Source organism: Typopeltis vanoorti, chromosome 5 (genome assembly GCF_054136105.1).
Source record: "Typopeltis vanoorti isolate ZY-2024b chromosome 5, IOZ_Tvanoo_1.0, whole genome shotgun sequence".
NCBI classification, from domain to species: Eukaryota; Metazoa; Arthropoda; class Arachnida; order Uropygi; family Thelyphonidae; genus Typopeltis; species Typopeltis vanoorti.
The window spans coordinates 154,894,743-154,966,831 of NC_143553.1; the positions used below are offsets into that span (position 1 = coordinate 154,894,743).

Here is a 72,089-nt window from a genome sequence, read left to right on the forward strand (position 1 = left end):
CGCATGATGTCCTCTGCATATATAATAAACAAGTGAGGAGAAAGTAAACATCCTTGCCTAACTCTTTTTCCAACTTGAAGCCAGTCTGTCAATCCAACACCTGTTCTTACTGTGGCTTCTTGGTCGTTATAGAAGTTGGCTATCAACTTGATAGTGTGTTGAGGAAAACCCATTCTTTCATTACTTCCCACAGTTTCACATGCTCAACACAGTCAAAGATTTAGAGTAGTCTAAGAAACACATTAGCAGAGGGAGTCTGAATTCTTTATATTTTTCTATGATCTGTCTAAGGCAAAGGATCTGATCTCTGGTGCCCCTATCTTTCCTAAAACCTGCTTGTTCCTCTAGCATCTCTGCCTCAACGTTGGTGTCAATCCTATTTAGCATGATCTTTAATAAAATTTTGCTTGCATGAGATATCAAACTAATAGTTCTATAATTCTTGCATGCCTTTATATCACCTTTCTTGTGTAGTGGTATGAAAACTGACTTCTTCCAGTCTCTAGGCCATGATCCTGTCTCCCATATACTTGTAATTAATCTATGAAACACTCTTATCCCTCCATCCCCTGTGGCCTTAATTAACTCTGATGGGATTTCATCTGCACCTGGGGTCTTATTGCTGTTGAGCTGCTTAACTGCTCTTTCAACTTCATGCCTAAGTGGAGGAGGTTCCAAATCAAAATTTTCTTGGTGGGAGGACTCCACATTTTCTTTATTCACTCTGCCGTACAGTTCCTCACAGTATTATTTCCATCTGTTTTTGATTTCCAACTCTTCTTTTAGTAATGATCCATTCCTGTCTTTGATGACATTCAATTTAGGCTTAAACTTGTGCTTTAACACTTTCTTTGCGAAGCTGAAAATTGGAATTTCGTGTGGCGGGCAAATTTTTTTTAATTTTTTTATTTAGTTAGCGACGCCCACGCGATAACGCGTGATCGGCCGTTTGGTGAGAACTCGCATCGCGCGATATCGCATGAATGGCAATGAACGCGTTAAGTCACGAATTAAATGAAACATCCTTTTATAATTATGCCTTCTCATCTGGAACTCTATTTCTTCACATTTATTAGTATAGAACGTTTCCTTGTCCTACTTGATGGCTCTTCTGATTTCTCTATGTAATCTCCTGTATTCTTCGGTCCCTGTGCCTTTTTGTTTTTCCAACCGCCTACTTTTGATTAGTTCCCATGTTGAATCTGATATCTATGGGTCTCTTGGTTTTCTCAGTGGGTCGAGATACGTCTTCGCTGTATCCTGTATTATCATCTTGATTCCTTTTCGAAGCATTTCTTGTGAGATTTCCTCATTGGTCTCCAAAAAATCATCCAGCCGAGTTGATGTTTCTTCTGTGCCACTAGGAATTACTCTAACATCCAATCTAGTGGAATGTGCCTGACCTGGAAGTTTTCGGAGTTTTATTCTTCCGTTGGCTCTTACCAGCTGATGGTCTGTACCACAATCTGCTCCAGGACAAGTATGCACATCACATCAGAGATGCTTGTCTTCCACCGCTGGAGAGCCAGGATGTAATCAATCTGGTGCCTTGACCTATCAATGTTGGATGTCCAAGTATAGGTCCGTCGTGGAAGTTTCTGGAATCAGGTATTGGTAATAACTAATTTGTTAGCTCGGGAAAATTCCAACAGTCTTTCACCATGGGTGTTACATTCACCCAGACCAAACATACCACACTCTGGCCTGACTCTCATACTCTTTCCCACTTTTGCATTTAAGTCTCCTAAGATGTACAGTATGTCACTCCTTGGTAGGCAGTCCAAAACAGTTTGTAAGTTTTCATAGAATTCTTCACTCTCTTCTTCAGGCCAATCCGTGTGCATAAACTACCACAATTGATACATTGGTAGACTGAGTTAAGTCTAATGGAGAGTATCCTATCATTAATGGGGTTATAACTAAGAAGGCTTCTTGCCTGAGCTGTCTTCGGTATCACAGCTGCCCCATGATGTTTTGAGTCACCACCTGAGTAAATAACTAGCTTACCATTCCTGTCTTTTGAAGTGACCTTCTCCATTCTATCTGGTCTCTTTTAATTCCCAAGATGTCACTTTTATACCTATCTATCTCTTTACAGACAATCTCAAGGGTACCCATCTGAAAACCCCGGACATTCCATGTGCCTATGCAAAATTCCTTTCTAAGATTAATCTTATATATTCTGTGTTGCTCATTCAGAGTATCACTGACTTTTGATGGAGACTGTAATATACTTCTCGAACAGGACCCTCTGCCTAAGCCCTGAACGCGGCTCTGATTATTCTGCGCGACAGCCGATGCAGCATGAGATGCGTTAATTGGCACAATCATAGTAGCATTTTGGAGTGAAGTCACTGTAAGAAGAAAGTGTTAAGGTTGCAGAGGCTCTTTCCACATAAGATGAAATAGAAAAATAGGAAAGATTCATCCCTAGTCCTCGAATTCTCTAATAGCATTGGGGGAAGGTAGCAAGAAGAAAAGAAAGAAGGAAAGAAAAATGGGGAGGGACCAGTCCACAGATAATATAACAGATGTATATTACATGAAGTAAGCCCCCCGCCAACCACATTAAATTTTTACATTACATTAAAGTACTTTAAATAAACTAATTCCTTCCTAAAACAGCGCAGAACAGTATACAACTAAACAAATCTTTCATCTACATAGACAAAACAAGGATCGCAGATCCTCTCTCTCTTTCCCAAATGTCTAAAATATACCCACAAATGTATTGTGGAACTCAGTATCTCAGACAGGTGGACTACCTTGGTCAGAAAAAAGAACGAAAAAATACATCTGTTACGGACAACCAGAAAACGACATGCCCTGGAGGAAGCCCGTTTCAACAGATGGAAGGAAGTCAGACTACTTCAGAAATCTCATTTAAAATAAGAGGGACTATTTATGGAGGTGAAAGAAGTTCGAATCCGGTTTGCTATATCAGAACGGATGGTGTGACCTAGTGTGGAATTTGGCGCACCGTCTTCTCGGCCAGTCAGCATTAGTAACAGAACTTATTACGAAGAGAGCCACTATCGCCCTCCATGTACTTGACTTATCTCTGTCTCCATAATTCGGTATATGGAGATGGAGATACAGAAAGAAAATGAGAAAAAATCATCAGCATTTGCTTAGGAGAGACAATATGTTGTGCATTACAACCCACTCGAAAAGCCCGGTGTCCATTCTTTATATTAACAATTCTTCTCTCTCTCTTTATATCGGTCGATAATTTATATCAGTTTTTCTTTGCTACTGAAAGCGATTCCATTATTGTTTATGGTTCTATAATGCTGATTTTTTTTTCATTTACTTTCTGGATCTCCATCTCCATATACCGTATTATGGAGATATAGATCCAGATTATGAAGATGGAGATCCAACTCTTTCGCATCCAAAGCCTCAATATTATCTGCAACCAAGCAGCAAAAATAGCATGGTTACATTCAATGGAATAAAGTCCTATCTTTTCTCTCGCAAAAGAGATTTCAGCTACCCTTCCTTTACCCACAGTAATACACAAATCATTAGACAGGATTTGGTCTTTCTCCTTGAACTGAAACTTAGTCGGGGGCTAAATACTGCAGAGAGTAGTATTTTGAAGTTTCCACGTACTATATTTTTGTAGGAACGCATATATCTAACCTTTTGCCATCAGAATCATCGGTATAACAAATATAGGCGAAGTCTATTTTTGTTATACCGACATTGATTATATTTGTCCTGTGTTTAATTTTACAGCTTCACTAAAATCTAAACTAAACTGTTAGGCATACTCTATACAAGCTGTTGATGATGTTCTGGAATTATAGCTGAAACAAATAACGCTACAAAAGGCAATTTGCATATATTTTTCAGGTCAGTTTTCCTTTTAAAAGGTCCTTAGTTTTCTATATGGGATTCGAACCCACTTCTTATCCAAAAGAATGAACATCGTAAATACCAGCCCAGCTGCGGAAGTTCGACTTTAAAGCTCAAATATCGAGAATAAGTTTTATATTTTCCAGTTGCAACCTGTTTTCATAATAATTTTGCCTTTTCATTGGCAATTTTCTTAAAGCATCTAATATGGTTCTTAAATTTGATATTAATGAACTAAATTCATTATGTTTCTTGAATACGTTACAGATTTATTTAAGCAGATGACATCATCCACTTAAAATGAAGATGTCTTAGTTTCTGTTATTTGTATACACTAAGCTTAATAACATTTCATATTATGGCTTAAAACAGATGATAATAACTTAATGACCAACAAATAATCTTTTATCTGATTTTGGATCAGACTATTTTCCGGTACATCGTTCAGTTTTAATTGGTATGTGCAACAAAAGCAGAAACTAAATAAACTTGGAATATTTAGTTTATAGGGAAATAAAACTCATTATCTCAAATATTAAGATATTTGCTACTGTGCTCCAAGGAAAGATTTTTTTGCAAACATATTCGAAAAAAAAGTACACTTTTTTTTCGAATATGTTTGCAAAAAATCTTTCCTTGATAAGTTTCCCAATTTCTCCAAAGATTTTCCCAATTTTCTCCAAGGATACGTTTGGAAAAAATTGGGAAGCAATGGTTGAGTTAAGGGCAGAGAGAGAGAGAGAGAGATTCATTGCTGTTACCCGATTTTTACATCAAGACAAACAGTCTATAAATAAAGACAAAATCAATAAATCGTGGTGTTAAGTCAGAAAATGAAATCTCTGTAATTTATCATATGTTTTTCTCCGTTATGATTTCATCATGATTTCTTGTTTCTCATATTATTTCTAGATAATGTAAAATTATTTGGTACTGACAGCCTCTCTTAGCCCCAAAGCCGACAACTGCTGCCCTAGTCTCCAAGAAGTTAGGGAAATGCCATAAAATTCTGAATTTTAGATGCATATTTGCTTTTTCAAATGGATACTAGGAGAGCTATGCGTCACTCTTTTTTTTTCATGTTTTCCTCTTCCGACACGAAGAGTTTTTTTGTACTCATACATAACTTCATACTTTCTCTTAGCGAGTGAGTCAATATTGTTTTCATGTTTTCTTTCATCCCCTCAATAATGTTTGAATATTCAGATATGCAAATATGTGTTGAGTTATTATAAGAGGAGGTTTGATTTCTTTTTGTAAGCATATCTTTCCTTTAGTGTAAAGAATGCCATCCTAGAATATGGTCCGTTCGAATATTTTCTTTTTTAAATATATCTTTTTGCATCCGATACCAGATTTTAGACATGTCCATCAAGAATAATACAACCAAGATTTCGCTTACGATGTGTGTTTGTGTTTGTGTGTGTAGTCTCTTACTTGAATTTATACGCCATAGTTCATCTTTATGTTGAAACATGATCTCATTAAAAGATACGTTTATGTGGAGAGAATGCCTACAAAGCAAGAAAAATTCCATTTTTTTTACGGTGGGACAAGGCGTTAGTATATTTTGAAAAACTTTAAACAAGTGTCTACACCTCAAACAGATGAAACGGTCCCAATCAACATGAGTTCCGGTACAATTTTTCTTCTGAAGCACCATTCAAGCAACATCTAAAGCAGATAGACACAACTCAATGAATCACATCAATGTAAACAACAAGAATCAACTGAAAGATTTGCAGTCGGTCTATGAGATTCGTCTGATCGAGCAGTAGTTGCAATTTGTTTAGTGTCATAAGGTGAGTTCTTGTTTACTGATTATTTACTTTTATTATTAGCTCGGTGACGTTTCCTATTGATGGAGTCCAATGTGAATAAATTATCTCAAAGAAACGAAAATGATTAAATACGTATTCCATTAATTTTGTTATTATGATAACCATTACCTAAGAATATCATGAAATACGACGGAGACTAAAGATATTGCGTTTTCGTTTGTAGGGTGGTCTTCCTATTCGTCACAAGAGTTTCCATATTGTGAATAACACGGATATCTTCGAACCTTTCTACACAGGTATTGTTAAACCATTGCTGAGTAGGAAACTCCAAGAAAGAGTAAGTGCTTTAAAAACTCAAATATTTGATGCTAGAAAAGACAGGATCTTAGCAGATAGTCTTAATTCTGTTAACACTGTCTTTTCTACCTGAAAAAGGTCATCACATTCCGAACAATATGTTGCTGTTATTCGACATATTGCTTGGAGTGCGATGAACAGTTTCAGGTACAGATATTTTCTGATGCTTCTCTATGAGTGATCATAGTTCTCACTAGACGTATATTCGATTCTCTCTCCAGCGAGCAAAGTTTTAAAATGTTTTTTTTTTTTTAAATAACGGTTAACTATTCCCATATTCATTTCATCGGGTTTGTTTCCCCTCCAAAAAGGAATAAAACTATTCTTAAAACAAACGCAGTTAACAGGTATCCAACTGATATCCACTCAAGACGCTTGACTGATTAAAGCGCTACTCTTGGAAGTCACAGAAACAACAATGAAGGTAACTCTTACTGAAGAACGTGAGAATGTTATCAATGAAAAACACCTATCCAAAACTGTAAATGTGCTACCTCATTTATTTTAATGATGGAATGCAGTATTATTGTTCTCATGTTAGAATGTATATTTTTCATTTTTTTTCCATAATGATTATTAACAAAGACGTTAAATGGATCGTTGAAGGCTACAGAGTCAGGAAACTCTGAGGAGACGTTTACATAGTCTAAAAGTAATGCGAAGGAATGTCTGGGGCTTCTGATCTAATGTCAAATTCTCACATTGCTATGGTGTGCCTCGCAGTTACTGAACGAAGGAGGATGAGTTAGTAATTTGGGACTGATCCTACAAAACTGTACTGTCTGCTGACTTAAACCAGAAATAAAGACGATAGCCCAAAATGATGAGATTTCTTGCCGGCTTGGGGATAGCCCAGATAAACAAGTCCATCGCTGTTTTCATTCTGGACGAAATAGTGAAAAGCCAGCTACTGGTGGGAACAGAATGTCAGAAAATTGAATAGAGGAGCCTAAATGGAGAGAAAATTGAACTTGCAGAGGAACCGAGAAACTGCCTTGTGGACATAATTGGTGTTACCGAGAATCCAAAAATTAAAAACCAGTGAAATACTGCTAACTAATAAATATAGGATGTTATATTCCAGCAGTAATGATTAAGCATTCAACACCAAACAACAAGGTATAACTCTGTGATTAAAAGACAATTCAAGAAGAGTTATGTGCGAAATGAGAAAATGCACAATTTTTGCCTGTGGTGGCACAGAAGATTCTCCTAATGTGGAATGGGAGAAATCTTTCCAGCCATTAGAGAAGGCAGTGAGCTAATGAAAATAGAAAAGCTGGAAATGGTTGGAGATCCAAATAGTATAATAGGAAATGAATCCCAGGCATATAAAACAGCATTTTATAAGCCTGGGATATACAACACACAACGTTCGGTAAACTTTGCGAAAAAGATCAAGGCTAATAATAACTGTATGCGCTTGCTAGATTTTGGTAGAAGAATAGAACTCTAATTATTAATGTGATGATCCAACATAAAGATATGCACATGTTCACGGGAGAAAACACAGAAGATAATAACTTTCATGAGAAAACACAGAAGATAATAACTTTCATGAGAAAACACGAAATAGGAAAATCATCATTAACTGTGTTATGCTCGATAACAACACCTCCATGCTCATTCAGGAAACAAGAGAATACAAAGGATCTGAAATTGGACGCTTATTGTACTATAAAAATAAATACCCCATTGAAAATAACAGCACATAAGAAAGTTTGAAACGTTGAGCAGGTTTTAAAGGTAAACAGAAGACTCAGCAATACAAACATTATTTAGTTAAAAATTCTAAAACGGTTCTAAACCAAGGATCAAACCTCATTGGCAAACTCGAAAGAAAACATTGATTGATTCAGCTAGGGAGAAATCTGGTGAGATTCTGCAAGGATAGAAAAATACGAATATCACGGAGGACACAAAAATGAAAGAAGCAGTTCTGCAGAAAGACGAAATCCCAACGAAATTACAAATAAGTCGGTTGATTCCTTAAAGATATAGAGAGAAAAATGTAAGACAGCTAATATGTGTGCAAAATTAATTAAACAGAAGTATTGGGAATCCGCTAAGAATATAAAAAACGAATATCAGGAAAGTAGCAAAAAGTTCCGATGACTGTTGGAGCAAACTGCGATATGGAGGAAAGAATACGGTTGGAAGGTCGAATTCTAAATGGTTCCAATAGAGCTGTCATAGTTCCCATCTATGTTACAAGAGTAATAAATTAGATGAGCGAATTATAAAGGAATATATTAAGCGATACAGGTTATTTATGCAAACATACTTGAGAATAGGTTAAGACAAATTGTGGAGGTGAAACCGAGAAAAACAGCTGGAATATGGCGAAATATAGGTGTTCAAGATCAGATTTTCACTTTAGACAAGTCGAGAGTAAAGCTTATTGCAAGACTATAATTATATGGGGTAAATAGGACATTGCATAGCGCAATACATAATTTATATTTAGATTGTAATCAGCAGTTACAATTACACGACATATAAGAAGATGGTTTGATATGAAATCGTGTATAAGGCAAAGGTACACAATAAATCTGATATTAGTATCAGATATATCATAACTTAACTCTTTGCTTTATGTAGATAGCGTTGTACTTCTCAATATATTCAATGGAATTTTCTATCTAAACTGAGCAACAACTTAGGCATGAAAATCAAGAAAAGAAAAAAAGACAAAGAACTATCAAAAGTGGAAGGAACATAAGCAAACAACTGAATTGAGAAACTGCAGAACAGTTACGCTATTTAATCACAGTTTTAGTGAAGATGGCAAATTAAATATGGAAACACAACAGAATAAACAAACTTCGTATGCTGTGAATCCAGGAAAATAAATTTATATGAAAAAAAGAGAGAAATTCGCGGTATGTAAGAAGTGTCCAAACAGCTTTTAAATTATGGATCGGAAAGTTTCATGAGAAGTAAAGCACTTGATCTGAGAGCAGAGGAAGCAGACAAGAGAGCTTTGAGAAAAATTGGGTTGGTGAACAGATGAAACTAATGGTAGTATCATATGAAAATGAGGATATTAGGAAAGAACTTTGGTCAGGAGAAAACAACACAAAAATACATTCTGGATGTGGAAACAAAAAGGGGACTATCTCAACATTTTAGAGAGTAAGGCCATTTCATGGGATGGAAGAAAGGCAGGCTACTTTACAAATCACGGTTCAAATCGGAATGATTGTTCCTGGAAACAGCAGAATTCTACAAAATCCAATTAACTGCAACAGAACGGACGGTATATTTTAAACAGATTTCGGCACACGGCCCTATCAACCCATCAGCATTGACAACAGGAATCACCACGGAGCACCACTGTTGCCTTCCTCGCACGGGACGGGACTGTTATTATTATTCAGGTCGTTTTAGTTTTTTTTCACTGATTGTGTAGCGTTAAATTGCTTCTGATAATGCTAGCTTAAGATAGCGAAACGTCGGCTGTAAATAATTAATTTCAGCTAGTAAATTATTTGTTTATATTCTAGTCTACGTAGTTTTATGTTCCAGAAACTTCGACATGAATATAAGGAAAGAATTTGACATTGTTAACATTTAACAATAGGCGATCAAGCTTATATAATGCTGTATGATCACTTAAATAGAACATAAAAGGAAAACAGAAGTTTGATGACAAGATAGCAGGTAAAGGTCCCAGAGGAAGACCAAGATGGTCCATTGATTGTCCGAAGTTCTCTTAGAAGACCAAAATATTAGATATGACAATATTGGAGTGGTGGAAAGTAACATATAATTTGGAGAAGACTGATGATAGGAGAATAGTAATAAAGTAAACTTAAACATGCGGAACTCTATCCGATATATACCACATTTGAATATTTCAGAAAACAGATGATTAATAATGATAATTGCACCGTTTTTTTACCAAGCTTGTCTTTATTTACTTACGTGTGCGTTTTTCTACTTATGGTATTTATTTACTTTGAATGTGAATTGTTATTTCTTTTCTTTTGCAGCTGAATATTCATGGAAGTGACTTTAACTCCCTGCACGAGCATATTCCTCCTGCTTACTTGCCGCCCGAGTATGGCGGAACTACAGAACCCATCACTGGAATACAACTGTATGAAAAACTGGTGGAATGGAACCCTGAGTATTGTACATTTTCGAAGTATGGTTATCCAACGTGGAAGAGTGGCAGCGATGGTTCAGAGTTTGGTCAGAAGGAGGCTTCAGAACCAGTTCTCCATGGATACCGAAAGATGGAAGATACATTTCTACCATCAAGCCAACACCAGTGATTACTCCTTAAAAGAAATCTGTATGGAAGAGCTCGTCGAAGAATAACAACAACGGCAACAATTCACACAATTCTCCCTGTATATAGTTATCACTATACGTAGTAAGTGAAACAGATTTGCTTTCAAAATTCAGAATAATTGAAAGCTTTAAAGGTTATGAAATTCCACACGAACAATCTGGAGTTATTTCATGTCCAGGTATATTAAAGACAGATGAAGAAATATCAGCAGAGCTTTAACTTTATGAGTGGAAAGAATTTTCTGTGTAACTGGACTATCTTAATACCTGCTAAACAGAGTTTAATGCCCTATAATAGTTTAAATTCATTGTGATAATTATAGTTATTTACCACATGAATACAGCCATTATCTGTGGCTATAGTGTCCTGAAGATTCATAATCATCCCTTCCTACTTACAAAACTGTTACATTGGATTTATGCAAAACAAGGCAGACAAAATACTACAAGTACTTTCAGTTCAGTCAGAAGGTAATTAATATTTTTTGCGTGTGTGCTTAATAATCTTATTTGCACGCCATGGCAACAATTCTCTCTGTCTATCTCTCTCTCTTTGTTATGTTGGTATCACTGTCAGTGAAAAAGCTGCAAGGATGAAGATTGGCTACACGTATGACGGAATGTTAGTTAGGGCTGCAAGAGGTACGCCCACTCATTTTAAGAAATAAATCTGTGTAATCTCACATGATAGAATAGCAAGAGAAACTTAAAAAAGACTGGGCGCTTTGCAAGACACAACAGAGAGTTAAAAAAAAACGAAAGAGTGTGAAGCTAAGAATTCAGATGTTCAGAAAGCTCTCAACCAATTGAGGAGGAGGTTTGCATGTATGTGGGCCAATGTCGAAAAGCAAGGGAGAAGCATTAGCTAATAAGTTTGACTAAAGCGAGTTCTAAGCAACAGATAGATGTTGTGCCGATGGAAATCGCGGTTATACATTAAATTCAAAAATAACACTGCAAGAAAGACAGCGCTTATGCTGAAAGTGAAAAAAAGGAATCAACAGAATTTCTAATCGTGATTTTAATACATCTGCAATGTTGATGAAAGAGAACTATTGTCATACCGGATGGTTCCTTGTGTTCTAAACATGCCTCACTGCTTGGATAAAAGAAAGCAATAGATGGCGAAAGGTGCTAATGCTGTTGAAATATATCAGAGTGAATAACAAAAGCTGTTAGTTATTAAAAAAGGGCGAGGCCCGATGCTTTAAAAATATTGTAATCGAGAGATTACTAGTTCGATATCATGCCAACAAAATCCGGTGGATGACATCTAACCTTCTTCAACCTACAGTAGTCAAAAAAGAAATACTAAAAAATAATATAATAAAATAAAAAACTCGAGAGGCTAGATTCTATCAATTCCTGGAATGCCATTAACTGCTAACATCTGCATGCATATTTATGTATATAAATTAAATTATTTTTATGGCCAAGATATTACTTTAATTAAACCAGTTGCTTAAGTTTATTTATATCAGTAAATTTGTTTCTTAATAAACGAAAAACTTTGTATAAAGTGTCTTGTTTTACGCACGCACGCACACACACCTTTTAAACTCTTTACGTGCAACTTCATAAAATCATGCACCCCGATTAATCAGAGTAGCTTATAATATTACTCATGTGTCTCAATTAACAAAATTAAAAACAAGATAGTGACGATGGATAATGGTTTATTTGTTTATTTATTACTCCATTCTCTGCTGATCTTGGTAAAATTTGGAGAAAAGGGCAATGCTAATAACTGGAAGTATCTGCTGGATTTCTGCCCAGGATTTTAGCAATCGCTAAAAGAAGAAAGCATGTGGAAAGCTCCTAGCGAATAAGTCGGCAGATGTCCTGAAAGAAGATAGACGATGTCTTGTAAGAGAGATAAGCTATGAATAAAATTAGCTAATAAAAAATTTCGGTAAGAATATAAGAAATAAATATTAAGAATATGGCAAAATTTTCTGGAGGCTATTGAAAAAACTTTGAAATGGGACAGAGAATACTGTATTAAGAATGAAAGATGATAAAAGGAATCAAAGTCGATGAAGGTAACTTCAAAAGTGAAGATAAGGATATAATAAATGTCTGGAGTTAAACGAAACAAGCAATGACAAAACAACAGCAGAAAATTTGAACAGGAATGCAATGAGGCGTTCCTATCGATATGTGAGATAGGAAAGCCGTCAAAAACTTGAAATGTGGCAAGGCAACCGGCGTAATGATATTCGACCAGAAATAGTCGAATATCATCCACGACCAGAAATGTTTTATATCTCACATGGAGGTATAAAAATGTTTTATACATACTTCCATGTGAATTTTTCAGTGGCTACACTGCAAAGTGCACACTATATAATTCTTAATGTAATTCATGGTCAGAAGATCGCATCTAGAAGAGCGGGGTAGAGCTCTTATAATTCCTATCTTTAAAAAAGGATTAAAGCCGAATATGAGAATTACAGAGGTAATTTGTCTACTAAGTGTTCCAGGTAAGATTATGCATGCAAACTTGAATAGAGGTTGACAAAAATTGTTGAAGAAAAACCTGGAAAAAACAATCTGGGTTCAGGCCAAATGGAGTTTGTCAAGATCAGATTTCCGCTGAATGACAAATAGTTGAGAAATCGTGGGAATATGGCAAGGATTCTACATTTTGTAGATCTGGAAAAGGCATACGACAAAATGCAACAGGAAAGGTTTTTAAAAGACAACAGTTATATGGAGTAAAAAGAACATTATACAGAGCAGCCGCCTGGTCTATTTTAAGTGGTCAGTCATCTGTTAGAATTCATCGAAATACAGAAAGATGATCTGATGTAAAATCTGGGGTAAGACAAGGATGCTCATTACATTCACTCTTATTTATCATATACTATATGGATCACATTATGAAAGAAAGTAGCGTTAAACTTGATATTAGAATCGTAGATGTTACACTTCGATTTTTGCTTTACGAAAATCTAAGTGTAAGAGGGATCAACATCATTAAAATCCTGATATATACCTTCGATGGTTGTTCAAGCTATGATGACAGCATTGTGGCATATGTAACATTTGTTCTTACAACACACTTCTAACTAAATCAATCCACCTAGACCTTAGTCCTCTGGGTCTTTTTCCTCCCCTCTCGGCATCAAACATCTGTTTTGCTGACATTTTTCTTTCTCATTCTGTGTTAGTTAACGAGACCAACGTAGATTAGTCCTACTCACACATTCTCGAATGCCAACGACGTCAGGTTCCTTCCTGTCTTCATTTCTAATATCATTCTGCTATTGATGCCACCTGCTAAGATTTAGGCCCCTAATTTTTACCACAACTCTTCATATCTGTTATCTCTAATCATATGATGAAGTGTTTTTATTTCTAACCCAACTCCTAAATACATAACTTAGTGTTTTGACTAATTTTTCTCTTATTCCACATAAATTTATTCAACTAGCTTCCTCCACCATACCAGTTTTGCTTATTCTGTCATCTATTTCCAAATTTAATTTTATTTGCCATTTTCATTCAAACTTTGCCTAAATAACGAAAATATTTTATGTTGTTCGCACGCCTCATTGTTGGGCGTGCGAATGCCCAACAATGAGGAGATACAAAGAACAACTTCAAATGCTAATACGCTAACGCGTTAATATATAGATTTTCTGTTCTTTCTCAATTTTTTGTTGGTTGTTCCCCCCGAAGAAGTTTCTATGAAGAGGAAACTAGTCGTGCTTAATTAAATAGTATTTTTATAATCGAAGGTCTGAATTATGTTTAGTTCAATAGTAATAACCACTAATGGCAAGATTTTGAGCAATCCTTATATTGGCGCCAGTCAAAGCGTAATATTAATTGTTTGTACTCTCTGTAGGATAGCACACTTGTGCTCTTCTGAGATTGGCTGTTTCTTATCGGATGCTGCCAAATCTACAATCCTTTATTCTTCGCCCCCTGTGGCTTGAGCTTCCATCTTCCATTCAACAATTCATCGATTGCGAATTCTGATAATTACTTTAACTTCTTCAAATTCTGATACCTGAAGCTGAATTGTGTCTAGTCCTATTTCTCAGGAGATGAGGTCATCCTTAAGTTACCCTTAATATCAAGGGTGACTTAATGCCAACTTAGGTGGAGGAAACGTGAAAGTATTTCTATAAACAATGGTCTAATGTAAATCGTCAATCTACCAACTAAAATAGCTGACAATCCTCTGCACTCTCGGAATACCTTGGTGTTTCTCAACCACTTCTTCTTCCAGCTAAACTGTAGAGATTCCCTGTACTCTCAGTAATTTAGATCACAATTTTGTTCAGTGTGTTGTAAAGGTAAGTTAAAAATTGCCAGCGTTATGGTCTTTAAATATACCTCCAAATGAAATTTCGAAGTCTTAAAAGGTATAAAAATTGAAAACAAAACTGATAGGTAAACAAATAAATTATTGGAATTACAAATGTGAAAGTAGGTGAACTGAGAAATGAGTGCAGATGGGAGATTTATAGTTGTAGATTATGCGTAAAAGAAGAACAGTATGTTGCCACTACTAAATGAAATCTACTCCAATTCTGAAAAAACGGGCTTTACCGATGAATGACTACTTTGTCCACCACAACTCCAAGATCTCTCGCCTCGTCAGTTATTCTAAGCATAATCCCATCAATAGCATATGCCGTTGGACATGTCGTAAAGCCACAATGCATTAATTTACACTTAGTCGGGCTGATGGCCTAGGATACCTCCATAGTATGCCCAAAGGATCAGTCCTTGTCCAAACCAATCATTCCTTATCCAAATGTTTCATCAATGTGCAGCTGTATCACAGTGCATCTATTCCATTTATCCAACTCAGCAGTAACATTATTATAAAATATGAAACAATTGCTCAGATATAATCTGACTTTAGTACATTTTTGCTGTTTCAGGCAAAGTATAGCTTCTCGGTCCACCCATTTCTGTATGTGCGTTCTTACCAACTCCTTTAAAATCTAGACCAGGGCTTCTCAAACTGCGTTCCGCGGAAGGTGAATAGATGTTCCGCGAGAAGTTCTGGAATTTGTAATTTTAGTTTTTTAAGCATTTTTCATGAATAAATATTTTATACTGGAAGTATTCTGAGGAGAATAATATTCGTAAATATGTCGAAAGGCTCAGACCCAGACCTAATAACATCTCTGTATCGTTAATTTCTCACATCAAAAGCTTTAAACATTTGGGAAAGGGAATACCGCTGTTTATGACAGGTCATAAAAATTACCTGCAAGCGGATTATAACAATGGATGGCATATCCTCTGTTCTCAAAACTGAAAGAAATGACACCTGTGTAGCAAATGTCAGTGACCAAGCAGCATATTTTTAAACATGGAAGTATTCATGAATTATCGTTTTTCACACATCGAAATCTTTCAACAATCGGGAAAGAGAATACCGACGTTTATGACTGATCATAAAAATTGCTTGCAAGCCGATTACAACAATGGGCGGCGTGTTCTCAAAACTGAACAAAATAATGTGTTAAATGTGTTACATTTGTTACATGTTACAGATGCTAGTGATCAATCAGCAAGGAAGTATAAAGAAAATTTTTCCACTGAAATTGAAGCTCAAGGTAGTCTGTATCCGGTTCTAAAATCTATTACTACTGAATACTTTCTTCTCAAGTTCGTATTGCAGTGTGTAAGTGATTGTTCTGAAACTAGAGTGCCTTGATTTTTTAAAAGTAATAGGAATACAGATTTAAATTCTAATATAAATAAGAGACAAGGCACTTTGTTTAATTTTGATATTAAGAAATCTCTTATTCAAGGTGTTTGTGACGGAACAGATACTGAGTCTTCCACCTGAAGCCTACAAAGATCTCCAGGATGTACAAAAGGAGGGGTAAAACTACCAGCACGCAGGAGAAAAAGTCTGCATTCACTCATAAGTACTTATAATAATATACATTTTTGATGATGAGAATAGGATATGTCAATCAAAATCAGCACAAATCAATTTAATGATGGTTTAATTGATGTTTAATTAATTATTAACCAATAATAAATAAATAAATAAATAATTATTAATAATTAATATTAGAATTACTATAAATTATTAATTAATAATTACTATTAATTATTAATATTATCGTTAATTTTCAGAATTATTATCAATTAACAATTAATGTATATTAATTAATATAAATTATTGATTAATAATTAATATTAAAAGAGCTAAATTACCAATTAATTATTAATACATTACAAAATAACCAAGGCGTCACGCGAAAATTTCAGGAATTGTGAAGTGTTCCATCGTAGAAAAAGTTTGAGAAATCCTGATCTACACAATCACTCTAGAGATACTGATAGGTCGATAGTTACACACATCACACTTTCCTGAGCTAAGACTCAAATTGTACAAACATATCAAGGGTCTATTAGTTAGATTAAACGTTCCTTTAGCATAGTGCCATCACTAAACAACGTCACAACATCACAATACAACGACATGCGAAAAGAGAGAAAATTAGTAGCGAATACGATTATTATTACGTGACACCTCCAAGGAGTCCAAAAACTTATCGAGTTCACCTACTCTACACTCTGCGTCTCCACAAACTGCAGTGAACCGCATCATCTACACCATATCTACCACCACTACTACTATTTTCAGAGAAAAGCACAAACATCTATGCGGGATTCGACCCGCAGCCTTTTGGGTGTAGAGTGGATAAGCTAACCAGTCGGCCAACCAGGCCTACAATATATTTAATTATACATCTGAAATGATTCTACGAGTAGTGTCTCCACTCCAGCAATAAGGTGCGTGTTTGAAACCCAAACATATAGTGTAGATGTTTGTGAAAAGCTGTAGATGTTAATTTCCATAATGTTGTATAAGTGGCTTCGAGAGTTTCATGTCCAATTCACTAGAACAAGATCTCCAGTTATCTCACATTTAGCGCCGACTATTCTAATGTACTATTGGTTCAGAAATATTCCTGTTATGATTCAAAGAAGAAAAGTACGTTTTTATTTGAAAAAAAAAATCGAAAATGCTGTACGGAAAAGGGATGCTAATTGCTACCAAATATTAGTCCAAGGAGAAAGAGAGATATTATTTTTATTATTATTTTATTGTAAACATAACATTCTTATGTACAGGATTAACCGGTTTTTGGTTCTCTGCAGTCAGGCAGAGAGGTTACACGCTCATACTCTTGTTGAGGTATGTTACATTGAAATATCAGTTATGAGGGGAATTACATTTTTTTTAAAATTTAAGCCATTAACAGTTATTTTGACATGATACTGTATAAGAACATAAGATCTGACCTGTATGTGTAAGAACATGACAGTTATTATTGGACAATATTATCTATTTACGTGAGGTTGACAGCAGATTAATATTCGCACAGTTAAGCATAAAAAATCTTTCTTCCCCGTTTCTTTTTTTGGGGGGGAGGGATATCACTTCTTGCTGGAAAGTGGAGTATGATGCAGTGGCCCTGCTTAGTCAGGAGTTCATTCCGTGGATTCCAGTCTTGGTGGAAAAGATCTAATGTGTTGTTTTGCCTGTGGTGGTGATACTCGTGTTCGATCTGACTTCTCACCTTTTGTTTGAAGGCTGCAAGGAGATGGCCAGCTGTCTCTCTCTGTGAAGTTGCTGTGCTGTCTGGTCTTGTATGTCTGAGGTAGAAGCTGTATATTACTGCTTTCGCAGTGATGAAGAAGTAATTGCAGAATGAATGATTATTTGACTCTGCATGGACGCGATTGAAATATTCCTATTCTGTATGAAGACTACCACAGGTGAGAGCTGCCGTTTCTCGAGACAAACTGATTAATTAGGTGTTGACTGGACATTACAAGTAGATATGCCGGACTGTTCCTAATTGGTAGCAGAACAGGCAGTTATCTGAGACGTTTGAGTTAAATTTTCGTAAAATAGTTGGAGTGGGTAATACATTGTGCCACATTCTCCACTGAATATCTGCGTAGGGTTTGATGGCTCTTGTAGCATTGAAATAGTGTTTGGTGGGATGATGCAAAATTTTCGAATAAGGTGCTTTGATTCGACTGTTGTATTAGAGTGCTGTAGATTTTGTTGGTGTTGCTCGGTGTAAGTTTCTCCAATAAATGATTAGTTTTTATCAGAAAGATAGGCATCGGATCTTCTGAGTTTGGAGGCAGAAGACGTTCTTCCGTTATGCTATCAGGCATAGGGGCTTGAAAAGCGGCCTTTACAGGAGGAAAGAAAATCCCTTTCTGTGTGGTAGGGTTTCTTACCATCGTGTTGTGGAAGATGGGTTCCTTAAGGATTTCAGGAAGGGATGCTGTCTTTACTGTGTGCTGGAGGTTTAGCTTCTTCCATCTTCGAAGGGCATCTTTGTAGAAGTTTGTTAGATGCACTGGCACGTGCGCTGTTGTCATTCTTAAGGTTGCGGAGAGAGAGAGAGAGAGAGAGAGAGAGAGAGACCTCTAGTAGCAGAGGTGAAAATATGTTCAGTAGTGCATTTGTGTGCTATTTTTTTTGTTGTAGTGCAGTAAGGAGAAATCCAGTGCGGAAAATTGTTATCCTGTTGTCAATGGAGGTCAAGGTTTGTCCTCCATCTTTGAGAGAACTACATAGCTTGGAGTAGGAAAGCCAGTTTCTTTGTTCCACATGAATCGATAGATAGTTGACTTTGTTTGTGTGATGAATTTCACTGGCAACGTGAGAATCTTTAATGTATGCCAAAGGACACTGGTGGCAATTTGGTTGACAATTATTGTTCTCCCTCTTATGGAGGCAGAGGCTCGTATTGCTGCCCACTTTTCTAGTACCTGCTTGAACCGTTTGTTTAGTGTTTCCCAGTTCTTATCCACGTAAGAGGGCGTGTTTCCTAGGTAAATCCCCAGGTATTTGTTTCCCTCTGCAGACCAGTGACCAGACATTGGGGATCGGTCCGGTTTTTCCATTTGCCACACCACAGTCCTGTGGTTTTATGTGCGTTTAGTATGGCTCCTGAGAATGCGTGGTATTGTTGGTATGCTGTTTGTATGTTATGGAAATCCTCTTCTTTGCGGGCTATAATTGTAACATCGTCAGCATATGCTGTTAGGGTTATGGTTTGGTAGGAAAGTTTAGGACGGAATGCCCTGAGCAGCATGCTTAATCTACACAAGACAGGCTCAATGGCAATCGTGTAGAGAAGACGAGAAAGTGGACAGCCTTGTTTAATACATCTGCTGTATGGAACAGTTATGGTAAGTCTGTTGTTTATCTTCATGCAAAAGTGTGCTTTGGCATACAACATCTTAATAGAATGAATGATGCTTGAGCCAAAGCTCAAGCATCATTCAGGCTTGTTACAAGATCCATTGTTTCATTGTTGCTGTTGGCTATGCTTATGAGATCCCTTCTGAGGTGTACGTTTTCGTGAATAGATCGTCCAGGGATAGAATTGCTCTGATGCCTATTTATTATTTCGTTCATAGGAGGTTTAAGTTTGTTGGCAATGTCTTTTGATATAATTTTACAGTCGGTGTTTATGATAGAGATGGGTCTCCAGTTTCCTAATTTCGTCGTGTCTCCTTTCTTTGGAATAAGTTTAATAACAGATGTTGTCATATTGAGTGGGAAGCCATTGGTATTCGCGTCGACATATACTCCATAGAGGATAGGTCCAAGCTGCAGAAGGACTGGTAAAATTCAGTGGTGAGCCAATCTATACCAGGAGATTTATCTTTAGGTAAGAAGCTGCAGCAATTGTCAAATCGTGTAGCGTGATGGGAAGTTCTGTGTTACGCCTGTGAGAGATATTGCTTGTGAGAGTCTTTTCACATCGGAGAGAATTATATTCGTGGCATCCATTCAGTTTTCTTGGTATAAATGTTTGTAGTACTGCAAGATATATAAGAGGATTTCATCATTATTTTCTATGATGTTTCCACTATCTGTTGTTATAGCAGATATAGTGATGCACTCTTGTTGGCGCTTTTCCAGTGAGAAGAAATACTTTGTGGTTGCATCTGTGAAGTTAATGTGTTATGTCTAGGTGTGAGCGTATGACGACTTCTATGAACTGATATTTCTCAGATTCCGGATGGTGTAATTACTGTTGTTGTTGCAGATTTTTAAGGACTGAATGCTGATTCAAATTCCTCTGTTGACTATATGTTTGAGTAAATACCCTAACTTTGGATTTAAAGAGTGACCATCACTCGCACATTGATTGCGAAGTAGGTATATCTCTGATGAGAGTTTCGATATAGTTTGAGATAATCTATATCCTGCAGTAGGCTATTATTGAATATCTAATATGCTCCTCCTTTGGTTCCGGTGTATCCAGGAATGCAAATGCTCAGAAGGATGGAATCATGGTCTGATGCATGAGATGGATGGTATGTGACTCTCTTTGCATAGGGTATTGTGTGCATAGATGTGCTTCAGATGAAGCGTATTGTCGTTGTCAAACCAGAAGAGGATACCAGTTGGATTCCACTCCTCTATGAATTTCGCGACAGTTCTTGTTTCTTTGAAGTACTCAAGTTCCAATAAAAGCCTGTTTTTTAGTTTCCGACGGAGGATATACATGAGGGTTTGTGCAGTTTCAGTAATGTATGGGTGCTGGTTATTTCTTGTCTGTTTTAGGTAGAAGCTGTAGGTGACGGCCTTAGCGCAGATGAAGAGGAAATTGCATGTTCTGTGTCTGTTTTCTTCTGTGTGGACTAAATTCCAGTAGTCTTCTTGGCTGTTTGCGTAGTTACATGTGCTAGAGACAGTATTCAGGGCATAGGTGATTATCACTTTGTTTGTGGGACAGGTAAGATATGTGTGTTCCAAGGTACCTGACACATCACAGAATAGACACAGATCCGTTTCTCTTAGCTGAAATTTGTAGAGCTTAGAAGGAGTTGGCAAGAAGTTATGCTATATTCTCCACTGTATGTTGGAATCTGGTTTGGCGCACTTCGATTTATATGGCAGATCCCACTGAAATCTGAGTGGCATATTCAGCCTTGTAGATGAGAGGGTTAAGGATGAATATAAGAAGGGCGAGGTTGGAGACACTAACATGAAGAAGCGGTATATTTTCTTGTAGTTGGAGGGAAGAATTGGAAGTGAGGCTTCAGATTGTACAAGATGAAATACCGGCCCTGAGCAGTTTCTAGAAGGAATACGGATTTCCTGAGGTGTAGCGATATCTCGAGAGACTTTTATAATGGAGGCTTGCAGCTGTTGATATTGCTTTTCAATTTTTGGGTTCTTCATTGGTAGGCTTGTGAATGCTTTCCACTTTAGGGTCTAAGTTAAGAGGTCCCCTACGACTCTTATTCCTGACCAGTTCCATGTAGGGAAAAGAAAGGGCTGGCCAGTTATGAGGCTTGTTATGTTTCTGTTCGAAAATAGTGGTTCTGTAAGTACAGTTGACTCTGTTGATCCTGTAAGTGTGTGTGATGAAGTCCTGTGTTTTTCCGCCGCTGTAGAGCATCTTTGTAAAAATGAGGTAGTTTAGGAGGATATGGTGGAGGAGTGGGAATTCGGAGGATTGTGGAAAGAGTAAGTCCTCTGGTGGATGATTTCGTGATGTAATCGAAGGTGGTTACAGAGATATATATTTATATATATATATATGTATATTTTATTTAACTTGTTGAAATATACATAGACGATAGGTAACAAGGTCTATTTACATATTATAAGTATATAAGTATATATATTACAGAGAAAGAAAAAACATTTTCCTTTCTGGTATACAATAGAGAATGCAATAAATGAATTCAAAATTTACAGTTCAGTTTCAGTCTGAGTTATCTTTCAGATGAAGCGCATTGTTGTCGTCAATCCAAAAGACGGTACTAGTTGGATTCCACCCCTCTATGAATTTCGCGACAGTTCTTGTTTCTTTGACGTACTCAGGTTCCAATAAAACCCTGCTTTTTAGTTTCCGACGGAGGATATACATGAGGGTTTGTGCAGTTTCAGTGATGGATGGGTGCCGGTTATTTCTTGCCTGTTTTAGGTAGAAGATGTACTACAGACCTCCAATATAAAAGCCTAACCAGATATCACTACACCACAGGAAATCCGTATTCCTTCTAGAAACTGCTCAGGGCCGATATTTCATCTTGTACAATCTGAAGCCTCACTTCCAATTCTTCCCTCCAACTACAAGAAAATATACCGCTTCTTCATGTTAGTGTCTCCAACCTCGCCCTTCTTATATTCATCCTTAACCCTCTCATCTACAAGGCTGAATATGCCACTCAGATTTCAGTGGGATCTGCCATATAAATCGAAGTGTGCCAAACCAGATTCCGACATACAGTGGAGACTATGGCATAACATGTTGCCAACTCCTTCAAAGTTCTACAAATTTCAGCTAAGAGAAACGGATCTGTGTCTATTCTGTGATGTTTCAGGTACCTTGGAACACACATATCTAACCTGTCCCACAAACAAAGTGATAATCACCTATGCCCTGAATACTGTCTCTAGCACATGTAACTATGCACACAGCCAAGAAGACTATTGGAATTTAGTCCACACAGAAGAAAACAGACACAGAACATGCAATTTCCTCTTCGTCTGGTTACAGAGATATTTATTTATTTTTTTTTTATTATGAAAATAACAATCTTATTGACAGGATTAACCGGTTTTTGGTTCTCTGCAGTCAGGCAGAGAGGTTACATGCTCATACTCTTGTTGAGGTATGTTACATCAAAGTCACTTATAAGGCGAATTACATTTTTTTTTTAGATTAAAATTATTAAGAGTTATTTTAATATGATACTGTATAAGAACATAAATGTAGAAGAACATAGGAGTTACTATAGCACAATATTATCTATTTACATGAGAGTGCCAGCTGTTTAATTTTCGCACTGTTATGCACAACAATCTTTCTTTCCCCCATTTTTGGGGGGCGGAGGGTGGGGGAGGGGGGTGTCACTTCTATGCTGGAAAGTGGATTATTATGCAGTCGCCCTGCTCAGCCCGGAGTTGATTCCGTGGATTCCAATCTCGGTGGAAAAGATCTAATGTGTTGTTTTGCCTATGGTGGTGATGCTCGTGTAGGATCCCACTTCTCACCTTTTGTTTGAAGGATGCAATGAGTTGATCAGTTGCCTCTCTCTGTGAAGTTGCTGTGCTGTCTGGTCTCGTATGTCTGAGGCAGAACTTGTATTTTACCGCTTTCACGGTGATGAAGAGGTAATTACAGAATGAATGGTTATTTGACTCCGCATGGACGAGATTGAAATATTCCTCTTCTGTATGAAGACTACCACAGGTGAGAGCTGCCGTTTCTCGAGAGAAACTGAATAATTGGGCGTTGACTGGGCATTCCAAGTAGATATGCCGGACTGTTCCTAATTGGAAGCAGAACAGACAGTTATCTGAGACGTTTGAGTTAAATTTTCGTAATATAGTAGGAGTGGTTAGTACGTTGTGCCACATTCTCCACTGAATATCTGTATCGGGTTTGATGGCACTTGTGCGATACGGTAGGCCCTATTGAAATGGTGTTTGATCAGATGATGTAGGATTTTCCAATAAAGTGCTTTGGTTCGACTGTTTTGATAGAGTACTGTAGATCTTGTTGGTGTTGCTGGGTGTACGTTTCTCCCATGAGTTATTGGTTTTCATCAGAAACATAGGCGCCAGATCTTCTGAGTTGGGAGGGCTAAGCCTCACTTCTGTTATGCTATCAGGCATAGCGGCTTGAAAAGCGGCCTTTACAGCGTCTATATGCTCAGACTGATTCCCATATTCCAGGTTTTCGAGCGATTTTGGAAAGCGCCAGGTGAGGCTTGGAGAAAGAATGTCACCCAAGATCCTCACACTTCGCCAGCTCCATGGAGGAAAGAAAAACTCTTTCTGAGTGATCGGGCTTCTTACCATCGTGTTGTGGAAGACGGGTTCCATGAGGATTTCAGGTAGGGATGCTGCCTTCACTGTGTGCTGGAGGTTTAGCTTGTTCCATCGTCGAAGGGCATCTTTGTAGAAGTTTGTTAAATTTACTGGCACTTGAGCTGTTGTCATTCTTAAGGTTGTGGAGAGAGAGATACCTCTAGTGGCAGAAGTGAAAATATATTCAGTGGTGTATTTCTGTGATATTTCCTGTTGTAGGGCATTAAGGAGAAATCGAGCGCGGAACGTTGTTATCCTGTTGTCAATGGAGGTCAAGTTTTGTTCTCCATCTTTGAGAGAGGTACATAGCTTGGAGTAGGAAAGCCAGTTTTTTTGTTCCGCATGAATCGATAGATAGTTGACTTTATTTGTGTGATGAATTGCTCTGGTGGCGTGAGAATCTTTAGTGTATGCCAAAGGACACTGGTGGCTATTTGGTTGACAATTATTGTTCTCCCTCTTGTGGAGGCAGAGGCTCGTATTGCTGCCCACTTTCCTAATACTTGTTTGAAATGTTTTTTCAGTGTTTCCCAGTTCTTATCCACATAAGGGGGCGTGTTTCCTAGGTAAATCCCCAAATGTGTTTCCCTCTGCGGACCAGGTACCGGACATTGGGGAATCGGTTCGGTTTTTCCATTTGCCACACCACAGTCCTGTGGTTTTATGTGTGTTTAGTTTCGCTCCTGAGGCTGCCTGATATTGTTGGTATACTATTTGTATGTTATGGAAATCCTCTTCTTTGCGGGCTATGATTGTAATATCATCAGCATATGCTGTCAGGGTTATGGTTTGGTAGGGAGGTTTAGGGCGGCATGTCCTAAGCAGCATGATGAGTCTACACAAAAATGGTTTAATGGCAATTGTGTAAAGTGAACCGGAGAGTGGACAGCCTTGTTAAATACCTCTGCTGTATGGTGCAATTATGGTAAGCCTATTGTTTATTTTCATGCAAAATTGTGCCTTGGCATACAGCATCTTAATAGAGTGAATGATGCCTGAGCCAAAGCCAAATGGTTTGTTGAAGATTTAAAGGTGTTCAACGCGGTCGAAAGCTTTTTCTTGGTCTAGTGTTACAAGACCCATTGTTTCACTGTTGTTGTTCGCTATGCTTATGAGATCTCTTATGAGGTGTAAGTTTTCGTGGATAGATCTTCCAGAGATTGAATAGCCCTGGGCCTATGCATTATTTCGCTCAGAGTGGGTTTAAGTTTGTTGTCAATGGCTTTTGATATAATTTTGCAGTCGGTGTTTGTGATAGAGATGGTCTCCAGTTTCCTAGTTTCCTCGCGTCTCCTTTCTTTGGAATGAGTTTAATAACTGATGTTGTCATATTGAGTGGAAAGCCATTGGTATTGGCGTCGACATATACTCTGCAGAGGATAGGTGCAAGCTGTTCCCAGAAGTACTGGTAAAATTCAGTGGTGAGCCCGTCTATGCCAGGAGATTTATCTTTAGGTAAGGAGGTGCAGGCAGTTTTCAGATGGTTTAACGTGATGGGGAGTTCTGTGTTACTCCTTGTTGTTGGTGAGAGTATTTTCACCTCGGAGAGAATTATATTCGTAGCCTCCATAGATGTTGAGTTGGTTTGGTGCAAATTTTTGTAGTACTGCAAGGTATATAAGAGGATTTCGTCATGATTTTCTATGATGTTTCCACTATATGTTTTAATAGCAGATATAGTGGTACACACTTGTTAGCGTTTTTCTAGTGAGAAGCAATACTTTGTGGGGGCATCTGCGAAGTTAATGTGTTTGCGTCGTGCTCTTATTAGTGCTCCTCTCGCAGAGTGCTCTAGGTGTGAGTATATGGTGACTTCCAGGGACTGGCATTCCTCAGATTCTGGATGATGCAATTGCTGTTGTTGTTGCAAATTTTTAAGGACTGAATGCTCATTCAAATTTCTTTGGTGACTATATTTTTGGGTAAATACCATCACTTTGGATTTAAAAAGTGACCACCACTTGGAAATTGATTGGGAAGTAGGTATATCTCTGATGAGAGTTTCGATATAGATTTTGGAGATTATGAGATATTCTGTATCCTTTAGTAGGCCATTGTTAAATATTCAGTATGCTCCTCATCTGTGTCTGGTGTGTCCAGGAATGCAAATGCTAAGAAGGATGGAATCATGGTCTGATGCATGAGATGGATGGTATGTGACTCTCCTGATGTAGGGTATTGTGTGCATCGATGTGTAGTATCTGTCGAGCCGTGCCTGATAAAGGACACTGGTAGGACTACCTTTGGCTCTCCAGGAGAACACTTTCTCATATGGGTGCAAGTGTCTGAAGGTGTCAATCAGCTCGTAGTCATTTATTACATCCTGGAGAAGCTGAGCTAGTGAGTGTCGATGGTCTTGGCATTGCAGTCTGTCCATTGCAGGATCCAGGGTGCAGTTGAAATCCTTTGCCAGTATCATGTGGTCATTGACCTTGATGAGGTGGTTTCGCACAAACTCTAGTACCTGCACTGCAAGCTGTTCATTTTGTGGAATGTATATGTTAATGATATATTTTCTTTGATGTCTGAGTTGTAATGAGTGCATATAGTGCACACCCAGGAAAGGTATCGATTATTTCTACTTTTAGAGCGCTGTTTTGGTGAATTCCAATGCTGACTCCAGATCCATGAAGGTGTATGGCAGGACAGTGGTGCATGGTATAAGGCCAGTTCTTCCAGTGTTGATATGAAGCTTTGCTGTTGCAATGGAAGTTTGTTTCCTGCAGCATAACTATTTCTGGCCGGTGGGCAAGGATATGCTGCAGGACCAGCCTGTTTCGCAGTGGTGTGGCACATCCTCTAGCGTTTAGTGAGAGAAAGTTTATTGAGGTGCTCATTATTTTTATGGTTTAGTTTTATTTGGTGCAGTAATCCTCACTTCCTTTACGGATAGTTACGCTGCCGCTGGGATTCAAGCCCGTTTATCAGGTAGTATATCCTTTTCCTGAGATTGGTGGTTTTTCTCCCTCTTTTTCCTCTCAGAACGGTTCTTAATTCTCCCAGCTGGGAGATAAGGCTACTGATGTCAGCGGCGTAGTCATAGGCTGTCAGCAGTTTTTGTGAAGAGGCTCGAACTTTTTTAAGAAAGCTCTGAAGCTGCTGATTTGTAGGTGGGCCTTCAGTGTGAGGAAGACCTGCATTTCTAGTTTCCTCTTCATCATCTGAGGACTCAAGAAGCTCGATCTCTTCATCCCCCTCTACACTGTTGGGAGGGTTCCAGAATGCTTCGAGGCAAAGGTTCCCTGCTGCAGCTGCGCAGGTTTGTCGTTGGCTGTTTTTCCGTTTTTGTTTCTTGCTCCTGTTCGTTATTTTTATCTTTATCACAGTTAGGTAGTTCTCTGTGTTCTGTTTCCTTTTCTCTATGATTGCTTTTAATCGATGGATTAAAAGGTGGTGGTTCTTCCGAAAGTTGGGTTTCGTTAGTGCTACCACTTGATTTTTCTCCTCGGTACTCGACTGAGAGTTGTTTCCATGAGATCTTTGTTGTTTGTTAAGGATGCTCTGTTTTTTGGGGTTGGCTGCTTGCTGCTTCTGATTCTCTGATCCGCTAGGGCTGGTAGTATTGTTAACCGGTTTCGCATTTCTGGGTATATACGGGCATAACTTCCTTACATATCCTTCTTCGTGGCAGTAAAAGCACTGAGCAGCAACAGTAATAGAAAAGGCGTAGGGTACTCCGTCTATTTCTGTGTTGATTATTTTTGGTATGGAGCCGATTGTATTGTCGCCAAAGTGCACATTAGAGCCTGTCTTCTAAAGCTCTTGATGTGCGCGAATTCAGGCCTAGTTGTAGAGGCGCGTAGCGTTCGGATTTTACCTGTCACTGCTCCGTATTTTGATAGTAATCCGCGAAGCATTTGATGGCTTATTTCCGGTGGGACTTTTGATACTGTTACTTTTGTGGGAGCAAGCGCGATCGGTGAGACATTCACGTGACATGCTCCGATGTCTATTCCCTTTTCAATTAATGTCTCAGACCAAGATGCGTTGTTAAAATACATTTGTACGGTTCCGGAAACTCTTGAAATGTCAGTTATATTTTTTGGGTGAACATATTGAACTACTGCGTCTGGATAGTTTTCTAGTGGGGTATTTTCGATTGCGAAAATTACAATTCCGTTGTCTCAGGAAACGCGGTTGGCTTGATGAACGTTTTTACCCACGGTGCTCGTTGTCGTAGTAGTATTAATTCGCGCGGAGGTATTAGCTACAATGTTGGCATAAGAGACAGAGAGTACTGACCTTTGTCCGGGGTGGTTGAGACTGATATCGTTTCTTTCTCTGGTGTTGTGGCTGGCGTCTTTTCCTTGATCGGAATCCTGCGACCTTGGACCGATTCCTGCTGAGGGCGGGCGTGGACCGGCTGCTGGTGGTCATATGCTGGATTTTTACTGGCCATTGCTTCGGGCGAATAAGGGGAAACGCACGCTATCACAATTTCCTGGCACTCGAAGGCATACCGTTGTAACAATAAGCAAACGAACAATGAAGATTTTAAAATTTAAAATAACTTTTTCTAGCTTCGCAAATTTAGAAATCTAATTTTATAACACGATAGATGAGGTGCTTACGATTATGTAGGTATAAAACTTGAAGTTGATTGAAGTAGCACAATATACAACTTTAGACAGGAGCGACCTTGAACACGTCTGCACCCTTCCACGTCGCGACTGAAAACGACTGGTTACAGAGATAGATAGATAGAGAGAGAGAGAGAGAGAGAGAGAGAGAGAGAGAGAGAGAGAGAGAGAGAGATTTCATTCTATACTAGTAGCAGATAGTGTCACGGAAAAGCACGGTTTCCTTCTACATAATTCGAAGTTTTAACTCCATTACTCAAGAAACTCGACTTAAGACCACGACATTTTTGATAATAATGCATATTGTTAGAGGAAGTGATCACCAGATGGCAACAGTTGTCTCCCACTCTCTTTTCTTCCAGTGTATATGAAATCATTGATAGCCTTGAGCCAGCTATCATACTACTAAAGGTGGAGTTGGCTGCCTATCCGCTGATCATCAAAAAGTTAGTTAGATAGGATTAAAACGCCTCATTTACTGTCTTTGGAGAATAAAATGCTTGACAGGATTTATTTATGTATTTTTTACAACGTAGATGTTTCCACAAGTTCTGTTTTATTTCACTGAAATTTGACTAACTGTTTTCGCGAATGACTTGTGTGAAATCGATTTTGACTCCTCTGTCTTTGTTATCAACAATACGTACAACGAAGACTGGTCTTCTAATATTACTTTATAATATTTTATTTTTGAAAAAATCTGAGATATAATTTAATCAACTAAAGAAGCGTTTGATAGAATGGAGAATTTTTGAAGAATGGCATGAATTTCTCAGAAAAACGGTTTCTTTATTTTGTGATATGCACGCTTATATAGGATCAAAAGCTTGTCTAAAGCAAAAATGCAGTTTGCCGTCGTCAACATTGTGGATTTCCTTGGTAACTAATATCAGGTTAATATCTCCGAATGATTCTCAATCAATTCTGCATGAATAAATCATATGGAATAATATCCTTCTTTTAAAATTGGCCTGCCTCTTAGACTAATGTGCAAATACCTCTAACAAAATCAGAGCAGTTTATTTGTTTACTGTAAAAAATTAAGCTCTTGCATTTATATTTCTATAGATCTTAGAGTGGGCAAATTGTTCTCAAAGTTTTCCCTGTATTATTAAAATATGATAGCTTATATGAGATCTGAAGTATAACGTTATTGATGTTTTAAGTGACGAAAAGAGGACTGAAGTAAAAAATAAAAAAACCTCAATAATCAGGGGCGACTCGTGCATAAGGACTGCGGAACTACAGCACCCCTAATTTTTCTGGATACATAAATATATTAATTAATTTATTTATATTTGCTTGTAATATTTAATTTTATCACCAACAATCCTATATAATTGTCTTATTTTGTATAAAAAATAATAAAAATCCATCCTGTTGCACTTTATAATCAGGAGTTACAACGTCATATGCATAAGCATATGTACGTCATAGCGAGATGTGAGCTATTAACTGAATGCGACACTGTCCGTCGGGCAGTTCCACTGTTGATTACATGCAGTTTGCGCCAGTAGTAGAGTGTTTGTAGTATTTATCGCGTTTACTCCGTATCTTTAAATATTTGGACATTACATTTAAAGACATAACATTTGTTATAGTTTTTTTTATTTCAGAACATTATTGGGGTTATGATAATGGATTTTATTTTTAAGTAATTTTGAATTATACCAAACTGTATAATTTATCGATAATAAACAATATTTTTTTTAATTTTTACCATAATTTTGATATTTTATCCAAACACGTATACACTGTACTTACAGTGTGCATGTATATTTCGAAAGTTGCAAGCACCCTTTCGAGTGCCCTTCACTCCATTGAACCGCACTTAATTTAAAACTTAAATAGAGAATAATTTGTCGAAAATTGTAGTTTATTAAATAAAATACTTTTTCTAAATTCGTTAAAGTTTTTTTTTATTTTGTACTTGCTGGCACGCCGCGCGGTTAGCCTAGTGGTTTTGCGCTTCGCAACCATATGCCTGGGGAAGGAGTGTCCTAGGTTCGATTCCCGTCGGAGACGTGAGGAGCTGAAGGATCTTCCTCAGCCATAGCCAAGTTAGCCGGTCTTGGGCGCGGGAAGTAGGGTTTTTTCCGCCAGTTTATCTGGTGTTTTTCATCCCGCAAGCAGGCAAACCGGCCCCGTGAACACACAGAGATACAGCCAAGAATACCTTGAGGCATAGGAGTGACCATTCTATCCTCGTATTTCGGATTACGAAATCCAAGCATGTTTGGACGGTTGTGGACCTTAAAGGCCTGTTAAAGCCATTGGGATAGACTTGCTGGCACGTGAAAAATGTTCGGCCGACCTATTTTTGAAGGTCGTATGTTAACGTATTCAAGATTCCATAGTTCGCTTTACAATAGTATAATTTAAATTGTTCAATTATGTGTCATTAATTTTAAGAACTAAATTAAAATCGTTATTTTTTTTCTAAAAACATACTATTAATTACAGTTTGAATAATGGTGGGGGGGGGGAGAAACATTTTGCTTAAATTATTTTTTACAATACAGTGCGACATTATTTATATCGCCCAATTCAAAACCGCATGAAGATTACTCTTTCTTTATTATGTTACTACCTAATGTAAAATGTTGCTATCCAGCGTAAGATGTTCGGTAGACCTATTTTCGAAAGACTTATGTTAATGTCTTCAAGATTACATAGTTATTTTTAGAACAGTATAATTTAAATTGCTTAATTGTGTGTTATTAATTTTAAGAAGTGAAATGAGATCATTTTTTTTTCTTCTAAAAATAGGCACTCTTAATTACAGCATGAATAATAGGGCGGAGGGGAGGGAAACATTTTGTGTAAATTATTTTTGCAGTAGAGTGCGACATTATTTATATGACCAGTTCAAAATTGCAAGAACTCTGCTCTTTCTTAATTGGTTACCACTTCAGTCAAGGCGTTTTAAGGATGAGCTCAGTCACATGTGTCTTCTTTGTCGGTTACCTCCTTAAAGGCATAGTAATGCTCGTACTGTGAGGAAATCAGCTCACTTGAATCCTAACTTCTGACTGTGTAGTACGGTTTACAGTCTGCTGTGAGTATGAAATGTTAATCTGTTACTTAAGGAAGTTAGATAAATCTCTAAATAAATGCATTTGTAGAAGGAACTCTCTTACAACCCTTATGTAAATCTAACAAATCTTAGACGAGGCTCAAACTACTGAGTTAGAGCACTCATCGCATGCCAGAACAATGGTCTATGTCGTCAGGATTGATTACTTCGAGGCCAATAAACGTATCAGGCGGAAGTAAAACATGTCGGGGGGGACTATTGAATTCTTTCAAAGTGAACAGTTTCGTAATGGGTGGGAAGCATGAAATAAAAACCGTAACTTCAGGAAATACAAACCATGTTACCTTCGTTATGAGTAGCTTACTTTCATCTACAAATTCCTTATGAAAGATATTCAACTGCTAATGGGAGATGAACCTGCGTTTTTAATGAAGAACGCACAGTGTTTCTTCTGATTAGCCTACACTTCGTGCGAATTTTGTATGTGAATTCTGCTTACTAAAAGTTGTGCGGTCCTTTAGCGTCAGTGTTTATTTATTTTACTTTTAGGATTACTCATCGGTTAGCTTGCAGATTATGCAATCAAAAAATAATAATAAATAAACAAGAACTATATTTCTAGACCCATTCAGTTTGAATCCACTTAATGTTTCCATTCATCAGAGTTGTAGTTTTACGCGAAGCGACAAAAGTCCTTTTACGCATACCTTTTACAAATATCCTCTCATCAGGGGGTGAGAAACGACAGCCTGTTGTTAGAGTCCCGGCATCTTTTATTCACTTAGTAAAGACATTCATAAATAAAATAAGTGTTAGCAAGTTAGCACACACACTTTGAGGAATATGCCATTTCAACCGTATCGTGCTATGAAATGTTATTTTATTTTGCGTCTTGACAGGCTTCAGTTACTTTTGCTAACTGTCTTCAAATAGGGCCTGTCTTAATGCATGTTGGAAGCAACTCATTACTGAAACTCTCATAGAATATTTTTATTAAAAAATATTCTAAAGATAGGGAAAACAAAAGAAAAACAATGTCCGCATTTATCCTTCGTTTGTAATAAAGAATCGGTAATTCGGCTTTATTAATAATCTCAAACATTGAGAGAACTGAGATTCTTTTTGGCGTTGTCAATATTTAAAAGATGCCTTCCTTATCTCTGTAGGTATTGTTCTTTAGTAAGATAGATTAGAATTCTGTCCACTATGCAAAGAACCTTTTAAGGTAGTGATCGACAAACAAGCTCACCCGTAGCGATTGGATTTCTCCAGCTGGTGAGTAGTTGCAGACTGTAGAAATTTATTGTTTTTATTTAATAAAAATAACTTGTTAAACAGCGATTTTTTTTAAGACAGTGTTTCCCAAACGTGGGAAATTTTGAACATTTTAGGGGGCAATTAGAATGACGTTGCATTCGTCATCGATATACTTAACAAAAATCACCATTGTCGGCGATAAATTGTCAATGTTTCAACCCTGACTTTCCGAGTAAAAAAGCTGACATCACTAGCACCCCAGTCAACATAAATACAGTATCAAGAAGAACTCTTATAAAAGCAAAATGATGAGTCTGTTAGAACTTTATTCAACATAAAAGGAACAATGGCATGGCTTTATGACGAGACAGAAACGAAATACCGAAATTCAACTAGTTTTGCAGCAAAAAAAAAAAAAAAAAGTGTTGCCCTTCCCGTCGTCATATTTAGTTGAATGTGGCTTTAGTGCTGTAAATGACTTGCTACTGAAAAAAGAAATCATCTGGATATCGCAAACCATGGGGATTTGAGATTGAAAATGACTAAATTAATACCTCAAATGAAAACTCTTGGCAGCAGACATCAAGCTCAAGGATCGCATTAACTTGGATTTTATTTTCCCGAATTCAGTTCGATTTATGTTTTATAATATACAAAGTGTAATAAAATTTATATTCATTGTAGAAAGTCAAATTAAAAATAGTTTTACCTATGTTCCTTTTGTTCTTTAAAGTATATATTTATATTATACTTTTTCAAAAACTTGGCTGACTATTATGCTAGAGGGGGAAGCATCAAAATCTTCGATGCGTTGAAGTGGAACATGATCCAGAAAACGTTGGGAAACACTGCTTTAAGAGAACACAAACTAATGTGCGTAATATAAAGGTTCAGCCTAGTAAGAAAATGTAATGTAGCTATTTTATATTTTCAAAAAAATTAGTTGTTTTCACTGTTCTTTCTATTCTTATTGTCTTCTATTTCTTGGTATGGTTCTCAAATACAAAGGAATGTCTTCGCTAATCAATTTATGGAACTCGTAATGACTTACTGGGAAATATTGAAACGAACTTCACTTGCAACCATACGCTAGTAGATATTTTTCGTGGTGAATATGGTTTGACATATATCAACCCCAACTTTAAGAACGTTTCATTGACAGTTATCTCTGTTGTTATGTAGAGGCGACACTGATTTTTCTTTTGTAAAACGTGGGTTTCTTCATCTTCCAAAATAGGCAAACAAAAAGATTGCAACTAAATTCTGTAATACTCTTGACTGACAACCTTCGTTCCTTTGGCAGCAATATGAAGCATAGAAGCCTCACCTTTCTATAAAAATAGACCTACTTAAGATCTTTGTTTTATTTTTTTATTCCAAGACGAAATTTGGCCTTAAAATATATTGCTATATTTTATAGGTGAGAAATTTAATTTTATTCCTTTTTAGATTTCATTGCAATGACGCATATGTTCTAAATAACTTAAGTTCTGGGTACAGTGCAAGTACAGAGTGTGTGACTACTAACTGTGGATGTCTTTTAGATTATGTTATCCTTAGCACCCATTTGGTATAGAAGCGATAATAACGAAAGAAAAATAAGGAACAGTTTCTTCTACCATTCTGAAAATAAGTTGCAATATCAGAAAAATATGGAAACCTTTTTATCTTCAAGAATATTCCTCATTATAGTGAAGTCACTATAATTATATTATAGTGAAAAACCATGAAGTGCTCCGACATCCTAATCTTAATATCAGTTAAAACCGTTACTTAAACATTGATTTGCACGCCATCCTTCAAGGGGACAATGGAAAACTGGTTACCTTCAATGCTGCCAAAACAGTTCGGCCTTTTCTCTCTTAAAAGCGATCTAAGCTGACCTCCCCTTTATAAGCAGTACTTCACAAATCACTAGACTGCATCAGATCTCTCCGCTTGCATTAACATTTTAGCTTCGACCTCTCGAAGCATATGCAAATCAGACCAGCAACTTCCTCAGCAACCCAAAATTTAACGTTGTCTTCAGTTGAATATGTTATTTTACACCCGCTCAGCTAATAACTTGATAGAAATCTCACATTTGTCCATGATTAGAGTACTGCTTACAGTACTTCTGAAATGCTTGGAAAAGTACATCTGAAACATTAAGTTCTTGATGCCCAGAGAAGGAAAATCCAGCTTCTAGATGAGCATTCCCTTACAGACTCACCTGAAATTTTGTCTGATAGATAAACTGTCTCAGCTCCGGATCTTTTCTACAAGTTATTCCTCCAGTGAAGTGGCTACAATCATTTCTCCATTTTCTGTCGTACCTGATAAAACTAGGCCCGCACTTGCCGAGCCTCCCTTTGAAGTGCAAATTCAAATACACCGAACCTGCTTCTCCCCTTCCTCATTTATTCTCTCTCTCTCTGTCCTATGGATCAACGTTCCTCATGAAGTATTCACCAAACTGCAACATGCTGCGCTTCAATAAAAATATCAATAGGTCCATCCAACTGTCGTATATGGGATCAATATAAAAATGCTATCGAATTTGTTTATTACCCATACAATAAATCCGACAACCCACCAAAAATTATATTATTAAAAAAATAACTGACAGATTTTTTTTAAACTGTTATCGACTAAGAGTTGTAAACTTATAGGTTTGAATAATGAAATAATAATTTATATAAATATAAATTATATATAAATAAATTTCTTTGTTTTACATGGTCCGGAAACCATGCTCGAAAACAAACATTAAAACGCTTTAAGCCACTTCAGACCTGCAGTAAGCAAAGTGATAAAATTAATCTAACGAAAATCGCAATCATCCATGCCTGTAGAGGCCAACCCGTAACCTATTCTTTAATGAGCAAAGGCGCTCACCACTCGACCAGCATAGTTGTTTAAGCCCTCCCTATTTGTTGTTTCATTCCACTCTTCATTTTTTTTAAACATTAAGCAATAATTAGCGATCATGTTTGTTTTTTCCTTGGCTTTGATATCTTTTTTTCAATAGCTATGATATATTGATAGAACATTTCTTCCTGTTCTTCTCTTATGCTTCCATTTATTCTTTGGAGGACACACATGCGAATCGAGAAAATGAACTTTTATGCTCATATACGATTCTACTAACTTAGACGGTAGTAAGACCTGCATTGATGTATATCGGTGAGATCAGGCAGATGACCAAGGGAATGGACGTAGATGAAACGAGTTGGCTTGCAAGTTGTAAAATAATATTGGTTAAGTTCAAAACTAGCTGAACCGAAGAACTATGAAAGTAATCAAAGTATCCTGAATTACCTGCTATTCTATTGTTTGATTTCCTCAATATTTTTTGCTGAATTCTGCCTTTTTTACTGAAATACTGAATTTTTTTCAGTTGCATTTGGCAAAAATACGTATGCACGTCTATTAGATATAATTGGTACTCTTATTCTCAGAATTAGCCAAAACGATTTGAAGGCACACAGGATCATCGGATACAAATGGAAGAAACTATTCACAATGCGTAAGCTAAAAATTTAAGTTTTATATGTTTGATGGCTTCACTCTACTCAAATGATATTGCGAAAGGCATCTTTTTATAGTAGTTTGGAATTATTTGTTCATTATTGTTTTAATGGCACCCCTATTAATATTAGTTTCACAAAACTACTTGCTTGAATACCTTTGCTTGATGGAAGTTTTTTTTTAACTTGGTTAGACTAAATAATACGTTTTAGTTTAATCCTTTATCGAAGTGTAAGTAAACAAAGTTTGAGCCTTAAGTATCTTCAGGTGTGTATGTGTGTATATATACATACCTGATGTATAATATATACATGTATAATGCTATGGGATATATACATTATGGGATACTAAGGTAATTGATGTGAACTCAGTCCACAAGTTGCCCCAGTCCTGAAGATACTTCAGGGGCAAACTTTATTTGCTTACACTTGCATTAAATGAAGGATTAAATGAAATATATAATTTATAGTCTAACCAAGTGAAAAAAAAACTTCCAACGTCTTGTTTCTAATCCAGAGTAATTTAATAATAAGGTGAGACACCTTTTGGCATAAGGAAATATGACTTTTGCATTTCTTCAACCTTGGTATCACCTCTGGGTCTGGCTCCCACTGAAGAACCCCCTAACGATCGAAACCGGTTGGAAGCTTGGGTGATGGATAGCAATGAAGTTAACTGAGGCACGACTGTTGCAGTGACTATTCCCATAATGCATAGCATTATACTTCTCCGCAAGGAGATGTGTTTTGCATTATAGGATACTAAGGAAAGTGATGAGAACTCGGTTCACCTTTTGCCACGAGTCGTCCCAAATCCTGAAGATACTTCAGGCACAAATTTTGTTTGCTTATAATTGGATAAAGGATTAAACTAAATTTATATCTTTGCTTGAATAATTATGATGTACTCAAACATGCAATTACTGAAAATCAAATCCCCTTTCTGCAGAATGAAGTCACAACTATTTGAACCTATTTTGTCACGATTATTTGACACTGAGATCCTGATTTCGGTATCAGGGAGAAATGACGAAACAATCGTCCATGGTTGTTAATGAATTTCAATGGTATATAACATAGGTGGCCAACAGCAGACCGGTGAGCTGCATGCGGCCCGTAATGTGATTTTGTGCGGCCCGCGGCAGGATGAAAACTATGTTTAAATTACATGTATTATCAATTTAGCTATTAGTTTCGACCGCAGATTTTCTGATTGATATACTAGTTATATTCATTATTTCTGATGAGGGGAAACAATTTATATTCTTAACTCTGAATCAAAATTGCTTTAAAAAGATTACTCCATTTATAAAATCTACTGCTTCTCTGTGCGAGTTGTGGGAGTGGTAGATTTCGATGCCCTCCAGAGTAACGCATCGTTGAAAGTCGCTTGTTTTGCTCTGGTTACAGTGACCAGTTTCGGAGACTCGGTTTCACAGTTAACAGTGTTATTGTTGCAGTTTGTGTTCCCTGGTCAGTTACTTCAGCCTTTGTGTACTATGAGTAAGGAACGTAAGATCTGTGAAGAAAACAGGTCATTTCAGGAGAAATGGGAAAATGAATTTCTGTTTATAAACCAGAATGACAACAAACCACAGTGCCTTGTGTGTTTGCAAGTATTGTCTGTGCACAAGGAATATAACCTCAAACACTACTACATACAGCACCATGCCGTTAAATACCAAAAATACGTTGGAGAGTACGCACTAAAATTCTTCGCAATTTGAGAGAAAGGTTAGTGATCAGAAATCTAATTTTACTAAACCAACATCAATAAAAAAAGCTCACTCTTGGCATCGTTTGTTGTAATCTCAGAGATAGCAAAAAAAAAATCATCTGATGGTGACTTGCGCAGGAATTTAATTAACATCTGATGATGGTGTAAACGAATAGTCAATTAAAAGTTGATATGCTACTTTCTGGGTATTATTTACCATATGGAGCAATACAGGAACATGAAACTGACTTTAAGTTGATAATATTGAAAGAAAGGATGATATAAGTCCTCTGGTGGTAAACGGGTTTCTCATATTAATTAAAATACGCCTTTGATCAAATATGAATTGTTAACATTGGAAGATCACCTGACTGAAAATTTGCGAGTGTTAGTCATTAATAATTGTGATCGTTGTAGAAAGAGTGGAATATTTATTGGCGAGTGACATTAATGCTATAGACAAAATAACGATAAAATTAATTTAAAAATGTATCCAGGATATGTTTGAGAACTAAATTACTTCGTATACAAGATACATTATAGTTCAATTAGAACCCAAAGACTGTTGGATAAGGAGCTTAGACGCCATTTTGCAAAGAATGGCGTACCTTTCCAGTTTCTGCCAACTGTCCTATTTCTTGCAATTTCACTGTCATTTCCCACCTCTTTTAATATTTCTGTAGACCTCTTTTAATAATGTCCGTCATAGTTGACCTCGAGGAGCACAAACTGATTAACAATATTGGCTGCTTATGGCAACACCTTATGGACATTTGGTTAATTATAAACTGCACTCTGGTTCCGAGATTACACTTTTTCCTTTTTTTCTTTATTTGTGACACTGTTTGTTACTGGCATGTATTACTCAAGGAGTCGCCGGTCTACTCCTAATGTTTTTAACGGTAGGTACAAGGTTCGGTGTTCTAAGGTATTTAACAATGCTAAAGCAAAGCTGTGATTGTAATTTTGAAAAATGCAGCATTATTTAAATTTAAGTGAATTTCTCATTTTAAAAGTGAGAGTGGCCTTGTTTGCTATGCTTTCCTAGCGTGATATTCCTCAAGCCTTGCTTCTTTTTGGGGTAAGTCATTTGGAATGTGCTAATGTTTACTTCTTATGCTTTCTTCGTCGGATATCACATCTGACACTATTATTATTTTTGTCAAAGCTGCACCATGAGTACAGAGGATTCTATATCATGCGGAACAGCAAGTATTACCTTCCGTGCATACAACGACCCGAAACTGAACCTCTCCGATATGGAAAAGGCAGTTGATGAACTTAAGGAGGATCCAAGTAAAAGGGACCAGCACATCAACAAACTCAAAGACATGTTAGGAAGTGAGTAATATTTAGAAAGATATTTTCCTTCAGGTAGATTTTTATCCAATCATTTTAATTAAATGATTCATTGGTGTTTTCTGTTAAATCCGTAATATCTATCAGAAGTGTTTGTCTTTTAAACATTTAAAAGTTAAAATTTAAACACCTGAAACAGATTCTGATACTTGGAATTTTTGAATTACCGTCGAAGCATTTAAGGCTATGAGGCCACTGTATTATCTCTGCTAATTGCGTGGATTCTTCTGATATATTTGCCTGTTTCGTAGCAGGAAAAACCCTATTTTCCCCTGTATGAGACCAGCTCACCCAGTTTCAGTTGTAAAGGCCTTTTTATAAAGTTTCACGCTTCCTAAATAGAATTCCACCTCAGGTCATTCCACCCGAAGGTCATCATGAATAACGACTGATCTACGGAAAGAAACTCCTGGAATTCTCAAATATTCAGCACAACACATTCTTTTGGCATATTAACAATTTTTCTACTGAAGTGGAAATTCTCCCTCGGGACAACTGTGAAGAGCTGAAAGTCATTGTGCTTCACATTAAGTTGGTCTGTTGTTGACTACTTGAAAGGCAAGATTAGAAAGTGAATATTTTTTGTCCAATCGTTTGTCTTAAAGTTTCTCAAGATGCGACACTTTTTTCATTGATTTATTCTCTTTAGATGACATGTAAAGAACGCTGCTTAAATGGCATTCTCATTTAAATATTTGCATCGCCAGGAATTCTCCGTTAACTGAATCCATTTAAAAAGAATAGCATTCAGTGATTATTTTTGTTAATTGAAAGGTAAAGCATACGGGGAAAAAACTATCATAAGGGTATTCATCTCTAGTACTATGAAAGGACACCTTCACAAACGTCGGTCATCTCAAGGAACAGCCGAATTTACTGCTATTAGTAACATTACAATCAAGTCTTATACAGTATTTAAATTAAGGGGATATTAATCCCATATTGTTTTAAAACCGAATAAGAAACTCAAAGATTGGATTCAGAGTTTCATGCCGAATATAGTAAACTATAAAGTATCGGCGATTACTAGCGTGAGCTAATGCAAGTAGTCCTAGTACGTAGTACAATCTCGGGCAACTCGTTGCAAAGGTGGGTAAAGTTCTGATCGCTAATCGTGGTATTTCCCATAATGTAAAAACACATTTCCTAGTAAATGTATGCTGTTATTACATTATGGTGGAAGGTCACTACCCAGACCGGTTTCATACTTTTTTGAGGCTTCATCAGTGAGTAGCTAGACCAATTAATACCAAAGTGTATAGCGAAAAGAACTTTATATACTCTGCTATACGAGTTTCCAGGTGCAACCATTAAGTTACTTAAATATAAAGAGCTAATAAGCTTCATTTCGGCGATATAAACATTCTTTAAATTAAGGGGATATTAAATCCCACATTGTTTTAAAACCGAATAAAAAACTCAAAGATCGGAATCGGAGAGTATCTTGCCGAATATAGTAAACTATAAATGTCGCCGAAATGAAGCTTATTAGCTCTTTATATTTAAGTCTTAGACAGTTTTACAGTTCCACCACAGATATTCCATATCTGACATTGAAATGCGAATCATATACAGTTAGAGACATGAATGTAGTTTAACGGCTGAGGAAAAACGATTCTTGCTTGAGTGATTAATCCCAAATGTTCGCTTTAGTGCTGAAAGTGGAATAGTCTGCAACTGGTTTTCATGATGGATCCTTTAGATGTAGTTAAAATCTGATTCTTTAACTTCTTTGAATGTCCTGTTGATCATTTGTATATTGCCTACGAAGATTTCCGGACAGAGCTTAATTCATTTGGACGCCTTCTTGCTTGTTTTGTTTATAGACATTCTTGCATTATCTTGCAAATTATAAATAACAGAATTTTTAAAAGCACTGTCATAGTAGTTACGGTAGGATAAAAAAAAACCGCTCAACATATCCTAATGCCACTTATATACTTAATTCAACGAATTACGAAATATTATTATGGCAAAGTACCATATTCCATACGAGATAAACGTAGACCACAAGATGTATTTAAATTTGTGCAGTGAAGTAACGTTTCTCAAGTTTTCGTATAAAGAAGTTTCATTAGAAATTTCTTTGTGAAGGATGTTTTGTCTAATTCTAGAGAACTCTGTGTTTGGTAGCCATTGCACGTTCAGAAACCTAAATTGTTCATGCTCCTGATACTTAATATAAGACTCGTGTTCTTCGCGATGGATAAAAACAGATATTTCAGATCATAATAAGATAAGTCACAGGAACAAGGCATCTCGATGAAAACCAAATGAAGAAAATTTGTCCAGAGATGAGCAAAAGTTTAAAACTTTTCTGATAGGAGAAAAGGTTCACAAAATGTTGCGGTTTTTAAAATTTAAAATGTGTTCAAAACTTTCTTTCGAAAAAGAGTGGAATAAGAATAATTTCCTCTTGAGTATAAAGGCAGGATTCTACATATCTATTCTACATTAGGTGCTAAATGCTCTATTGATGAAGACATTATTGAAACCACTTAATTAAAAAGTTGACGTAATATGCTTAAATTCCTCCTGTAGAAGTACATCCTTAAGATGTATTAAGGTTTTAATAGTTCCAAACCTTCTTGATAAGAATAAAGGTGTGATTCTGCACGAATAGAGGCCTGTGCGAGTCAGTTTTCTGAAATACTGAGAACTGTAGGCTGGCATCAGTTTGTTGAGGAATTTTGCGAATAGCAAATAATATTTGGTTGTTGACTTCTCTAAAGTTAACAGTTCTCGGATATATCCAATTATTTTGGGTATAAAATATTTGAAACCTTGCATAGAATATATTTGGCCGCTCTTGGAGATTCGTATTATGTAGGAATAAAGAAAGGAAAACATGGGGATTTCATGGAATTAACACATCTCGTTTGTTTCCTTATACTTGTCGTTTTTTTTTTGTTTTGCTCAATAAAGCAGATGTTGAGTAATGCATCGTGCTTTTAAAAACGAGAAACAGTATAATGTCACTTATGTGGTTATAATTTAAGTAGTACGCCGTTTCTCTTCTCAAAGTATGATTCGACACGGGCTCCATTCGATACGAGCTTTTAAGGTTCCGGGGGCGGGCGGGTGGATATTATAAACTATGGAACTTGATTTTCCTGAAAACTAATATTTTACCATGTTTCAGTGGATATGTTGCCATTCTTAACAACAAAGAAAAAATTTAATGAAATAATTACTACATTATTATTTACTTTAAACTGAATTCCTTATTTCTTACAGAGCAGAAAGACTTCGTTTCAAGAACAGACACAAATTTCCTTTTGGCGTTTCTGCGTGTGAGAAAGTATGACGTCCAGAGAGCCTTCGATTCCATCCAACTGTATTACAAGACGCGAATGAACATCCCGGAATGCTTCAAAACATCAGGACTTGAAGAAATCCGTCCTCTGCTCTTGAGCAATGTTATTACCGTCATGCCTTACCGTGCACAAGAGGGTCAGACAATTATTATTGTTCGCACGGGTAAGTTAAGAAATCTTTACTTCAGTAGCTTCACCGAGAATACCTTTTTTAAGTAAGAGTTTTTAATGTGTTAGTAAACTCATGGAATGGCTGGGTTGCGGATTATGAAACTAAGGATATGATTTCAGTATATTATGTCTTCCAACCACTTTGTTTTGCGTGAAAAAAAAAATCCGAGAGAGAGACCACGTATGCCTAATATTTGAGGCAAATGTACCTGTTAATTAATTAGCATAACCTAACTCCTAAGGCAAAAGAAATCGTTAATCACACTCGACTCTTGAAAATTATTCTCGAGGCCACTAACACATTAACAACTACTTGCTTCTACGACAAAAGCATGGTGAATAATCTGGAGGCTGGGATGGCCTTTAGTTGTGCTATTGCCTCTTACGTGAGTGATCTGCTTCAAGTCTAGGGTAACTACGAAATCTGTCCGCTGATTGTGCACGCTCCTAATCCCATATTCTGATACGTGCGGACATTCATTTTCGAATATGAACATATTAATCATTCGGTAGTATTTTGTCAGTTTTATCGTCGACATTAGTGTCGTTTTATGGTTCTTATCTTGTATGAAATGTTCATAATAGGCAAGATTATAACACATAAATATTAAAACAAATATATATAAATTACAGGTTATGTGAATAAATTACAAACCTTTTGTAATGTATTAATCGTAATTGGAACGAAGCAGTGATTTAATTCGGGTTAAGGTTAATCAGCCATCACCAGCCTTTTACAACTGGTACTTTACCTCATGTACAGAAATGCTTTTGTTATGTATCTGACGCAGTCAGTTAATGATGCTCTCAATTACCCATAGTTTATAAGTACAGTAAAACCGGCATAATGAGAACCTTATATGACGAGGAATACAGTATAGAATAAAAGTTGAGTTTATTTTCAAAAAAACGTTTGAAGATCTTAAAATATGTCAACAGGATGATTATCTACAGTAACTTTACAAATTCTTAATTGTGTACAATTTCATTATTATTTTTAATTTATTTTAGGTTCTACTGACCCAGTCACCCATTCTCTAGCCATGTTCATCCGAACCGTATTCCTGTGTCTTGAGTGGTGTCTTCGGTTCGAACCTTGTACAATCAACGGAGTTCTTTGGATTGGCGACTACAAAGACTTTTCGTTTGCCCACTTAAAACAGTGGCTTCAGGTCGGCCTAACTACATCCTTTATGAAGTTGTTTCAGGTCAGTAATGCAAAACGTAGGGTCAAGACAAGAGCCAAATTTAATTTAAGGAGTTTATTTTATTTTGTTCTGCAATGCGAAAAGGACACAAATGAGTGATATTGAAGATATCTGTTGTAATACGACTCACTTTAAATTCATGAAAACTGACTTTATTCGTCATAATGAATATGCATTTCTACGATTCTGACAAACTGTAGGTTGAAATCCTACTGCGAGGATGATTAAACAGATGAGTGTAATATTTATGTGATAGATAAATTTGTTTGCTGTGTGACAACCACAGTCCTGCTTTTTGGAGTCAATAATTAGTTAAGTTTGACGGTAGGCGTGCCTTGAGGAACATTCCAAGATTATCTAATGATCCCTCCAAGCAAGGATGTTCTGCACATTAAATGCCTTGCATAAGTGGAACTCGCGTGAAATCTGTCCTTTACCTGAACATTTTTTCTCCCTTTTGTACCTATCAACAAGTTAATACTTAACTTGTTTTCGGTGGTATTCCAGGTGACTAGCAAGAGTTATACTCTGCCAGTGTTAACCACGACGAGATAGCTACATGAGCAGATGGTGAATACTTCAATTTAAATATGCAAAACGTAGAAAGCGGAATAATGTATGGAAATCATTTAGAACACAATGAAAGTTTCGTACAAATAAGTTGACCAGAGAGCTTACGGGAATACGCCGTAAGCTCTCTGGTCAACTTGCCCAGGCGTCCGTATATTCGCTTTCTAACATGGTCCATTTTTTAAGGTTTCACTGGTCTGACAGCTGTTTCTAACTGGTTGTCCTCCGAGACCAGGCAGATACTTAAGTAAAGCCCACTCTAAAAAATTAGGCGACCCCCCCCAGACCACTCCCTACTAGTGACCAAAAAATCATCCAACTCAGAGTTGGTTTCACTGAGTGACAGACTCGCTCTAACATTGAGCAAAACCGTTCAAATTCCAAGGAGAAGCATCCATTGGCAATGCCGGAAAACACTTTCCCCAGAGACTCGAGGCAAAATCTCCCGAAATCTTAAGCTCCTTCAGCGGGACATGACTCGGAAGAAACCTTTAAAAGAGCAACAACTCTCATTCAATACTAAGGAAGTTGAAAAGTCGAGGTGGTGTATTTTTCTAAGCGAACTCTAGGTCGGTGTGTAAAAGTATTTCTTATGCGTAAAAGGTTCCTTCCTGGTCTCTGAAGAGAATCAAGCAGTTCGAAACAGCTGTCAGGCCAGTGAAACCTTAAAAAAATGGACCAAATTAGAAAGCGAATATACTGACGCCTGGGAAGCATACGTGTTCTCTGAAGTGGTCCGCGCTAGAGCGACTCATAAATGCTGGCAGGCGTATTCCCGTAAGCTCTCTTCGCAACTTATTTGTACGAAACTTTAATAGTTTCTACATTCGGCATTTGAAATAATACTGGATCTAATGTCCACTTAATTTTTTATAGAGTTTGCAATGCCGAAGAACTTTTGGCTCTTCATTTTAGTAAATATTTAGAACACAATTTAATGCTGTATTAGTGTTCCTTTTTTGGTTTACCTGCCATCTTTGTTTGGATAGCTAGCTCTTTCTGATCTTTCCTGTATGAAGCACCCTTTCTTCGAGTTTTGCAACCAATCCAAGTTTACCTGGTGCATCTGTTCCATCATCTACACTTTTTCCTGCACATAAATGATCTACTCTCAGTCGTCAGTAATCCTATCCACAAGTTTGTTTATAACAGTGAAAGCCATTTATTCTACTCTTTCGACAAACCGCACAAAATACACATTTGTTTCACAAACTTTGCTTCCTGCGTATTTAGGCGCTTAACGAATATTAGTAAATATTGCTTATTCATATGTTTCATTTCAAAGCAGTGGTTAATTGTATTTACTTCGAATGTTCTCCAGGGAAGTTCCAAATCTTTCTGTCCCTTTCATCACGCGTTCGTAATCAGGGACTGTTGATATTGACTTTATATACATATCAAAACTCGTTTTATATTATCACTGTCATCCGAGCTAGTTTTCTGTTACCAATAAAAGTTTCGCATAAACTTCACACATGAAAAAAAGCTTAAACAAGTTCATGTGGGGAGATAGTAACTTGCTTGCAGTGGTAAACAACACGCCCTCCCTAAGAGCCACTATACTGCAGAGGCAACAAAAATAAGTACTTTTATTATGCCAGTGAATAAGGTATGAGGAGTCTGTGTAATATATTTCTCAACAAATAGTGCAATTAGAGACAACTGGGATAAAAACACACTAATTAATGAATCGCATATCCCGTTATACAGAAACTATGCTGTATAGACTGAAACAAAACCATATGTTGCATGGGCAAACACAGCATCTAACTAAAAACTATTGTTATTAATTATATGTGTGCGAGTTCGATTTCCCAAGGCAGCAATAAAATTCAACCGAACGTGTTAAAATTCGTAAAAGTGTTAAAACTAAGTTTTATATATATATATATATATATATATATATATATATATATATATATATATATATAATGAATGTTATGGCAGTTTCACATGGAATTCGGTTGAAGAGAGTTGGCATTTCAACTCAATTGTCAGCAATGCTTTTATCTTTCGGTTGAGCGATCTTTTGTTAATACCGCACCAATCATATGCACGTTTTAATAAACAGACTGCCTTTGCTGTCTGTTTTGCGTTAGGCTTAATTACCGTAAAAGGAGAAAAGTCATAAAAGTGAAAAATGTTCCTGGTCCGGGGATTCCCTTATTCAGGTAATATTCACTAATTTCATGTTATCAGTCTGTGGTGTGCCAGTATTGGTAAGTGGTGATATTATTTGATCCCTGAGATGGATAAGTGGTTGATAAAAAATAAAAAAAAAAATCCCGCGAACAATCAGAAGAAGCAGAAACAGACTAAAAAAAAAAGGACAGTATTTCATATTTTACCAGAACAGCCAGCATCATCTTCAGAACCAAACGGTAAGAGGCAAAAAATGTAATATATGCATTTGATTTTTGCAATATTCGCTGTGAATGTTTTGTATTGAATATAAATACAATAAATATTATAATAATATATCTCTATTACGATTTTTTTTCGAGGGGGGGCCGTGAAATATTTTAATTTTTGCAAAGGGGGCCATGACATCCAGAAGTTTGGGAAGCACTGTTATAGTGCAATCTGCGTATATTTTACTAACCGGTTTACCCTAAAAACCATTAGAGGTCCTCAGCTTTTCATACCTAGATCGAAACCAAATCCTTTCCGAAGACCGGTCCAACAATGGAAGCTTTAATTTAAAGCTCAAATACCGAGAATAAATTCTTATGTACTTCCTTTGCGCGTTTTATCCTGCTGCCACTGCAGGGTCTGCGTGTAACATTTGATGCCACCCTTGTTAGTACAACCCCAACTGACCTGCTGCTCGGGGGGGGGATGCATTTTTGACTGTAACAGCGTGTGTTCATGTGGCCGGTTTGCCAGTTCTGAGGGACGAAAAACCAGAGTTTTCTGGAGAGAAAACCCTCTGCTTCCATAGGTGAGACCAACTAACTCACCTTTAGTGAAAAGATACCAGATAAAGTTTCCTTCCGTCACTGACGGGAATCGAGCCCTAGTCTATACCGACTGAGCTATGCAGGCATTAATAAATTCTGATGTACTAAATTCACCATATTTCTTTAAACTTTCCGTTTATTTAATCGGGTAAAATCATCCGCTTAGAATAAAGACGCAGTCCCAGTTTCTCTAACTTGTACACCACACTTAATAATACTTCACAGTACTGCTTAAAGTAGATGATAAAAACAACTAACGGCCAACAGAACATTTTTATCTGATTTTGGATCAAACTATTTTCCAATACATTGTTCAATTCTAATTGTAATTTGTAACTTAAATATAAAATAAGAAAAAAAAAACGTTTCCTACCTTTTTTTTAATCCATTTGCCTACTGTGTTCCAAGGAAATATATTTGCAAACATATTAAAAAAAAACAAAAAAAAACAATTCAGGTAAAATGGTCAGGGTTATGGCAAAGAGTGCTTGTCAGTACCAACAAATCGTAGTTAAATCATACAATGAAGATTCCTGAACTCCTGTTTTTTCTTTAAGATTCCACCATAATTTATTGATTCCCACATTATTTCTAGACTACTTATGTAAAAGTCTGGTATTCTGATAACCGCTTAGTAATCCCCCCCCCCTCAAATACGGTTGCGAGAATCTTTCCGTGGAACACAGTAGGGAAATGCGTTAACATTTTGCACATTTAGTTTTATTTTCCTATTTTCAGATAGGTACAAAGAAGGGCAGGTGCTATGTCACTCATCTAGTATACAACCTCCTTCATTCCCCGTTCACTGAATTATGCAGCTGATCACAGGAAAACGTCACTTCATCACATTATTTGATGTTTCATATCATCAGCTACTTCAGCTGGAACCACATGTTTTGGTTTCGCGTTGCGTTTCCGACCAGTTTTTGAAATGCATTCTCGCTCCAACCATTAGGTCGCGGGTTCGAATCCTGCTGCAGGCATGGATGTTTCGATTGTCTTTGTGTTGTAGTGTAACCATATCAGAGGTCTATAACCTCTGCTATGGCTCAGTGTGTCCTTGCACCGTTACAAACCGTAAATCACTATTTCCTGTCTCTGACACGGAGAGATCTTTTATGCTGATACGCAACTTCGTTCTACTTCTTCCTCTCAGTGGTCAGTTAAATTTTTTTTTCATGTTTTCTTTCATCTGCTGAATAATTTTTACATACTCAAGTATGCAAATATATGCTGAGTTTTTATTCGAGATTGTTTTTCGATTTGATTCTTTCTATATTTTTCATTTAGTGAAATGCGTTTTATCCTACGACATGGTGATTTCATTGTCACATCTATAATAAGTTGAAGAAATCTCTGTAGAAAGAATAGTACAATCAGGAATTCACTTACGATGTGTGTGTAGATGGATGGATGGTGTGCGACTCGAATTTACACACCGTTTTTCATCTTTATTGTAGTATAATCTCACGAAAAGGTGCAAAAATTAAAAGTCTAGATTTTTCGTATTACTATCGAATGGTAAAGCCTATAGACATTTTTCTAAAGTGGGACGGAGTGTTGGAATATTTTTTTGGGAAACTAAACTCATATCTACACCTCAGAACAAATGAAACGATCCCAATAAACATGAATTCCGCTAGAACCATTTTTTCTAAAGCACCATCCCCACAACTTATACAGCAGTTAGACGCAACCCAATAAATCATCTAATTGTAAACAACTAGATTCACTGCAAGACATGCCAAGAGTTGCGATCGGTTTAAGATTCGCCTGAGCCAGCAGTAGTTGCAATTTGTTTAGTGTCATGGGGTGGGTTCATGTTCAATTATTATTCACCTTTATTATTTGCTCACCTTTATTTTACTGCTCAGTGACGTTTCCCATTCATGGAGTAGAAACACAGGCTTCATGATAGTTCAGAAGATATGAATGTTATTTCAAAGAAAATAAAAGTTAAACGCGTATTCCATTATTAAGTTTGTCATGAAAGCTATTGCAGAAGTCTATAATGGGATTCTTCTGAGACTAATAATATTGCGGTTTCTTTTATAGGGTGGTCTTCCTGTTCGTCACAAGAGTTTCCATATTGTGAATAACTCGGATATTTTTGGAACTTTCTACACGGGTATTATTAAACCACTGTTGAGTAGAAAACTCCAAGAAAGAGTAAGTGTTTTCAAGACTTGAGAAATATTTGAAACTACCGAAAACATTTTTAATTGTTTCCAATATCATTTGATTACAACGTAACGCATACTTCATTAATCTGATAATGAACAAAAGATAAAAAAGAAATTATTTAAAGATATTGACAGCTATTTTCATCAATATGTTAATAGGTCGCTTAAAGTTTGAGCCAGAAAACTGGGAGGAGACCTTCACGTTACCTTTTTTTAAGGTAATGCAGGCTTCTCACCTGTTACCTAATTCTCATTCTTAGGGTAGGCAGCAAGAATAAGTTTTCAATTAGGTACTGAAGGAATGAGGATGAATTGGCAATTTGGGACATGCCCTACATAACAGCTACTGTGACATAGACTGTCAGAAGAACTGCATATAGGGACATCAATAAAATCGAACTTGCTGAAGAATCGGAAAAACACCACCTGAACGTAATAGGTGTTTACCGGAAAAAACAACTGAAAGCTAGTGATATACTGCTGAATAATAAATATAATTGTTCTATCTGTAATATAACGAACAAGGAAAGATAGGAGTAGCGACAGCATTCAACACCAAACATGAAAATACTTCCTTAATTGGAAGCGATTGTGGACACATCTCAAAACGGAGAAACAGATAAGGAAATTTATTTGTAGCAATGGTCGCATGGACGGGTCTCCTATAGAAAAACTGGAGAATTTTTTCGAATCATCATCAGAAAAGGTAGGTGACATAAACAGTAGAAACCCAGTACTTGTCGATCTAAACAGCAGATTAAGAAATGAATTCCAGACATATAGAACTGTTTCGGTAACGTGGAAAAAAGAAGGCTAATAATAAGGGAATATATTTGCTAGATTTCGATTCAGGATCAGAACTAAGTCATTAACAGCAACCGTTTTAATGTTCCAACATAAAGATATGCACAAGTTCAAATGAGAAGAAATAAGAAAATTAGTTTTATTGTTCAATAGAGATATTGTCATGCTGGTTTAGGATACAAACGATTTGAAATCGGAAGCGATTGTCATCTGGTTTTAAGTAATACGAAAATAAGTATCGCTTTGAAAAGAACAATAGATGAGAAAGTTTGAAAATAATTAAAGTGGAGCAGTGTTTAGAGAATTGTATTCTCAGATATATAGAAGGGATCTGATAAACACCTACAACAAAAATTAATTTTGTCTTATATTATATATCCTAAAAAAGAACAAATTAAGATTTGATGAAACATTATGGTTAAAAGGTTAATAAGATATGTTCTTTCGTGTGGTTATCAGTGGCTTTAATATCATTATTCTTGTAGGTGTTTATCAAAACTTTCCAGACAACCCATCGTACAAATATCATCCAAGAAAAAATTAAATGGTTCCAAAGCAAGGAACAAACCTCCGTTACTCATTGGCAAACTCTGAAGAAAACATTGATTCAGCTAGGGATGTACTGAAGTTGTCTGCAAAGACAAGAACAACACAAGAAGTCAAAGAAGTAGTCCTGTAAAATGAAGAAAGCACACCGTAAATTCCAAGCAAATAAGTCTGCCGATGTCCTAAAGGAATAGAGAAAAAATATAAGAGAGCGAATCAGAGTGTAAAATTAGATACTCAAGAGCCATGGGTACTTCTGTAAGAATATTGAATATAAATAGGAGGTGGGAAAATGCTCAGGAGGCTATTCAAAATGCGTGGAAAAGAGAAAAAGGAAATCAAAGATGATAAAGGAGACATGAAAACCGAAGATAAGCGATATTTGGGATTATTTTGGCAGTATTTTGAAAAACCTTAAACGAAATAAGCAAATTAAATAAATCGGTAACATGAAATGGTCACGTGAAAGGCAATCAAGTGTATACACATGTATAAATCAATATTCGATGTTCAGAAATACCTTAAATGTGGAAAGGAATGGAGCAGATATTCTGTCACAAATGCTAAGATTTGGAGGTATAAAAAGGCCTGCGTTGTCTACATTGCATAATTCAGAAATCTGGATCACAAGGTCAAATTCTAAATTATTCGAGTAGAGCTGTCATAGTTCCCATGTATAAAAAGGATAATAACTTGAAAGCGAATTATAGAGAAATTTCTGTACTAAATGATCCACGTTACATTTATGCAAGCATTCCTGAGAAGAGGTTAATAAAATTAGATAGATTGAGAACTAGCTTTATTATGGAAGAGATTAAGATTAGATTCTAACTTTATGCAAGCCTAAAGTAAAGCTTTTCAAAAAAAAACCATAATTATATGGAGTAAATCAAGCATTAAACAGCGCTATGCATAATATAATTTTAAATTTTAATCAGCAGTTACAATCGAAGGTGATAGAGCTAAACAGTTCGATGTGTAATTATGTACACACTATCTTATTCTTCAGGCATATGCATTACATTGTAAAAGGCATTATGCCTGATATTAGCATCGATATATCAAACTTAATCTCTGCGCTTTATGTAGATGGCGTTGTACGTCTAAATCAGTCCAGCTCAAACCTCCAGGATTCTGTAACTAAATTGAGTAACAGCTGTAGACTTTGGCAAGAAAAGTGGCAAACTTATGTTTAGGCCTAAACATAAGTTCAACTGCAATAGTTCTGGGTGAAGAATCTACAGAACAGTTAAATATTTCAGCTATTTAGTCAGTTTTATGAAAGATGACAAATATAAATGTGGAAATACACAATAGAATAAACAGAACTGGTATGGTGAGAGGGCAGGTAAATAAATTTTATTGAAGGGAAAAAAGAAACTCGCCCAAATTTAAACTAGCAGTATATGAAAATGATGTGAAAATTTCACGAGTTTTCACATGTATGGTATTTATTTACTTTTAATGTGAATTGACCTTATTATTCTTTTTTTTTCCAGATGAATATTCACGGAATTGATTGGAACTCGCTACACCAACACATTTCTCCTTCTTGCTTGCCTCCTGAGTATGGCGGAACCACAGAAGCTATCAGTGGAATACAGCTGTATGAAAAGTTGGTGGGATGCAATTCTGAGTACCGGTCGTTTTCAAAGTATGGCTATCCAACTTGGAAGACAGGTAGTAATGATTCTGAGTTCGGTCAGAAGTCTTCAGAACCAATTCTCCATGGATATCGAAAGATTGAAGATACTTTACTACCCTTAAACAAATCCCAGTGATGAGACCTGAATTAAATCTGCACGAAAGAGCTCGTTGAAGATAAACAACAAGTTAGGGCTAAAGGAGCTACTCCTAGAAAAAGCAAACAACTTAAAATTACTCATGTGCATCGTTTTCAGTAATAAGTAGAACAGATGTGCTATCGATGTTAGTATGACACTGTGATTCATGAAATTCCATACTGTTTCTTATTTTCGACGAGCGATTTCGTTTTTTTTTTTTTTTGTATCACACACGCGTCTTTTTCATAAGAATGTTTCCTCTCTTACTACACCACTAATAATGTCCGGAAAGAGCAAAGTGGGAAATATATGCATGGCTTTACTATTGTAGGAAATGATTTTCTAGTAAAGTCGGTATTACCTGAGTTCAGTACAATAATAATGGTAATTCAGTTTTAGAAGTATGCATGATGAATGTATCGTAACTATTAGTTATTGACTAATAAAATATTACAGTTATCAATTACTACAACCCGTTTCTATCTTAACATATGAAGCGTAACAAATCTATGCAATTTTATTTTATAAACAATACCTTCATGTTCAAAAATGCATGTTATTGTGAGTTTCCATTTGTGGGATGTTGATGCAGAAATGTGTCCTAAGGCTTCTTCACCATCTCATTCTACTTACAAAATTGATACTTGGGATTTGTGAAAAAAAAAAGATGAGAAGAGGTAGCTGTGATTTTTTTGTTTCCATCTTATTTGAGGATATAAAATATCGTGTAAAGTTGAATAATTATAATTATTCAACTTTACACGATATTTTACTTTATCATATCTTTATCTTACTTTCTGTAGAAAGTCTGCCATTAGAATTTACAGAATTATGGCCATTAATATCACACCATGGTGGCAGTTCTCGCTCGTTGTTACCTTTCGGACTGTCAGTGAAAGCTGTAAGGATGAAGATTGCCTGCAAAATGTTTGTTAGGGCTAAAGGAGCTACTCCTATTCCCTTTAAGGAATAAATATGTATAACCTCACGTGATAGAGCAGAAGAGGAACTTAAAGAAGACTGGGGCGCTTGGCAAGAGAAAACAATTTAAAAAACGAAAACGGAAGCTAATAATTTAGATGTTAAAAGCTCTCAAACAAAGGTTGTAACTGAACGAGGTTTGCATGCAAATTGCCCAATGCATGAAAGCCAGACTAGCTATTAAGTTTGGTTACAGCCGGTTCTAAGCAACAGATGTTGTGCCGATATAAATCGAGGTTATACATTAAATTCATAAAGCACACGGCAAGAAAGACGGCGCCTATGTTGTAAGTGAACAAAATGAATCATGAGAATTGTTAATCATGCTTCAAAAATGTAGTGTCAATGACATGTGCACTGTTGATGAAAGATCTTGGAATTTTTCCCCACTTGGTTAGACTATAATAAATTTAGTTTAATCCTTTATCCAAGTGTAAGCAAATAAAGTTTGCACCTGAAGTATCTTCAGGACTGAGGCAACTCGTGGTAAAGGTGAACCAAACTCTCATCACTCATTTGTCTCAGTATCTCCCATAATACAAAGCACATCTCCTTGAGGACATGTCATATAGGTAAATATGACTTCTACATTGCTTCTGCCTTAGTATCACCACTTCTGGGTCTAGCTCCCACTGACGAGACCTCAATAAAAGTTGAAACCGGTCTGGGTAGTGGCCCTTCCCTTAATGCATAGCATTATACATCTCCTCAAGGAGATGTGCTTTACATTATGGGAGATACTGAGACAAAGGAGTGATGAGAACTTGGTCCACCTTTACCACCAGTTGCCTCAGTCCTGAAGATACTTCAGATTCAAACTTTATTTGCTTACACTTGGATAAAGGATTAAACTAAATTTATTAGAATGAAAGATCTGTTGCAACACGGGATGGTTCCTGATATTCTAAACACGCTCCACTGCTCGGATGAAAAAACAATGTATCGTGAACCGATTTTGAAATATATCAGAAACTGATAAACAAAAGCTGTTAGTCATTGGAAAAGGGCCAGATCCGAATGCTTTCCGTATGAGTAGTGACGGAAATGGAGGAAAACATTTACTGGTTCTTTACAGTTGTGCAGCACGCCCTCTTTTATTTTTAAAAATATTCGATCGTGATTTCTATATCATGGGAAACGACCATGGGAATCATGGGAAACGACCCTGGAATGGAAGAGGGAAAACGAAAATGGAAACGACAAAATATAATATACATAGCAAACTGGAATGTAAGAGGAAGAGCATATAAAGAAATAGAATTAGACCAGTTATTAAATGAAAGAAATTTTAAAATAGCAGTAATTACTGAAACAAAAAAGAAATTAAAAGGAACCATGAGAACCGAAAATTTTAATGTGATATGCAGTGGAGTAGATAGAGACCAAAGAGCACAAGCAAGAGTCATGATTTTGATTCATAACTCCTTTCAAAACAGTTAAAACATTATAAATTATGGAATGAAAGAATAATAGAAGCTAGAATAAAAATAGATAGAGGCTATTTAACAATAATTGGTTTATATGCCCCAGAAGAAGGAAGAGAACAGGATAATATTTATTTTTATAATCAACTACAAAGCATATATAATAAAATAAATAAAAATGATTACATAATTTTAGCAGGAGACTTAAATGCAAGAATTGGAAACACGAAAATTAATAATAATATAGCGATACATGGAGAACACACACTAAACAGAAATGGTAAAAAATGATTGATGTTGTAGTTTATAATAACCTAAAAATAATGAATTCCTTCTATAAACATAAAGACATACATAAATATACTTGGGCAGCAAGAGGATGGAAATCAATATTAGATTACTTCAAATTAAATGAAAAGACATCAAAATTTTTACTAGATGTTAGAGTTCACAGAGGACATGAAATAAGCAGAGACCACTTCCTTGTTAAAATAAAATTAAGATTACCACCTAAATGGCTACAAGTAACAAGAACAGAAAGAAAAATTGAAACATTTGTTTATAAAACTAGACTATTGAATGACACAAATGTACAATGGCTATATGAACAAAGAATTAACCAGTATTTAGATAAAAGGAAGAAATAGAAATAGAATGGCTTAATATAAAAACGATACTAAATGCAGCAGCAAATGAAAGCTTAGGAAAGACCAAAAAATTCAATAAAGAAAAAAACTGAGGATCTGGGATGATACAACCAAAGAAATAATCAAAAAGAAAAAAGAAGCCTATCACAAATGGTTAAGCAGTAAAAGATTAGAAAATGAAATAGAATATAAAAGAATAAGAGCCATAGCTAAAAGAGAAGTCAGAAAAATACATAGAGAATCATGGAATAAATTTGTTTCTAATTTAGAACATGATTTATATAAAATAAGACCCAATGTATATAGGATTTTGAAACACCTAAATGCAGATACCAAAGAAAATATAAAATTAAACACTGAATTGAAATTAGAAGAATTTCTAAATTACTACACAGAACTGTGGACAGACAAATATTTTAAAAAAGACAACTGGCAAACAATTAACGAAAATGAAAAGGAAATAACTGAAGCAGAATTAGAAATCAGCCTGAAAGAAACAAGAAACGGAAAATCACCCGGAGAAGATAAGCTAGGTTCAGAACTATATAAATACGCATGAACAAGATTCAAAGGAAGATTCTTATTATTTTTAAATAAAATTTACTCAACTGGTATACCCCCAATAGAATGGAAAAAAGCAATTGTGATTCCTATCTTTAAGAAAGGTAATAGAGATGACCCTAAAAACTATAGAGGTATCAGTATACTAAATTCATGTTACAAAATATACAGCAGAATCTTAAATAACAAACTAATGAAATATTCCGAAAACTTTATTCTAGAGGTACAAAATGGATTTAGAAAAGGACGATCATGTATAGACCCAGCCTTCAGCCTAAAATTAATAATAGAGAAAAGAAGAGAATATAATTTAGAAACACATATTGCATTTATTGACTTTGAAAAAGCATTTGACAAAGTTAAAAGAAACATATTAAAAGAAAGACAAACACCAAATAATATCTTAAAAGCTGTCACAAGTATATATGAAAATAATCAAATACAAATAAGATTAAATCATGAGCTATCATATACAAGAGAGAGAAACCAAGGGGTCCGACAGGGATGTCCCCTCTCAGCAACTCTTTTTAATATCTACTTAAAAGAAATAATAATAAAATGGAGTAAAAATTTACATCAAGGAATTAAACTTTCACCTACAGTTAACTTAAACACTCTCCTCTTTGCAGACGACCAAATAATTACAAATTCTGAAGATAACTTACAGAAAGCTATTTTAAATCTAAATGAGATATCCGAAGATTATGGAATGATAATATCAACGGAAAAATCAAACTATGGCCTTTAAAGGACAAGATCCAGCAAGAACTAAAATAGTATTAGATAAAAAGATCTTAGAACAGGTGAATTCATTTAACTACCTAGGATGTATGATCACTTATGAAAAAGATATAAACATAAAAATTGCAAAATATTTAAAAATAACAGGAGCAATTAACTCTATATTTAAACCAAACCTAGTTCAAAAACAAACCAGGTTAAAAGTATACAATACATTAGCACTACCGGTCTTAATGTATGGAAGCGGAATCTGGACAATAAGACAAAGATTAACAACAGCAGAAATGAAGTTTGAGAAAAACTGCAAAGTATACCCTATTTGATCACAAACGAAACGAAGATATTATGAAAGAATTAAACCAAGAACCAGTATTTGAAAAAATATAAATATAGATGGATTGAACACGTTCAAAGAATGAAAACAGGAAGATTACCAAAACAAGCCTTAAAGTACAAGCCATTAGGAAAAAGAAAACCAGGACGTCCTCTTAAACGATTCAACGATGACTTCTAAGGCAGGAACAGACCATACTAGGCCTAAATCCTTGATACGTATGATGATTTCTATATGTGCATGTACTATCTGCGATGTTTGCTCAACTACAGTAAGTTAAAAAATAAATAAAACAATCGTAACGGCTACATTTGTTCAATTCCCGGAATATCAGTAACTGCTAACATCTGCGTGCCTGCTTATATTTGCATAAATTAAATCATTATTTGAAAACTATTTTACTTTAAGCTAATTCCTTAAGTTTATGTAAGAAATTTTGCTTCTCAATAAATGGAAAAGTTGTCTTTTTTTATATACACACACCTTTTAAACTCTTTACGTGCAACTTCATAAAAATGGGGACTCCGATTAATTAGAATGGCTTATTCTATTCCTCATCTCTCAATTAAGACAAATCCGCCTGTATATAGTTGCAGTAATTTCTTTATTTTTATGAAATAAATTTTCTCAAAGGATAGCGACAGTGGATAATATTTTGTTTATTATTATTCCATTCTCTGCTGATCTTGGTAAAATTTGGAGAAAAGGGCAGTGCTAATAACTGTCTGCTGCATTTCTGTCCAGGATACGAAGGTTATTGCTAATACAATGTTTCAACATAACGATGTCGACAAGCTCACGTAGAGAGAGAAGCCGCAAGAAATAAAAAAAAAATAATACTTTAACTGTCAACGGGGATGGGAATATCGTCACTTAGTCGGGATAGAAGTGTACATAGGATTTTGAAATCTGAATTCACTTTGATTAGAGTAGTTAAAAATGAATATCACTTTCATTTTTAAGGAAAAAAAAACATTTGAAAATAAGAACCAAACTTTCAGCTAAGGAGGTATGTGATGGAGCTGTGAGGATAGAAAAACGAGAAACCCCATGGTGGATACTGTTACACCTGATATCTTGAGAATATAGTATTCTCAGTTATCATGGTGTAACATGAAAAATAAATAATATAAATAAAAACCCCTGCATAAAAAGGATAATTTAATTAATAAAACATTCTTGCACACAGTATAAATTGAGTAAAATGTAAAGGTCTATTGTTTAGTTAAGATAACAAAAGAAAAGAATGTATTAAGATGTATTATGACTAAACAAGGAATTTGTATTAAATAAGTAGCTAACTAAGAATTAATATAGTAATGCGATTAAGAATGAAAGAGTTAAGTGCATAAGTATAAAAGAATGAGTCATGAAATACGCTATGTAAGAGGCTACAGATTAAGCATTAAGTAGAATTCTGAGAAAAAGTTTAAAAGGGGGTTAAGATAGAGGCTAACAAGAGAAATAATGGAACATTGCTTAGGGCCTATACCCGGATAGAAACTTCGTTGCGAGTTGCCGATCAAAATGACGTATGGCGGCCAAATGCTACCCAATTGGTAGACAGACGGAAAACAAGTAGGAGGTGGGAAAAAGAAGTAAGAAAGGGCGCCGTTAGGGTTCAGCTATAAAAGGGTTGGTAACCCCTCCCTCATGGCTTTTTGAAGAGTAGGTTCCTTTGGGTTTTGGGGAAGTCGTTTAGATAGTCAAGGAGGCTTGAGGCCTTTTGCCAGAAGAGAAGAAACATCTGGATAATCGCGGTGGTTTTAGTTTGGTTTTCTAGTGGATTTCACGGTGTTCTTGAGTGGAGAGATATGGCTTATATCCTCATGCCACAACAAGGAATCGAAGGTGAGCGGGAAAGCTATTCCCGTATTCCTATGTAGAAAGCAAAATATACCATAGAGTCATAGGAAGTTGTGAAAATATCGATGTCCTCGTTTCGGATAGTACAGCCGACGGCGCAGATGTTTATATTGCCCTGAATTGCAAGAAGTTATGCAAGCAAGTTCGTTCAGTAGAAGGTAAAGGCCCGTAAGTGAAGGTAAAGAAAGGTATTGTGAATTTTGTCTTATGTTAACTAGAAGTTGCTTGTGATAAGTACCATTGTCATAATATGGAACTGTTAAAGTGAATACGGAGAGATTATAATAGGACTTTAGAATTTGATAGAGAGTGTTAAAAGTAAGCTAGCTAGTGTTGATAATTTGTGAGTAATTAATTATCCTAAGAATCTTGAATGCCTATTATATTGTAAAAGGAAAGTTAATGACATAGTTGTGTGTTAATGAAGTAAATGGTTTTGTTAATATTGAGTTTGATTAGTGTAAATTGAGTAATCAAGTAGCCTGAGGAATTTGAATGCCTAGTGTGATGTGTAGAGAATCGGAATTTGTCATAAGTATGTGCTAGAGTAGTTAATGATTTTGTTAGTGTACTTGAAGTTGAATAATCTAATAATGTATCGTTATCTAATTTTTGTGAATTCATGTTTTGTATGAAATTTTGTGGTGGCATGATCGTAGTAACTTTTGTCGAATCATAGCCCAACTACTTGTATTAAGCTAATTTTAGTGTGTAACTAATTTAGTTGAGTAATCTGATATGTACCATGTTTAGAGAAATAATAAACCTTTTGTTTAATGATAAAAAAGTTGTCTGATATTGCTAATCCAATGCACCGCTCAGAAACATTCGAGCCTAACCATGCAGGGAATTAATGTTAAGAAACGGGAAGGTTAAGGAATTAATGTTGAGTAACAAGAAATAGTGTCACGACTGCAATAGTTACACTTTCAGATATTTGAGCTCCATTTCTCTGTTTATGTATAAAATATCTTAAACTAAATATCCCAAAGGGCGCAGTAAAAATACAAATACTAGGGATACTACGGGGAACAATAACTCAGATATTAGTAGAAATTTTGGTGATGTCTTGAAAGTAGAAGTTAGAAGAATATAGACGAAGGCAGTTTGTAAGACAAACAAAAATCCTAAGATAGGGACATAACAAATGGCGCAGTCGACAGGATGTAATTTGGCTAATAAAATCTAAAATATAAGCTATTTACAATAAATTGGTTTTGTTAGCAGATCAGAGAACTAAGGGGTACAAATTAAATTAAGTCTTGTTGAGAAATTTTGAGAATTGACTAGTGTAAATTGGATGCAAGTATGACTGAACCCTCCAGTAGTTTAAACATGGACAACAGCGAATTTTTTAGGTATATTAATCCACAGCAAGTGTTCCCACAAATTTCGGGTGAAGAAACAGATGACGTTCTAAATTTTTTCAGTTATATAGAAGAGCTTAGAAGAGTTGGAGGATGGACTGATTTTCAGTTGCTAGTCCTACTCAGAAGTAAACTGGTGGGAAAGGCTAAAGCTTTCCTGTATTCTTCCCCTATTCCTAAGGAAACCCTGGATTACTCCCGATGTAAGTCAGTCCTAATTTCTGAGTTCTCAAAACTAGGAAGCTTGGGACCTAACTTATGGAAGCTCCAGAGGTGTTCTCAGGAAGAAAAGGAAAGTGTGGATGAGTTCCATAACAGGTTACTGATGACAGCTAGTACCCAAAGTGACAATAGTGAAGAAAAACCTCACTTGGACTGGGCCAGTTTCCAACAATTCAGGCAGGGAGTCAGACCTGAGTTGAAAGAAACAGCATTCGATAAGAAACTATCTAATTTAACAGAATGTTACGATGCTGTAAGGGAACGCAAACAATTGTTCGGAGACCTTCGTCCTGCACATGTTCAGGCGTCAGTGAATGTGGTTGAAGAGAAGAAGGTATTTGAAAGAAAGCAGAGACATAGTAAAGAGAGTAAGAAAGAGAGAGACAAATCAAGGACAAGAGTGAGACTAGAAAAGGATAATGGGCAAGAGATAAGCAATTTGACAGAGTCTAGTATTGATTCAGATAAGATAAGAGATATTGTAAAGCAAGAGATCGAGATACTCCACAAGCCCTTATGGATAGGTTAGATGAGGTAATGAAACAATTAGGAACATTATCTGTCAGAACCCCAGAACTTAATTGTAGCAAAACTGAGGAAACAATTAAGTTGGTTAGAGAAGAAGTTGAGCGTCTGCAAGGATCGCTTCTAGACAGAGTATACTCAATTATGCAGAAACTATCTGGAGTCATACCACAGCAAGAGACAGTGATTTCAAAGAATCAAGGAAGAGTTAATGAGCAAAGGGACAGAAGGGAGCCTCCTAGATGCTTCAATTGTAATGAGATAGGGCACTTTGCTCGTTTCTGTTTTAGAAATAGGAGATCCTCCATGAATAATAATAGACATGAGACGAAGTTTGGGCAAACTCCTCATAATTATGTAGATAGGAAGAGGAATCATGAACAAGGAAAGTCGGAGATCATAATTAAGGGTAAGATAAAAGGTTTGCATTGTGATGTATTACTAGATACAGGTTCAGAGGCCTCTGTCATAACGGAAAATTACTTTCAAAGAATAAAATCCCGTGTATGGTGAGGCATTTCAAAGTCAAAGAAACCGATCAGATTACTGGGGATTCCAACCTCTAGTGTTTACGTAAATAAGAAGGTTAGAGTGAAATTGTACTTACCTGAGTTTAATATGTGTGTTTGGCAGGAGTTGTTGGTCCTCCCAAGGACATCTCACCCAAGCTCACAAATAATTTTAAGAATAGGATTTCTAGAGAAGCATAATTTCTCATGCGACTTCTCTCGTAATGAAATGTTCCTAAATGGAAGAAAGCGGTCAGGTAAAGAGAGAAACAATAAGGTAAGGAAGTTTAGAGAATCACATCAAGACAGGATGAAGCATGTGAGACTAACGTAGTACAGAGTGTACAGTCTAAGAAGGATAATGAAGAAAGCATTGATAGTCATTCTGATTCTTCATTAACTTCAACATCCAAAGACAACAACCAGATGGAGACTCACCTCATAACGAACGTGAAGGTAATAGATGATCAAAGTGTAGGGGAAAAGAAATTAGAGGAAAGTAGTCAGGAAAAGATCGATGTTAACTTAATAGAGAGATTTGAAAGTTCTAGAGGTTTCTTTAAATACTCAAGGTGGAACGTGAATAGGAGAAAAGAAGAAAATGTACAATCTAAGAGGCAGTTTATTTATGCAATTTCTTATGTTTCATATTTAAACTTAGAAGGACTATAAGTGAGTGGTTAGTTTATGATTTATCTCTTGCTATGAAGGCTGCATGCATACTCACTGATTGTACAAGACTTGTAAATTATTATAGTCAGGAGGAAAGTAAAAGAAAGAAAAAGGGGGAAGAGGTACACCTCAAAGGAAAAAGAAATTTCTCTTAAAGAAATTTTTTTTGTTTAAAGGGGGGACCTTTGTTACACCTGATATCTTGAGAATATAGTATTCTCAGTTATCATGGTGTAACATGAAAAATAAATAACATAAATAAAAACCCCTGCATAAAAAGGATAATTTAATTAATAAAACATTCTTGCATCCAGTATAAATTGAGTAAAATGTAAGGTCTATTGTTTAGTTAAGATAACAAAAGAAAAGAATGTATTAAGATGTATTATGACTAAACAAGGAATTTGTATTAAATAAGTAGCTAACTAAGAATTAATATAGTAATGCGATTAAGAATGAAAGAGTTAAGTGCATAAGTATAAAAGAATGAGTCATGAAATATGCTATGTAAGAGGCTACAGATTAAGCATTAAGTAAAATTCTGAGAAAAGGTTTAAAAGGGGGTTAAGATAGAGGCTAACAAGAGAAATAACGGAATATTGCTTAGGGCCTATACCCGGATAGATACTTCATTGCGAGTTGCCGATCAAAATGACGTATGGCGGCCAAATGCTACCCAATTGGTAGACAGACGGAAAACAAGTAGGAGGTGGGAAAAAGAAGTAAGAAAGGGCGCCGTTAGGATGCAGTTTATGTGTTTTCAGATGAGGATAAGTGACGTTATTCGTTAGTTGTAAATTAGTGATGTTATTGTTTTTTTTTGTATTGTTTTGACGTTATTGTTGGGATATTAATGGATAAGGATTCGTGTCGAGATTAGTGGGATACTATGAACAAAATAGGGATGGATAGTGTCCATCACCCATCATTATGGGTGATGGATAGTGATAAGATAAATTTTGGAATGTTTGGAATTTTGCTGAGGCCCTCGTCTGCCCAGGACATCATGTGGTGTGTTGGGTTCACATAAACATTGTGGGTGTTTTTAGAGATAAAGAATTGTGACGTTATATGTTTGGAAATTTCTGGGGATCATATGTCTCTGTGATATCACATGGTGTTTTGGTTTGCCTATGGAATTGTGAGCAATGTTTTTGAGATAAGATATCTGGGAATTTTCCCAGGGTGACACACATCCATCATGTTTTGTCTTTGGTTTTCTATAGATGGTTGTACTAATTTTCCAATAGATTTTGGGGTATTTCTTTCCTGTTAAAGGGTGGATTTCTTAGAGTAGATTCGTGATGGTGGCAGAGTTTTAGGCTTTTCTGAATATTTAATTATATGCTGGTGTCCCTCAAACATACTTTTTTTTTCTTGTTTTTTTATTTTTGGTCTGAAGTTATCATTTTCAGTTGGAGGTGACATCACTAAAAGATTATTGGCAAATGACAACCTCTTTTTCGAATTAACGTTATCTTGTTTACAAATGATTTGATAATGGTGTCGTTTTTTAGTTTACATGAAGAGAAAAAAAAACAAACAGCATTTAAAAAAATGAATTTAAAAATAAACAGACTTAAAAGCTTACAATAACTTTTTGTATGTAGTCTAGAAATTCTAATGATAATTTAAATTTACTTACACTCTTTGCAGAATAATTCTTCTTAATGCAAATAGATATTTCAAAATAGTTGAATTTTTATCCACAGCACACAAAAACACAATCTTGAAAGAATGAAATTTCTGTAATAACCTGAAAACTATTCGACTTTTGTTCCTTGGATTTTCTGTCCATTTGGTACACCATTAATTCCTTAGCATTGTCATATTCACAATGTGGTGAGTGTAAGCTCAAACTGTCTGTTCCTGACTAATATATCTGCCAGCAATTGGTAATTTCCGATCACTCAATGCAGATTTTTTTTTGATATGGTTCTTTTTTTTCAAATGATTGGTTATTTTCTATTTTACTTTTAAAATTCAGTTAACTACATATTATAACCAGAATGACAAATAAAATAAATAAACTGTGTGTGAATTATTTTCCCACACTGATAATTTTCATTAGACTTGTTTGTAGATAGCCGAGTGACTCATATCTGGTGAGTCCTTGCTCAGAGCTTGGGAACATTAGATATTTGTAAATAAATAATCACTTCCTTTCATAGATGTATCGCAGTTTCTTCAAAGGTAAAATATTCCCAGGGTTGAGCATTACTCATAATTTCTGATGTGACGAAAAATGTTTACACTTGTGTTGGGTAGCAAAGGTTTGTAATTTGACCTCATGTGATCGATGAGAACTAAGTTATTCGAATCACTTCCTTTCATAAAATTAACTTACATTAAAAGTAAGTTAATTTTATGTAATTTTTATAGCAATGTCATTAGAAAATATTAACATTAGTTGAATATTTTTTAGTGACTACATTAACGAATTTTGTCTATAAGGTTTTAAGGTGGTTTTTGCAATGGAAAATTAAAAATGATGTTCATGATTTTCAGTCTGTTTTGTGTTAAGTGAAATCCCATAAGTCATTTTATATATATATTGCTTGTTATTGATTGGGAAAAGATATTGAGGGTGGTTATTTAGTAAAATTGTGTTAGTGAAAGCATCGTGTAGTGTAAAATTTGCAGAAACATTTTATAATGAGTAACATTTATCTGAAATCTAGAAAGTATTTTTTTTAAATGTGTTTTTGAGGGTTGATGTTTAGTAAATTGTGTTAGTGAAAGGATCCCTTAGCGTTGCAATTGCAAAAACACTTTATAGTGAGTAACATTTATTTGAAATCTAGAAAGTAATTTTTTTAAGGTCTAAGTTTTTAATATATAAGTTTATAAGGTGGTTTTGCAATGGAATTAAAACATGTTCATGAAAATACTTCAAACTGGTTTTATGTTAAGTGAAATGTCCATAAGTCATTAGTTTTCTTTTTTTGTTTGTTAGGGTTTTTTGGAAAGATTTTGAGGGGTGATTTTTAGTAAAATTGTGTTAGTGAAAGGATCATGTAGGTTGCAATTGCAAAATCACTTTATGATGATTAAAATTTATTTATAAAAGAGATTTTTGAATCTAGAAAGTAATTTTTTTTAATAGCGATCATCAGTCATTCAGTTTGTTAGTGGCAGCATTGTGCATAATCATTCATGAGTTATCGTCGAAGTCAATTTAACGGATTCATCTGTAAGTGAAAATGAACAACAACACAAAGGTCATGGTGTTAATCCATGTGTTTCTCTTGCTGGTGTGGCTGGAAGCTCTCGTCACCCCCCACAATGTTTACATTCTGAATGCGAAACTAAAAGCTCTTCTACCACTACTGACCCCTCACTCTACAGGGATTTTATATTGTTTCGGTGGGCTGATCACATAATTCTATCATATATCAAACTTGTCAAATGGAGTATCAAATTCGATTTCGTGATCTTAAACTCCTCCCACCAGAGTGTTTTCTTCAAATCTTTTGTGATATGCATAATGAGATCATTCAGCATTTATAGAGTTTAGGAACTTTTTCTCACATACATTTGGGCATTAGTGCATCCAGTTTAGAAAGCAATATTAACTTACTATTCATGTTGCTTTCTGAATTAACTATCCAAAGGATAGTTGATGCATTTTATGCTGTTTCCCAATCAAAACGAGAGTTTCATTTTGGCAAATGATCTTACTATTGATATTGTACTTATTAACATCAGTAACAATGGTGGAGGCAGATCCAATGTAAAAAGAACGCTGCTTAGACTGGACGACTTTGTGGAAATTACCAACAAAGACTATCTTTGCATGGCCCGAGCACTTGTTCTGGGTGTTTCATCATATGTTGATGATGCCAAAACATGCAGACAAGTGCCATTAGCATGTAAAAATTTGCAAACAAAGAAGGCTTTAACTCTCCACAAAATTGCAGGGGTTCTGCTCATTGCTTGTGGTAATCAAGAGGCAAATCTTTTTGAAAGCATTTTACTCCATAATACCAAAAAGTAATTTTTTTGGCAGATGCTAATTTTTTTGTGGTATTTTGGGGATCAAATGCAAATAAACAGATCTGTCTTTTATTTCATGAATCTCATGATTTTGTGCATAGTGTACCAGCTCTATTTAGGAGTGTCTATTATTGCCCCAACTACTTAAAAACATTCAAAAACACAAATTGCAAATGCATAGATGTAAAAATGTGTGCATCCACTGTCGCACAAATGCCACTCATGTGTGCAGAACCTTCTTTTGTGTGAGTCATGCAAGAGATTTATCTATGGCAACGATTGTCTAAATTTGCACATACAAAATAATATATGTTAAAAATTCCATCATTGCAGACAGTGTTTGGCTACTTTCTCTACAGATAAAAGCCATGTCTGTCCACCTGAAAATTACTGCAGCCACTACAAGTTAGTTCACCCAACAGAGGTGTGTTTTGTGCAAAAATCGGAGGTTTCAAATAAGCAGGTTTCTGTGATTTTTTTTGACACAGAAACTATTGCTAAAAATCATAGTCATGTTACAATATTATGTATGGCTGATTTCGGTAGTTATGAACGCAAGTTCTGGGGTGAAAACTGTGTGGGTCAGATCCTAGACGAGTTGTTTTCCCTCAAGCATATCCTGAAAAGGGATCGAGATGGTAGGATTATTTGGACTGTCAAACCAAAATACGAAAATATTCGTGTGATTGTACACAATTTTCGTGGTTTTGATGGGTATTTTATTTTGGAATATGTTTTTCAAAAACTTTCCAAACCTGTGTAGTGTTTGATGGATTGAAGATACTTGCTATCTATTATGACCCTTTAAACATCATATTTCTTGATAGTTTTTCCTACATTAGTGTGGGTCTGAAGAAACTACCAGCCATGTTCAATCTCCCAGAAGTTCGTAATGGTTTCTTTCCTCATAAGTTTCACACATCCAATTCTCTGGATTATCGCAGAGTCATCCCTGAAAAAAAAATTTCCAGCCAGAATTTATGAACAAAGAAACTCGTACAGAGTTAGAGACTTGGTACAAAAATCAGCTAGACACTGAATACTGTCTGAAAGTGGAACTATTAGCTTATACAACAGATGACGTGTATGTTTTGCATGACAGTTGCAACTCTTTTTGCACTCTTCATACAGCTCACCCAAATTGATCCCTTTCTCCATGACATTACAATTGCAGGAGTATGTTTGAATTTCTCCAAAACGTTTGAAGCCTAACACTTTGGCCATACTTCCTGATTGGGTTACATAGGGGCAAACGTGCAAAGTCAAAAGGCTTTGGTTTGGCTCAAATGGCAAGAACAACATAACTATACAACATGCATCTTCTGTGGGGGAAGAAGTCTGCATCAGAACCTTATTTTGTCAATGTGAAATGTTGAAGCTTTTTATATGAATTTTACAGCTGCTTCCATGATGGGTTCCAAAAATGTTAGAGACCAAGTACATTCCAACCATACAGAAACACAGACATTATTTCCCTTTTTGAGCAAAGGAAGGATAGTGAAAACTATTTTCGTATCAAAGGATTCGATGTGATCTCAATTTGGGAATGCCAATTTAATACAGAAATTTTTGGAAACACAGCCTTGAAAAACTTTATTGCTGCTTTTAATATTCCAGATCCTATTTTACCTCATAGTGCTCTGCATGGTGGCAGAACCGACTGCTATATGTATCACCAAACTCAGTCAAAAGGGGAAGTTATTTGCTATTTGGACTTCAATAGCCTTTATCCATGCGTAATCAAATACCAGGTATTTCCTATGGGGCATCCCGAAGTTATTCTCGATAATTTCAGCTATTCTCCTGGGGTATACTTTGGTATTTGCCATACAAAAGAGAAAGCACCTATCGATCTCTTTTTACTTGTTTTGCCCATCACAGTGAACAAAAAATTAATCTTCCCCTGTGTGGAAAGTGTGCTTCCGAAATGGCCCTATTATGCTCTCATATGGTCCGATCTTTTACAGGTTTTTCGTGCACTCCAGATTTAGCATGTGCTTGCAGTTATAAAGTTTTAGAATTTTATGACGTGCGGCACTTTTCCAAAAATTTGAAGGTGAAGAAAACTTCTTTGTTCACTACATTGATACCTTTCTGAAGCTGAAACAGGAAGCATCTGGATGGCCTGAAGATCAAAACTGACAGTCTTATCTGGATGAGGTTTTGCTAAGGGAAGGTGTTATGATAAATAGTGGACACATTTGTAAAAATCCTAGTAAACGTTCACTTGCTAAGCTTTGTTTGAATTCCTTACAGGGAAGGCTTGGTATGAGAATGTTAAGAACTCAGACCCAGGTGATTTCCTCTTATGAAGACCTCGTAAAACTATTTTTAGATAACAGTAAAATTATTCAAGATGCCAGGCTAGTTTCAGAAGAGCAGATGATGGTTGCCTACTCTCCTATTAAAGGCACCAAGCCCGAAAATAGGAAATGCTGTTATTTGTAGCTGCCTATGGCAGATAAATTTATGAGGGCATGGAACCTTTGCAAAGACTGCTTTTATACAGAGATACCGATTCTATCATTTTCAGTGAAAAGCTAGGCAAATACTAGCCGTCCACTGATCACTGCCTTAGGGAGCTAGGCGACGAACTCGATGGTGACTTTATAGTTGAGTTTGTTACCACTGGCCCCAAATCTTATTCCTACAGAACACAGGTGGGGGGGGGGTAAGATTGTGACCAAATGCAAAGGCATTACTTTAAATTCTCGTGAGGCAACTGATATTAATCTGAAATCCATGATAGCAGCAGTAAGGGGTGAGCCACAAAACATCCAAATTCTTGTACCATTTTCTGTCCATAGAGACAAATGGAGCTGTCAACTCAAAACGACCTCCGTAACAAAGATTTGGATACACTTTTGCGAAGCACATAGTGTCAACAGATACATGCACTTTTCCCTATGGGTATTTTAAAGGATAATTCCTTATACTCACATAAGCCAAAGATGCCATCTATGGGACAGAAAACTAAACAACATTCTACCTGGTGAATGAAAATCCATGACTGTTTCCCAACACGATAATTCGCAGTGTTGCCCTTCTCTTGTGCAGTTTTCACATGAATGTTATTGTTACTATTATTCCAGAATAGCTTGTTTTATTTATTAGAATTTAAAAAGAAAAAAAATTTGGTCTTGGAATGATTACATGGTGACTGTGATTAAAAAAAATAAAAATCTTGATGGAGATTTTTTTTTGTTATTAAAAACAAGTATCTATATATTTATACATGATCTCTGATTATATAAAATAATCACACTGTAATTATGTTATCATTTTCGCTATGTTCATACATCCATTTACATGTATTATTTCCGGAGCAGCTACTTAGTCAGGAAAAACAACATTCGTGTTGTCTCTCATAGAACATTGTAATCAACTAATCAAACCACCACCAGAGCGAATCGTTTTACTGTTGCAGTGAAAATCAGGATAAATTAAAAAAATTTACCAACATAGAATTCGTGAATGGTTTGAAGTTACCTCAATTTGATTCAAATATGAGAAATTTAATCATAATCGATGATTTGATTCACTAGGCTGCACGGAAATAGTTGATGTTTTCATAAAAGGTCACATCACCGTAACCTCAGTGTCATTCTACTGACACAAAATTTATTCTGTAAAGGAACATATTTTCGGACAATTTCTCTCTATAGCCATTATGTTATTTCCTTTAAAAATCCCCGAGACTCTTTACAGTTTTTTCATTTAGCTTCCCGAGTATTTTCAGAAAAAACGAATGTGTCAGTTCAGATTTATAAAGCTGCAACCACTCATATTTAACTTTACACAGGAAACACCTGATATTTTACGCTTAAGCTCACGGATTTTGCCAGGAGCAGAACCAACACAGTGTTTATACCTGAATGGCTGATAGACTCAAACGCTATGAATATCTCATTATGTACTTATCTCATTCCCCTCCCTAACAAGCAAATGATGCTTTAAAACACTGCACCTGCAGCCAAATCATCACACTCTGTGAAATCTGCAAAAATGTTTTATCTGGAAATATTCCACTTACACACAACAGAAGTCACGCATACGAAGGAAAAAAAATTATAAGAGCACTAAGCAACAAATTGCTTCCCTTCATTATTAGAAGAAAACTGGTTTTACAGCATGGAGGAGCATTGTTCCCATTATTAGGCAGTATCATTGTTCCTTTATTGACTTCACTTATTAGGAAATGAATCATATGTTTAAAAATTTTATTTACGCCCTCCAATCACCAGAGGAGCATGAACTGTACACACTAGATGATGAAATGAGTGATATTTTAAAAATGAGAAATCAAAATCCAGATGAAAAAGTAAAAGCATATTTAAATGTTCTGCAGAAGTATTTAGGTTTGAAAAACCAATTGGATCACACAGAATGAGAGCAACAGGAACATAGACTGTCACATCCAGAACCTACACTGAACAAACCGAATACCCAGAACCATTCCCATCAACATCAGCCAGTCCCAGTGAGGGAAATACTTCCAGTCCACTCCCTGCCCACAGGAGAGCTCGAAGAACGAGTACCAACTTCGTCTTTTCATCTCCCTGAAAGCTGCGTGGGAATAAGAAACTGGTGTGGAAAAAATCGTAAGTGAAAAAAACAATTAAAAAAAATCAGCTAACGCCTTTTTATTCCCGCATATGGGGAGTAAGCGAAGCCATTTAACCCTATCTAACTTTTGGAGACTGAGTGGGCAGTTCAATCTCCACTGGTACCCAATCAGAGATAGACGGCCCAAAGCTATCACAAATTAAGCGGTATACAGTGGAGAGACGGCTCAAATGTGTCGTCCATCTCGTGGTCCCTAACCCTAACACAGTATATTTAATGTCTGAAATAATGTGGGTTCTACGGTCGATTTTCTTGAGTTTACGGGACGAAAAACCCGAGTTTCTGGGAGGAAAAACCCGCTTGCCTGAGCCAGAGATCGACTAACTCGGGAACCGGTCGAAAAAAGGCTTAGAAAAATTTCCTCTAGTCGCCGACTAGACTCGAAATCAATCATCTCAGTAAATGATCTGTAACAGAATAAGTTACTACAATATCATTTAACCACAAATCCTCTTAGAAT

General features: G+C 36.0%; 2 protein-coding genes across 2 annotated transcripts in view; both read left to right on the forward strand.

Annotated features, from left to right (window-relative positions):
• Positions 1–11,743, forward strand: part of LOC150106962 (alpha-tocopherol transfer protein-like) — a 20,407-nt gene extending 8,664 nt beyond the window's left edge. The window contains exons 5-6 of the mRNA XM_090392847.1: positions 5,866–5,979; positions 9,995–11,743. Of these exons, the coding sequence (XP_090248973.1) occupies positions 5,866–5,979; positions 9,995–10,279 (399 nt within the window). The 3' untranslated portion in view covers positions 10,280–11,743. The remainder of the gene's footprint in view (positions 1–5,865; positions 5,980–9,994) is intronic.
• A 19,964-nt stretch (positions 11,744–31,707) lies between these two features.
• LOC150106963 (alpha-tocopherol transfer protein-like) lies at positions 31,708–53,155 on the forward strand. Its single transcript, XM_090393518.1, has 6 exons — positions 31,708–31,794; positions 39,425–39,597; positions 42,853–43,095; positions 44,115–44,311; positions 49,897–50,010; positions 52,874–53,155. Exons 2-6 carry the CDS (start codon positions 39,432–39,434, stop codon positions 53,153–53,155), a joined length of 1,002 nt encoding a protein of 333 aa, XP_090249644.1. The 5' UTR covers positions 31,708–31,794; positions 39,425–39,431.
• The last annotated feature ends 18,934 nt before the right edge of the window (positions 53,156–72,089 follow it).

Excerpts from the sequence above, each read along its gene's own strand:
- LOC150106963 (XM_090393518.1), top strand. The coding sequence starts at position 39,432 with ATGAGTACAGAGGATTCTATATCATGCGGAACAGCAAGTATTACCTTC. Across the intron at positions 39,598-42,852 it reads ACTCAAAGACATGTTAGGAA|AGCAGAAAGACTTCGTTTCA; the intron begins GTGAGTAATATT and ends TATTTCTTACAG. Across the intron at positions 43,096-44,114 it reads AATTATTATTGTTCGCACGG|GTTCTACTGACCCAGTCACC; the intron begins GTAAGTTAAGAA and ends AATTTATTTTAG.